The 72,089-nt window shown below is 32.3% G+C and overlaps 1 protein-coding gene across 1 annotated transcript; it reads right to left on the bottom strand.

The window, feature by feature from the left end:
- Nucleotides 1-27,369: 27,369 nt before the first annotated feature.
- On the bottom strand, nucleotides 27,370-30,149 carry LOC109818996 (putative indole-3-pyruvate monooxygenase YUCCA4). Its single transcript, XM_020384561.3, has 4 exons — nucleotides 29,385-30,149; nucleotides 28,512-28,760; nucleotides 28,271-28,393; nucleotides 27,370-27,738 (listed from the first exon to the last, which is right to left on the bottom strand). The coding sequence occupies exons 1-4, from the start codon at nucleotides 30,018-30,020 to the stop codon at nucleotides 27,514-27,516; spliced, it is 1,233 nt and encodes a 410-aa protein (XP_020240150.1). The 5' UTR covers nucleotides 30,021-30,149; the 3' UTR covers nucleotides 27,370-27,513.
- Nucleotides 30,150-72,089: the final 41,940 nt, after the last annotated feature.

The raw sequence follows: 72,089 nt of genomic DNA, 5'->3' as shown, positions 1-72,089 counted from the left end.
CTGAGCACCACTCTCCCAAATCCAGTGGCCTCCCAGAGCACCACTCTCATATATCAGTGGTCTATCCAAGCACCACTCTCAAGAGACTCTATGTGAGCTCTTCCAGTTCGAAAATATTTTTCCTCTCCTCAAGTCCTAGGCTAGACTCATGCCATAGGCATCACATGCAATCATGCATCATACATCATAATGGTCTGCCCACCATCATGATCAACAATCATACACATGTCATAAGACATCACATGCAATAATGCATCATACATCATAATGGTCTGCCCACCATCATGATCAACAATCATACACATGTCATAAGACATCACATGCAATAATGCATCATACATCATAATGGTCTGCCCACCATTATGATCAACAATCATACTCATATGAACATATACGCATGTCATATCATATTCAAACATTCATACGTATCATCACAAAGCATACATATGAATCACACCTCACCATACATCATATATCATACATACATGATCTAAAACTTTAACTTCAAACATGCATAAGCATCAATTCATTCATAAACTTATTCACGCTCGGCGTAGCCTGAGCTCGCCCAGCCTAATCCCAGCTTGAGAGTCCCAAGACTCATCCACGCCTAGCGCATTCAACCTGCGCCCGGCCTAAATTCCAATAACAGAGTTCACAAACTCTCATCCACACCAACAAATCCAGCCACATGCAAACACAAAATACAATGCATAGACTCCATACAACTTAAATAAACCTAGAATCAACATGCACCCATCTGATGCATCAAATTCACTAGACCCCCATTTTTCCAAGACTTTGAACAATTAGCGAATTCTCCGATCCAGCCATGGATCCTCAACTTTCATGCATCAATTGAGTTTCTAAACTCACATGCAACTTAAATAACAAACATTCTAGCTTCCCTTACCTGAAGATTGGCTCAGATAGCCAAAGACTAAACAAAAGTATAATTTCCCCTCGAGGCTCAACTCGGAACTTCAGTCCTCCCAAAACAAGCTTTCTAATCTGAATTTCAAGAAAAGTCAGAAGGAGTTAGTGATCTAGAGGAGAAAAGGAGTCAAACAGAGAAATTTGGGAGAGAAAGGAGCTCACTGACCCAGAGACCTTCTCTCTAAAACTTCTCTCTAAAAACTCCAAAACTCCTGAAGGCCCCCAACCCCCTATTTATAGACTTTCGGATTGGCCCAGAACGGCCCGTACCGAATTCGGAACGGCCCCTTCCGAATTCCCAAATCACGCACAAAATTAACGCCCAGAACGGCCGGTTCTGAAATCAGAACGGCCCGTTCCGGAACTCATCCGGAATGGCCCGTTCTCCCTCCGGAACGGCCCGTTCTCCCTCCAGAACGGCCCGTTCTCAACTACAATATGTAGTTCAATTCAGTAGCTTGGAACGGCCCGTTCCAATTTGGGAACGGCCCGTTCTGGGCTACTGAATCAGCCTCTTCTTCTCTTTTTTTTTTTTTTTTAACAATGTTACAATACTCCCCAACAAATAGGAATTTTCGTCCCCGAAAATAGGTCTACCTGAAGAGAGGAATGGATACTGTTCCTTGAATTGACTCTCCACCTCCCAGGTAACCTCACCAGTAGCTGCATCCCAAACAATTCTCACCAAGCTGATGGATTTGCCACAAAGTTTCTTCAACTTGTGATCAACCACAGCTACCGGTCTCTTCTCATAGGTCAAGTTCTCTCTAACTTGCACCTCATCCATCTCTACCACTTGACTCGGATCTGGGATTTACTTCCTCAACTATAAAATGTGAAACACATGCTCTCCCTCATCAAATTCTAGAGGTCTCCTCCTCTTATCGGCATAGGACTTTCATCAACTCTGGGTAGCCCTCAACCTTTGCTGAATTTATCTCACCATCTCAGTAGTCTGAAGAACTAACTCTGGACCAACCACTACTGGCTCACCCTCTTGATACCAACATAATGGAGTCATACACCTCTTGCCATATAAAGCCTCAAAAAGTGTCATGCCAATAATCAAGTGATAACTGTTATTATAAATAAACTTTACCAATGGTAACACCTCTTCCCAGCTACCCAGATGATCCAACACATAAGCTCTCAAGAGATCCTCCATTGACTGAATTGTCCTCTCCGACTGACCATCTATCTGTGGATGATAAACAGAGCTCAACCTCAACCTTGTTCCCAAAGCCTGATGCAGAGTCTGCCCACCGGGAAGTAAACCTTGGATCTCTGTTAGAGATAATACTGTAAGACACTCCATGCAACCGTACTATCTCTCTGATATACAACTGTGCAAGCCTCTCCAAGGACCACCTCTTGATAGGAAGAAAGTGCGCACACTTTAACAACCTATCAACAATCACTCAGATAGAGTCACTGTTCCTAGCTATCCTAGGCAACTCAACCACAAAGTCCTTAGTGACACTATCACACTTCCACTTGAGAATCTCCATCAGCATTAAGCTCAAAGCACTAAGCTCAAAAACAGCTGCCCTCTTAATACCAAGCAATCCCAAAATCCTCAACAATTCTAGATCATGTAATTGCTTAGTTCCCACCTGTCTTAAGAAATCATTAGTTATGGTGATCATACCACAACTAATGTGATCTTGGACAACCTCCACTTCTAGTCTCAAATCTCTAAACTACTCAATCAGCTCCAAGTCCTTAATCAACATAACCGACACATGAATGAATTTCCTACTCAATACATTTGCTACCACACTCGCCTTTCCAGGATATACATCAACTTTGAAATCAAAATCCTTTAGGAATTCCATCCACCTCCTCTGCCTCATATTCAAACTCCTTTTTATCCTTAAATACATTGAATCTCGCATCATACAGATAGTGCCTCCACGACTTCAAGGCAACCACCATAGCTGTGCAAGCTCCAAATCATGAGTAGGATAATTCCTCTCATGAGTCTTATGTTGCCTCGAAGCATACACTACTATTCTTCCTTCCTGTATCAACACACAGCCCAACCCCTGGTGAAAAGCATCACAACACACATCAAAATACTCACCAGTATTAGGTAACACCAAAACTGGAGAAGTATTCAATCACTCCTTCAATTCCTGAAAACTCTGCTCACAAGCGTCCATCCAAACTAAAAGCTGATCTTTCCAAGTCAGTTAAGTCAAAGGCATTACTATTCGAGAGAAACTCTTCATGAATCTCTGATAGTTACCCATTAACCCAACAAAACTCCTAATCCCCGTAACAGTCCTCTGACGCTCCCACTGGATCACAGCCCCCACCTTGGCTGGATCTCCTGTAATCCCCTCTATCGATATCACATGCCCCAAATCTCACCTCAGACAGTCAAAACTCACCCTTGGACAGCTTGGCATACAACTACCTCTCTCTCAGTACCTGTAAAACCAACCTCAAATGCTCATAGTGATCCTCCAAAGATTTAGAATACACCAATATATCATCAAAACATCGAAGCTCCCCTCAGTGGATCCATCAACTCATCAATTCTCAAAAGCGGATACCTATTCCTTATCGTCAATTTATTCAGTTACCGATTGCCGATAATCACACAAACGAGCCCCACCATCTTTCTCTACTAACAGTACCAAGGCACCCCAAGGAGAAACATTGGACCTCACTACTATTTCTCCAACAAATCCTCGATCTGTTTCTTCAGCTTTACCAACTTAGCTTGAACCATCCTATAAGAAGCCACTGATACCGATCTTGCACCCAATACCAGGTCAATGCTAAATACAACATCACGCATAGGTAACAATCCCGACACATCATCTGGGAACACCTCAGGAAACTCACTGACAATCTCAATCCCAGTGATGGCCCTCTCCATCTCAATCATTCAAAACGACAAACAACATGAAGCACTCAGCTCCATCTTTCATCAACTACTCAGCCTGACTCGCTGACAACAACACCTCATCCTCCAACTGAGGAAATACCAATCTTCTCCGAGCACAATCTATAAGGATGTGATGGACAGATAACCAATCCATCCCTAAGATTATGTTAATATCTATCATGAGCAACCCAATCAGGTTCACTCAGAACCTCCTACCAAAACACCTCTATTAGGAATCTCACACACATCTCCAATGTCATCAAAGAAATTGAAGCCAGAGTAGATACATACAAAACAACGTGCCCTGCAAACACCAACAACCCAATCTCCCCACACAATCAACAAAAATAAATGAATGTGTGGCACCAGAATCGAACAAAAATAAAACATCCTCACCTGTTGCCTTCCCTATCCCCTTCACCAAGTCTGATGAAGTGGAAGCCTCTGCACCTGATAATGTAAACACTCTCCCCGCAGTTGTAGGTCTAGGTGGCCTCGGGGCACTCCCAGATGAAGTCGGCGGTGTTTGACAATCTCTAGAGATGTGGCCTGGCCTACCACATCTGAAGCAAACATTCCCCGGATGAGAACAATCTCTAACCATATGTGCTCTTCCACATCTGTAGTACCGCACCGACTGTGCTCCGCCCTGAGCAGTAACAGGTCGAGGTTCTCTACTAACAGCTCCTCTCTGAGACTATACCGGTCTGTCATAGGGTCCCCTCTACTGGCCTCCCCTCCTGAACTCTAGCAGCCTTACCACTGCTACTACCACCCTCCAAACTCTCAACAGTCTTTGCCTTCTCAACCAAGGCAGGAAACTCCACTATGGACATAGGGACTATGACCCTCTTCAGCTCGTGCCTCAATCCCTCTGCAAACTTTCTACATCTCCAAGCCTCAGATATGGCCTGAGAGTAGAAACGAGTTAAATGCTCAAACCTCATAGCATAATCTAGAACAGACAGGCTCTCTTAATGCAATCCCTATCAACAGGTACACTCCTGTTCTCTAACATTTGTTTGGTGTCTCTCCACCAGTACTCAGCCTCGCCTGCCAGTATACATATTGCATAGGCCAACTTCCTTTCCTCAGAAGATCTCAAAACACTGAAGATCTTCTCCATCTCACACAACCACTAATATGCCACATCAAGATCTGAATCCCCCTTGAACTGAAGAAGCTAACATCTCCTAAACTCTGCCTGAGAGACCACCGGTCTAGCTGCCTCAACCGCAGCTCTACCCACCTCCATCTAAGCAAAGTAAGCACTTTACTATTGCATCACTATGGCCATCATCTCCATAGTTCTAGCGATATGATCAAACTGAGACCTCACCATACTAAAAGAATTCAAACATTCTTTTACTAACACTTTACCACTACAACTCACCAAAATTAACACATATCAAAGATATGACACAACAGAAACATAGAAGGATCACTCCCCACAGAGCATCCTAACAGACTCGACCGGCTCTGATACCATAAAAGTGTAACGACCCGCCATGGTCTCTACACTTAGTGGAATCGCACTACTACTAGTGAACTAAGGAAAATATTAAATTGGATAACTCATACATACAGGTATAGATAAGAATAAAAATAACCAAATTCTTTAAATACAAAATAAAATGCCATATATGTACAGTCATCCCAAAAATAATATTTCCTAGTGCCGGTCAAACAGACAAAAATCGCTACCCAAAATGGTAACCCTAACACGAGGATCAAACTCCCCGTCTCGCAGCGGTCACCTCGACTCCAAGCTAGCCCTGATCTGCTCCCATACCAAGTATGATCATCGCAGTTCCACCACATGGAAACAGAAGGGTAAGCTAGAATTCACAAATGAATCATAATAATCTATATTACACAATCGTATTCATAGAGTCACACCATACACTCTATCCAATACTACTCATGCATAAAATACAATCCACCAATCATGAAGTCAAACACCACACTTCATCATATTAATAATCATACAATAAATGCATCTCATGACAGATATCAATGCATATCAATCATCTAATGCGTCGTCACGCATACACCTAGGAGATCTCCACAACAATAGAGCTGTATAAGTGACATTCCATCCTACCGAAACCACCCCAACCGTTTTCACGCCCAATGCGCCCGCTCGGTCACAGCTAAACAGGATATATAATCCTCCCTCGGGTTTACTCGGATGATGTCACTTACACAATTGGAAGTCCAGATCCACCGTCAGGTATAGCACAGCTGGGTACGGGCTTACCACAACCTTGGCATGCATTAACCAAGTCAATTGTGGAGTTCGCCCACCGACTATCCGCAAGGATCCACGCACCTTCCCGAGTACTTGGTTAAGGGAATAACCCTCGACCTCATACCCCGCTCCAACACTAGCTAAGGACTTAGAGGAGACTCACCCAACCCAGTGGCCTATCTGAGCACCACTCTCCCAAATCCAGTGGCCTCCCACAGCACCACTCTCATATATTAGTGGTCTATCCAAGCACCACTCTCAAGAGACTCTATGTGAGCTCTTCCAGTTTGAAAATATTTTTCCTCTCCTCAAGTCCTAGGCTAGACTCATGCCATAGGCATCACATGCAATCATGCATCATACATCATAATGCTCTGCCCACCATCATGATCAACAATCATACACATGTCATAAGACATCACATGCAATAATGCATCATACATCATAATGGTCTGCCCACCATCATGATCAACAATCATACACATGTCATAAGACATCACATGCAATAATGCATCATACATCATAATGGTCTGCCCACCATTATGATCAACAATCATACTCATATGAACATATACGCATGTCATATCATATTCAAACATTCATACGTATCATCACAAAGCATACATATGAATCACACCTCACCATACATCATATATCATACATACATGATCTAAAACTTTAACTTCAAACATGCATAAGCATCAATTCATTCGTAAACTTATTCACGCTCGGCGTAGCCTGAGCTCGCCCAGCCTAATCCCAGCCTGAGAGTCCCAAGACTCATCCACGCCTAGCGCATTCAACCTGCGCCCGGCCTAAATTCCAATAACAGAGTTCACAAACTCTCATCCACACCAACAAATCCAGCCACATGCAAACACAAAATACAATGCATAGACTCCATACAACTTAAATAAACCTAGAATCAACATGCACCCATCTGATGCATCAAATTCACTAGACCCCCATTTTTCCAAGACTTTGAACAATTAGCGAATTCTCCGATCCAGCCATGGATCCTCAACTTTCATGCATCAATTGAGTTTCTAAACTCACATGCAACTTAAATAACAAACATTCTAGCTTCCCTTACCTGAAGATTGGCTCAGATAGCCAAAGACTGAACAAAAGTATAATTTCCCCTCGAGGCTCAACTCGGAACTTCAGTCCTCCCAAAACAAGCTTTCTAATCTGAATTTCAAGAAAAGTCAGAAGGAGTTAGTGATCTAGAGGAGAAAAGAAGTCAAACAGAGAAATTTGGGAGAGAAAGGAGCTCACTGACCCAGAGACCTTCTCTCTAAAACTTCTCTCTAAAAACTCCAAAACTCCTGAAGGCCCCCAACCCCCTATTTATAGACTTTCGGATTGGCCCAGAACGGCCCGTACCGAATTCGGAACGGCCCGTTCCGAATTCCCAAATCACGCACAAAATTAACGCCCAGAACGGCCGGTTCTGAAATCAGAACGGCCCGTTCCGGAACTCATCCGGAACGGCCCGTTCTCCCTCCGGAATGGCTCGTTCTCCCTCCAGAACGGCCCGTTCTCAACTACAATATGTAGTTCAATTCAGTAGCTTGGAACGGCCCGTTCCAATTTGGGAACGGCCCGTTCTGGGCTACTGAATCAGCCTCTTCTTCTTTTTTTTTTTTTTTTTTTTTTTTAACAATGTTACAAATTGCAGCTTCCATAAAGGAAGATTCACACTTTGTTTTCTCTATTACAAGATTGATACAAAGGTAGAATTGAAGATCTTTGAATAATAAAGTATGAAACAAGGATTACAACTTTGATAGCTGGTATTTTGATTTCTCTCTTTGGTCTTGCTTGCTTTCGAAATGTAGCCTTGATCTTCTATTTATAGCCATCAAAATAAGTTTGTTAAGGTTAACGTAGTGTTTAAGTTGCATTGAAATAAATTGTACTTTCCTTTTTTAGTTATGTTATTTTTTCCTTTAGAAGTTGTTACCTTTTAAGCAACCTTTTCTTCAAACTTCTCGAGTAGTCTTTAGTATTTGTCTTCTGAGAAGTTGAGTTTTAACTAAAACTTTCTAATGAATGGTTCAAAGAACTAGACTTATGAGCTAAGTCTTCAAGGCATTCTACTTGTGAAAATATGTTCATCTTAGACTCCTTTGATCAATAGTCATTGTGTTCTCATTAAAACAGCTAAGACCATGGTGCTACATAATAGCTCAAGTAGTATCTATTGAAGCTTTTGAGCTATAATACTTTGTTAAGCTTCTGAGTACTAATCAAAATAAATTTGAAACACTTGAACTAATTTGTAGTACTCCATGTGAGAACTCTTCATTATTAAAACTTGAAATTAAGAGTTTGTTATTATTAAAACATGAATTAAGACAAGATTCAATAATGGACACCAATTTTTTCGGGGTTCTATCAATGTATAATTGCACCTCCAATGGTTTCTTACTAGTACAACCTCCTTTGATGCATTAAGGGCAGCACAACTCTCCTTCAGGCTGACAGGAGGAGGAGAAGATTGTGTGTTAGGAGTTATCCATGCAAATTGTTCTTTGAGTTTGACCAACAACTGCGCCTTCATGGCACCGTACATCTCTCCTCAAACTTTATGTATAAGGCAAGCCTAATCATCATCACTAATATGTGATCTAGTGACACACCTAGTTGAAAAAGTTCCAAAGATAGTGCATATGCCTCTACCTTCTCTAGTTGTATGGACATGACTCGAATGCTTTCAATGACCAATGGCAACTGTCAAAATGTCCTCACACCCCTCCTAAAACAATGCATGTGTGAGTTCGTCTTCTAAATCAACCCACAACATAATAGTTTAAATAAATATGGTAGTAATCCATGATCAATAATTTATTGATAATTGTTGAATATGTATACAATATTTATTCAACTTAGGCAATGATTAAATATATCTTATGCTTCAAAATCTTGTTTTTGGTCACAAAACACTTAATTGAGAGTTGATTTTATTTTAGGATGTAATTGTTTTATATTAGGTATTTTTAATATTTTTCTTTGTTGAGATGTTACATAGGGAAAACGTAACTTGAAAGACTACACCTAGAAGAAGATATTAACTTGCTTAACCGAGTAGAGTGCTCGCTTTGAGTAAACCAAAATTCCCACAAAGTGACAAATAGCTTACTTTGAGCAAGACAAGTTAGAGGGTACACTTGGAAGATGAAGTTAGCTCACTTAGAGCGACCAAGATAGGCGCTCTAAGTGAGGCAAGTCAAAGACACCTCTGTAAGGATTGAACAAGCTCGCTTAAGCGAATCACATGGGTTCTTTGTTGATTAAAACAATTCACACAAGAATAGTAGAACCTTCCATTATTGTTTGTAACATTCCTTTGTGCAAACTGAAGAATCTTTTCTAGTCCATTCTCATATTCAAAAGTTTTGCATAAACAATTCATCCAACTCCAATTCATTAGTACTTTCGTCTAACATAAACTGTGTAAACCTCACTTTTTAATACAAGGTGTGACCTTACCCATTCAGAATGATAATTATTTATACATGATTAATACATTAAGGGAAAGTCTCAAGAATTAAATTTGACAAAATTTTGATAACATTTTGCATTAGTCTCTAAGTACACAAAATGAAAGTGGTAACATCAAATTCACCACAATCAAGTATGCACTTAGAGAACAATGAGAAATGAAGCCAAAATCATCCTGTCATAGAGAAAAAATTATTCTAGAACCAAAATCACTAAATGTATGTAGTTAAAACACACCAAATATTTTGGATTCTCAATTTCTCGTGTTACATGATACTTTAGCCTTAAGCTGCTCATTCCAACACACCAAGTTTAATACTCAAATGAAAAACCTCTTCTCAAAGTTCAGAGAAAAGCTTTCATAAGAGATTAGTCACAACATTAACCCTCAATATAATACTAGAAGGCACCACTAAAACCACCAAATTTTGGTTCAGGCATTTCATCAAACACCTAGTAAAACCATCAAGTGTGTGCACCAATGCCTCATTCCTTCATACCCAAAATTTCAATAATACAATTCAAACAATATAGCCACATCTATAAAACAAACACATATCACAAGAAAACACAAACATACTTAGGTTGAGATGAAGTCGGACAACGCACAACAAATGGAGATTCGTTTTGGTGGTGATTAGATTCAATTCGTCAACGTCATAGGAGAAGGACAAAGCAAGAGAGAAGGTTTATGGGTTGATAGAGATAACAAAGAAAGGGAGAGGAGGAGGAAGCTCTTTGTGTGTTAGGAAGAAAGTGAATAATGTATACCTCTCAAGTTTACTTAACAACCTTTGTATGTCAAGTGTTGTTTTTCTCGATATAGAAAGAAGTTTTTATGTTGCATGTAACAACATCTGTGATAAAACCAAAACAGTATATGACAGGTTTATTTTCACCCATCATAAAAAGGTTAGGGTCAACTTAAAAGTTGAATTTATAGACACATTCTATGACTAGTGAAATTACACCATTATAGAATGTGCTTTCCATGACGGTAAAGTGATATCCATCATAAATAATCTTTTTTATTTACAATTTTGTCACTGCATCACATTTTAGTTGTGTAGATTATGCTTGAGATAGAATATTTGACTTTTGAAAATTTCCCTCTAATATTTTTTTTTTTCAATTCATAAATATTAAACAAAAAAATAGAATAATAGCTCTTTAAACTAGCACGCTTACACTCCTTACACACTGTTTGCATATACATTTATGAATGAATCTAAATCTCTAATAACACCTTACAAATCTTGTTTACTTAATATAAAAGAAATAAATATACTTCATATTTCATAGAATATTAAAAACATTTATTTAAGTAGATAATAAACATTAGAGAAAATAGGAAATATACATTCACAACTTAAAGTTTTTACATTATATTCTAATTACAACCTATAATGGTGAATTTAGAAATTTTTTTAGTAGAGGTATATAATAGTTAATATTTTTATCAAAGGAAAATATAGTATTTAAAAATAAATAAAAAAACAGACAAATTATGAGAATGTTTGTGTAATTGTGTCGTTCACTCAATCTTAACTCTTAATATGTTTAGTAATAAGAATAAGAAAAAATAATTTAGTAAAATAGAAAAAATTAATTAATACCATTTTTTACTTTTTCCTTTATAATTTTTTACCTTTACTAATAACAAATTGTTCCGGGTGCAACACTTATTCTGTGATGGTGCAAAATAAATTTGTTAAACATGATTAATTAAAAATAAATAAAACTGGTAGGATTGCCTCCATACTCTAAGGCGTATATCTATCAATGACATTTCACTATAATGATAAAATTATGGTTAAACTATATTTTTGTCATTTGTCTTATTTTTTTAGTTTAATTTGGTTCTTTATTTTTTAAATTATTTATTTAAGTCTTTTATTTCTTAAATTTAGGTCAATTTAATCCTTTCAAATCCTTTTTATACAAATTCATGACTTGAAACTTGACTCATTAAATTTATTTATATAAAAACTATTGAATGTAATTATTATTCAAAACAAAAGTATTATATACATGGTCAAAATTGCAATATTTATAACTCTTTTAGATTCGAGTGTCAATTACATTTCATGGTTTTCATATGGGTAAATATAATATTACAAGTTTTGTAACGATCCACCTTACTCCCTATACTATATGGCACAACTACTATAGTAAGGAAAAATCTAAATTAAGACTATAGACTTACAAATACAAGAAACATGTACTATACTACATGCATGTAAAAGTAAACGACTGAATAAATATGTGCAATATAAATAGTAATCCGATAAACATAAACTATACATCCTAAGTTGTTGGTCAAACAACTACAATTGTCTATACAAATCTACTATCGTCGAGTAGCTAAAAAAACATCCAACTCAAATGCTAATGCATGGCCTCTATTGCTATACTCCAAACCTATCCTTGCTTTGTTCCCTTACCATGTATAATCATTGCAATTCAAACCACATGAAAACATGTAAGGGTAAGTTAGAGTAAAAAGAAACAACATAGGAACCTCACATCATCATCTTATCTCCAACAATACAACACAACGCATCACATTATATGACATAGATTTGAAGTTAGATGAAAACACATAGAAGAGGGGGTTGAATATGTGTGTGTGTGTGTGACTCTAGGAATTTGAAAAACATTTTCGCAAGGAAGCTCCTTTTCGTCCAGTAAAAATATTATTTTGAATGGTTAGCAGAAACTGTGCAAGATTGGTTCAATAAGAGATTTTTGCATCTAAGAGTTTATCGTCTGCATAGGAAAATTTCTTCTTAAACGAAAACTGTTCTTTAAAATAATAAATTAAACAAGTGTGGTTTTCGTCTGAAGATAGTTGTAATGAACAATTAGCATTGGATGAAGTTTTCAATATGATATAACAATTAAAGGAAATTGCGTCCGAAATGTAAATAAACAGTGAAAGAATTTTTATACTGGTTCGCTCAAACTGAGCTACGTCCAATCTTCTTCAATTGAAGGGTTCCACTAGATATTCAATGAAGTACAAGTATTATTTGTTCAGCCTCTTCAGGCTCGTAGTGAGTATTCTCGACCATTCCTGGTCTTGAGTATTCTCAACCACTCCTGGTTGGCTAGCTTCACTCACTAGCTCTAGTATTCTTTGTTCAGCCTCTTCAGGCTCGCTGTGAGTATTCTTGACCACTCCTGGTCCTGAGTATTCTCAACCACTCCTGGTTGGCTAAAAGCACTAGTATTCTTTGTTCAGCCCCTTCAGGCTCTTAGTGAGTATTCTCGACCACTCCAGGTCTCAAGTATTCTCAACCACTCCTGGTTGGCTAACTTCACTCATTAGCTCTAGTATTCTTTATTTAGCCTCTTTAGGCTCTCAATGAGTATTCTCGACCACTCCTGGTCCCAAGTATTATCAACCATTCCTGGTTGGCTATTAGTACTAATATTCTTTGTTTAGTCTCTTCAGGTTCTCAGTGAGGATTGTCAACCACTCCTAGCCCGCTAACTTCACTCTTAGCGCTAGTATTCTTTATTCAGCCTCTTCAAGCTCGTAGTGGGTATTCTTTGAAAAGTCTCTCTAGGCTTTTACAAGTATTCTTTTCCTAGCCTCTTCAAGCTTTACAAATGATAGATAAATGATTTGGTTTGAGTGTTTGGTTTACTCTCATAGAGAGGATAAATAAAAAACTTGTACATTTGACTGTATACGCTTTGTGTCTGGTTTCATTGCTTCATGGGCTGGATATCACTCTTCGCCAACGTTTCTAGGTTTGAAGTTATGACCTATATATAGTCTTGTAAAATTTGCCCGTTGTAAGTGTCCGTTGAAGCAGGATGTAGTCGTTCATGACAAGTTCGATCTTCTCATTTAATGCATTAGAGCTTGCATTAAATGTTGCTTCCTGTTTATAGACATTGCGTGAAGTATTCTTCATTTATTAGTTGTTGTGTATGACTTTAACTGAGACCTAGGAACTTTTTGTCCTTTTTTGGTCATCATAGCTGCAAAGCGTTGTCCTTATCTGAAAAAGGGATGTACTTTTTCTGACACATGCATGCTTTTACTTTTGGCGTGCTTTTCTTCTTCTTTATCTTTTCCTTTAATCACGCGATCATGTTGAGAGCTTTTATATGATTGTAGACGATGCTTGATTTGTCCTTTGAGACTTGATTCTTCAAATACTTGCATGGCAGTCTTCGTCTACGTCTGGTAGTCCATTTGCATCTCAAGTCTTGATATTCTTCTGAGCATTTGTCCTTAATGCTTTTACTTTTTATTGTTTGGTCAATCATTGTGAATGGACAGACTTTGTTTCCGTCTGAAATACTTTTTAGTCTGTGTTGTCCTTCATCTGATATGTTGTCGACTTTCTTATGCTCTTTGACCAGCCTTCGTCTGAGTTCTTATATAGCACTCTAGGTTTTCCTTCACACACCTTCGTCTGATATTTGATTTATCATCATTGGCGCTTATGTCATTTTTCATCTATCATATGGCTTTGCTTCGTCTGATCCTCTTTGTATGCTTTGCTTATTTTTCTTCTTTCTTTTCATAATATAGAAGACTTTGTGTGCTCTTCTTATGAGTGTAGACGATATATGATATCTCTCGTTGTGAATAGTGGACTTCAGATGCTTTTCAATATTCTTCGTCTGCGTATGGAATTTTGAGTCTCCATCTAAGAGATAGACTTTGACTTTTCCTTTCGTCTTGTTTGACCTTTCCTTTCGTCTAATTTGACTTCTCCTTTCGTCTGGTCAGTTGTGTAGATGGAAGAATTTTAATTCCGTCTAGGATGTTTATTCATCTTAGATTATCCATCGTCTGATACTTGGTTGACCTATGACTGGTAGTATGATACGTCATGTATGTGTTTGAGTTTTTGTATATCTTTTGATTGTATAATGTTTTGTACAGACTTCATTTGGTGCTTAACCCACTTTTTTCTTGTTCCTGATTTGGCCTTATTTGATGCTTGTGTTGGCTTTTCGTCTAACTTGGGATGTACCGTCTAGAGCTTGATCATTCTCCTTCTTGTGCTAGACCATTAGGTTTCATCTGATGTCTGTACTTTCATCTGACTTGGATCATGCTTAGTATTGATGTTTGATCAATTTTCTTCTTGTGCTAGGCTTGGCTTCATTTGATCTTTCCATTTGGTGCTTGAAGCTTTCTTCTATGTCTATGGTTTGTATCGGATTTCATCCAGTGCTTAACCACTTTTGTCTTAATCTTTATTTAGCCTTATCTAATAATTGTTTTGGCCTTTCCGTCTGATGCCTTCTTCTATTTTGGTTCTAGTGTATGAAGAGGCTCATGCTATATTCTTCAACTTTTGTGTACTTATGTTTTTCTGAAACACTAACACACTTGTCAAAAATAACATGTATTATATTTGTCTCATTCAAAACCTTAATGGAAATTACTTCGTCTGACTTAACAAGATTAGCATCACAATTTAGTTTCAACATAGCATCATATTTCATCATAGATCAACATAGCAATTATATGTGTCATCACACATTTCAACTAGGATATCTCCTACAATATAGAGTGAGCAGTTTAACAGGTTTCACCCTACCGAACTGACAACAAAAGGTGATCTTTTTTGACTTACTAGATCAACAACAAACTAGATATAGATCCATAATACAACAACTCAGTTTTTCGGATGTTGTCACTTAAGCAAGGAAGTCTAATGCTACTGTTAGGGTAGATTAACTAGGTATGGACCTACCACGATATTAGCTAGCTTAACTAAGCTTCCTATGGGATTAGTCCACTGACTACCTTCCAAATATTACACCCTTCCGATACTCATTTAGGAACCTAACTTCATACTTTACTCAATTGGTCACTTATAATCAGTATAGTTTGACCTGACCCTTATACCGTGGTCGCTTCATTCACGTTTGGCTTGACCTTATCCACACATGGTACCAACAAAGTCCTAAATCAGAAACAACACAGTATTCACTTCAAGGGTCAATTTTTCAAGAAGGGTTTTCAACAAATTTAACTCTCGAAGCACCTCAACATGCTATCCACAATATGGGATATGCAATTTTCAAAAATCATTCCTCTAGTTCTAAGTGGTCAACACGACTTAATAACACGACAACTTTTTATAGATTCAACACAACAAAAAAATCAAAACACAACTTTTCATCTCACAATTCAATCATCATTACTCATATTCAACTCTTTAATTAATAAACATGTCAACAACACATCTTATATTCAGCACAACTACACAGTCAACATACAACTTTGTTAACGCACACAACTCACAACTCATATTTGTTTATCCACTAACGACTCACAATCCAATCATCACATACTACTTCCTCTCTACATCTCATTCATGATTTGTTCATTTAACCACTAAAATCAATAAGTATTCAACATTTCATCAATTAAGACATCATATTCTTCTCGAGTAACTAGCGTCTGACGCTACTCACTTTGATCCTAGCACTATCTAAGCAAGGAACTCTCTGCCTCGCCCAAGCCCGATGTTATCCAACCCACGCCCAAAGTTGTTGAGATGATGGAGATTGTTAGAGATGATAGGACATCTTGAAGACTCCTGGAGATTGTTTTAGTTTTAATGATTTATTGTGTAGAAGTTGCTTAAGCCTATGCAAAAGGATATTGTATTGGTTGTAATAGATATAGGCATATGTGTGTGTTTGTTTATGTTTGATGATGATGATGAATGCTTAATTCAAGAACTAATCAAGCTTTTAAGAAGCCAAGAAATTGATTTTTTTTAGTATTTCCATGTATAAACATAAAGTAGTAAATTAATATGAAAAGGTAATTTACTACCAAGTGTTTAAACATAGAAATATGACTTGATTCAAACGAGTTTTCAGGGTAACATTGTTAATAAATTACCATTTAAGGTAATAGATTATTAAGTTTGTTTCTGGAAAAAGGATATTCAAATATCCTTTGTGTTAATAGATTACCAAGTCTTTTAGTAGAAAAGGATTTTCAAGTGCTTTCTGTGGTAACAGATTACCAGAGTTGGTAATAGATTAAAACAAAAACTCTCGCTTTAAACAAGGTTGAAAAATCAAGATTTTCGTCAGGATAATCGATTACAACATGAGATAATCGATTACCACAAAGTGAAACACAATTTTGGTCTTCAAAAGTTAGGGATAATCGATTACCATATCTCATAATCGATTACCCTGGTAGTTTATGATAAAAATTCAATTTTCAGATGAACTAGTAATCAATTATCATATCAGGTATCAGATTACTTGCATTATGACTCTTTATAACTGAATTAATACTTTCAAAAACAAGAATCAAAGGTTAATCAAAGAAATACTTATTGAAATACTAAGTGCAAAGATTGAACATGTGTTCTTGAAGGAAAAAATTCAAAAAGTGAGTTCAATTGTGAAAGATAAATATCTACACAAATTAGGTGATATCTTTCTGATCTTTTAACCTGTATTTTCATTTTGTATGGTGTATCTCTTAAGATAGGGTGTCTTGATAAGAGATCTTAAAATCTTAAGTGGGATTTCTCAAGTAATTTATGTGGGGTATAGAAATTTGTGTGTGTTTTCAGTCTTGTAGTGTTAAGATTGATGTATGCTTGTATTCTTGTAATATGGCGTGTGCATGGTGTTTGTAAAAAATATTATAGTGAATGATTTTTCATTTAGTGGGGTGCTAAATTAGAGAAAATTGGATGTGGGCCAAGTGGATGGCTGAACTAGTATAAATTTTTGTGTTCTTTATCTTCTTACCCTTATCTCTTTAATAATCTTGTTATGAATCTGATTAAACAATTCAAAGATTTATAGGATATGTTGTTTCAATTACTACTCATACTCTGAATATTATTCTTGTAATTGAATATGGTTAAGAAGTTGGTGATATAAAATCAACCTTGATTACAAGTGAATGTTTTGTTGCGTTAACATTGAAATTTTGGTATATTGGTATTGTTTCTTGTACTCTGCTGTAATTTGTTAACTCAAATTGAGTAAAGGTTGAGTGTTGGTTATCGTGGTAGGTTTTGATCAAGAAATTTTGAAATTAGAATCATCTTAGGATAGAATCTATTCAACCCCCCTTATAGATTCTAGTAAACAGGGACCAACAGTTGGTATCAAGAGCTTAGAACTTATAGTCAATCAAGTTAGATCCACAAACTCCTTAAGATGGCTAGTAATCAATTACCTCCTCTCTTTTTGTGGTGAAAATTACCTCTTTTGGAAAGTAAGAATGAAAAACTTTATGGAATCTATTCATAGAAGCATATGGCAAACTGTGATTACTGAATACAAAATTCCTACTAAAATTGAAAATGAAAAAGAAATAGAGAAACCTTTTGATAACTGGGATCAAAATAAGATTTAAAGAGTTGAGAATGATGCAAAGGCATTAAATATAATACATTCTGCATTAAATTTTGATGAATTTTTTAGAATTTCAGCTTGTACAACAGCTAAAGAAGCATGGGACTTGATTCAAGTGTCACATTAAGGAACTCCTAAAGTTAGATGTGCTAGAAAGAATATTGTCATCCAAGAATATGAGACTTTCAAAATGACACAAGGATAAACCATCATGGACATGCAAAAAAGGTTTACTCATGTTATCAACCACTTGAAAGGCTTAGGAAAGATCTTTGATGAAGAAGAAGTAAATGTCAAGGTCTTGAAATTACTAAATAGAAGATGGCAACCTATGGGGACTACAATAACAAAATATAAGAATCTGGATCAAATAAAAAGTGCTAAGTTATTTGGGAAACTTAGAGAATATGATTTGGACATGACTAGAATGACTGAAGAAGAGCTAAAAGACAAAAAGGTCAAGGATCTTGCGCTAAAACTAGAAAACTCTTCAAGTGAAGAAGAAGATAGCAGCGATGAGGATAAATCTGAACAAGAAGAAATGAATTTAATGGTAAGGAAATTCCAAAAGTTCATGAAAAGGGAGAACAACAAAGGAAATCCTCAAATCAAAAGAAATTCTTCAGAAAGGTTGACACATGAAAGTTGATTGCCCAGCCTAAAAAATCAAGGACATGAGGAAAGAAACCTAAGTTCATATCAAAGAAAAAGAAGGCTTACATAGCATGGGAAGAAAATGACTCAACAACTTTTAGTGAGAGAGAAAGTGAAGAAAAAACTAATCTATGTCTCATGGGTGATCATGAAGTTGATCATGAGGTAAGTAATTCAAACTCTTCCATATATTCATATGATCAATTACATGGTACTTTTTGTGAATTGTATAAAGAAGCTAAAAAGTTAAGCTCTCTAAATAGGGAACTGAAAGGCAACTTTAAAGAAATCGAATTGAAAATCTCTTTTCATGAAAAAGATATTCACATTCTTAAATCAAAAAATGAGAAATTGAAATTGCCATGTTTAGAATGCAAGAACTTATATGTTATTTGAAAAAGAAAAAATGAAGCATCAAAGCTTAAAAGCAAATCCACAACTTCTCACATATCATGTAATTACTGCATGAAACCTGGACATAGTCTGTATAAATGCATGATAAGGAAAATTGGTGTTCCTAGTGGAAAGTTTGTATGGATTAAGAAACTGAATTATGTTTGCACTAACATATAAGGACCCAAGATCCTTTTGGTACCAAAATAAAGTTATTCTCTTAATTGTAGGTGTGCTTGAGAGCCAAGCAAACAATGTGGTATTTGGATAGTGGTTGCTCAAGACATATGACAAGAGATAAAAGAAAGTTTATATCCTTATAAGAAAGAGAAAGTGGAACCGTGACATATGGAGATAATAAAAAAGGCAAAATACTAGGATCGTGTACTGTCGGTAACTCCTCTAATACCCTTATTGAAGATGTTCTATATGTTGAAGGTCTAAAATATAATTTACTTAGTATTAGCCATATTTGTGATAAAACTTCTATGTCTCCTTCAATAATGAGTGTTGTTTGTTGTGTGATAAGTCAACCAATGAAACATTGTTTGTTGGTCAAAGGATTAACAACATATACATCTTAGACTTAGACAATAATTCATCCAATATTGCATGGCTTTCCTCCAATGATGACTTAACACGGTTATGGCATAAACACATTGCTCATATAAATGTAGATCAACTAAATAGACTTGCTTCTAAAAATCTAGTTGAAGGTCTACCTAAAATCAAGTTCTTAAAAGAAGGACTATGCGATGCATGTCAAAAGGGAAAGTAATCTAGAACATCTTTTAAAAATAAGAAAATTGTTTCTACTTCTAGACCGCTTGAACTTTTGCATATGGATCTGTTTGGACCCTCAAGAACCATGAGTTTAGGTGGAAACATATATGGCTTAGTCATAATAGATGACTTCTCTAGATTTACATGGGTTTCATTTCTATCTCATAAAGACAATGCTTTCAAAACCTTCAAAATTTGCAAAAAGAATTCAGAATGAAAAGGATTTGAAAATGAAAATTTTCAAAAAAATTGTGAAAAACATGGGATAAGTCACAATTTTTTTGCTCCTAGAACTCCACAACAAAATGGATTTGTAGAAGGGAAAAATAGATCTCTAGTAAAGCTAGCAAGGGCTATGTTAAATAAAAATGATTTACCAAAATATTTTTTGGTCGATGCAGTAAATACTGCATGCTACGTTCTAAATAGAATCCTGATAAGACCCCTTTTAAAGAAAAATATATATGAGCTTTATTAAGATAGAAAGCCTAACAGTTCACATTTTAAAGTATTTGGCTGCAAGTGTTTTATTCTAAATAATGGAAAAGAAACTCTTGGAAAGTTTGATGCCAAGGCTGATGAAGGTGTCTTTATTGGATACTTTGCAACTAGTAAGGCATATAGGATCTTTAACAAGAGATTTTTAGTTATAGAAGAATCAATTCATGTTAAATTTGATGAAACCAACCCTCTCAAGAAGGGAAGTTTGCTAAATGATAAGGATGAGACAGGTAATAGCAATACACAACAAGAAGAGCAAAGCAAAAAGCAACAACATCAACTTACATCAACTGCTGGAACTCCTCTACCCAAAGAATGGAAGAAACCAATAGATCTATCTCTAGACAACATCATAGGTGATATAGATAAGGGAGTCTCTACTAGACATTCTCTTAATCTTTTCTGTGATGATATGGCATATGTCTCTCAAATTGAACCATGATGTGTTGAACATGCTTTAAAAGATGAATTTTGGTTAATGGCTATGCATGATAAGTTGAACCAATTTAAGAGAAATAATGTATGGGACTTAGTTCCCTCTAATAAAGATATGAATGTCATAGGAACTAAATGGGTGTTTAAAAATAAACTAAATGAGGATGGTGTAATAATAAGAAATAAAGCTAGAGTAGTTGCTAAAGGTTATAATCAACAAGAAGGAATAGATTATGATGAAACCTATGCACCAGTAACTAGACTAGAAGCTGTAAGGCTTTTGCTTGCATTTGCATGTGTTTATGATTTCAAATTATATCAAATGGATGTCAAAAGTGCATTTTTAAATGGCTTTATAGATGAAGAAGTGTATGTATCCCAACCCCCTGGTTTTATTGATTGCAAACTGACTAAACATGTACACAAGCTTAAGAAAACATTGTATGGGCTTAAACAAGCTCCTAGGCAATGGTATGAAAGGTTTAGCAAGTTTCTCTTGTCTCATGACTTTCATAGAGGCAATGTTGAAAAAACTTCTTTCATAAATAGAGCCTCAAAAGATATTTTGTTAGTTCAAGTTTATGTAGATGACATAATTTTTGGATCAACTAACACATCTCTTTATGAGGAATTTGTCTCAAGTATGCAAGGTGAGTTTGATATGTCGATGATGGGAGAACTCAGTTTCTTCTTAGGACTACAAGTCAAACAAATGAAGAAGGGAATTTTTCTGCATCAAACCAAATATAGAAAAAAAACTACTAAAGAAGTTTAACATGGGGAATTGTAGAATTTCAAACATCCCTATGTCCACTAACTGTTATATAGATAATGATGTTGTAGGAAGTAGAAGAAACAAGATATAGAGGAATCATTGGATCAATCTTATATCTCACAGCAAGTAGACCGGATATAATGTTCAACATGTGTGTATGTGCTAGATTCCAATTTGCACCTAAGGAATCACACTCGAAAGCTGTGAAAAAAATTATAAAGTGTCTCAAAGGAACTCTCAGTGTAGGATTGTGGTATCCTAACGATACATCTCTTTCCTTAATTGGATTTTCTGACTTTGACTTTGAAAGTTACAAGTTAGATAGAAAAAACACTAGTGATACATGTCATATATTTGGAGAGTGTGTTGTATCTTGGCATAGCAAGAAATAGGCTTGTGTAGCACTTTCTACTGTTGAAGCGGAATATATAGCAGCTGGAAGTTGTTGTACACAATTAATATGGATCAAGCATCAACTTCAAGACTTTGGATTGAAGCTAGATCACATTCCACTGAAATGTGACAACACAAGTGCTATCAACATCTCAAAGAATCCAATTATGCATTCTAGGACAAAGCATATTGAAGTCCAACGTCATTTTATAAGAGATCATGTGGAGAAAGGTGATCGTAATATTGAGTTTATTGATTCGAAGAATCAATTAGCTGATATATTCATGAAGCCACTACCAAAGGAAAGGTTTTACAAGCATAAAACAAATCTTGTTATCATTAGTAAGTATAATCTTGCCTAATCTCAATATATGTACTTGTGTGTTTGATAATTATGTGAATCTTGTATGCAAACCATATATGTTTGATTGAAATGCATGAGATTTGATTGTTCATACTTAGGATCACACAATTACACTAGAAAATAATCATTTCTATGTAATAATCGATTACCACACAGGTTAACCGATTACCATTGAGAAAATCGGTGTAAATGGTCTTACTTCATCGTGTTAATCGATTATTGCACTAGATAATCGATTACCCTAGTAATAGATAGATTTCTCAGTTACATGTACTTTGAGATAATCGATTACCACATATAGTAATCGATTACCTTGCACCCAGGAAACCAAAATCCCTCATACTCTATCGAGATAATTGATTACCTCAGGTGATAATCGATTATCTGTGACGTAACTGTTAAAAAAACCCCTTATTTCTAAACCTTCTAACTTCCAATAAACTTATAAAAACGTAACCTTTCACTTCCAAACCATTTCTCTCACATTCTCACTCTTAAACCCTAACCTCAATCTCTCTAAAATCTAAATTCCTCTCTTTTGTATTCTTCAATCAACAATAGAAGATCTTGGGAGAGGCCCAAGAGTGAATCACAGAGCGAACTGTGATTACCCACAACCTTCCAAACTAACTCAAGGAGAATCCTCTGCAAAAAGGAAGAGAATAGAACCTTCTCCAGCATAATCTGAGGGACACCCTCCACACCACTGGTTTTCAACTAAGACTCAAGAGGAAACTTTCAACGGGTCATTTGCTTGCAAAGACCTCATTCCTCCAAAGGTATTTTACTCCTCTTGGCTGAGAAAATAAGGTTTTAATTTTTAGAATTTGCTATCTACTCAGGGTCTAGATAAGTTTATCAATATGAATGGACTCTGCTATCCAGACTTAGTCCGTGTATTTTACAACAATCTACATAAGAATGATGATTGTGTTTTGGTTTATGAAGTTAATGGTATAACCATTACTTTGACTGAAGATGTTTATGATGAGGTGGTTAGACTGAAAAATACTAGTATTGTTGCTAATTTTGCTAATCTGAAAGAAAAAGGTCTTGAGATTAACAAAGATGTTTTCTTTGAAAGCATGCTAAGGGATGTTTCTACTTGGGAAGTAGACAAGGCTGCAAAGAGAAGGAATAGTAAGAAGGTCACATATAATGTTGGTGGTTTATTCATAGAAGATAGGCAGCTATTGCATTTCATGGGTTTTGGCTGCTAGGGGGAGCAATCATGCTCAAATCAGTGAAGACGACATGATTCTCATGACTGCCCTAAAAAATGAAATCAAAGTCAACTGAATTTATGTTTTGGAAGACACAATGCTGGAGACTAAAAGGCTTATGGAATACAAATTTCCTTATGCTCTATTCATTAGCAAGGTTCTTGTTCATTACAATGTACCTCTACTAAGTGAAACAAGAGAAGCAACAAGGGAAACTCATGATGTGAAGGATCGTGCTCTCAAGATGATGAAACTAATGAAGATTGTTGGAAGATGGAAAGCTAAGGATGAAGTAACTCAAGAAAACATAGAAGAACCATTAGAAGCTAAACCTGAACGTGAAGCTGGACTTGAGGAAGCAAAACCATTATCTGGATTTGAATTATTAGTGCTAGCTAAGCTGGATGATATTAGGGAAACTCAAAGGCGTGACTACAGTGACCTCAAGGCTTGTTTTGAGTCTATCTTTGAGCGCCTGGATGCTATGAATATTCCATACCCTGATGATGACCCACACGAATAGGCACTGCATTATTCATTTGGCATTTTGTTATTTTTAATTTATGGACAATTCACTAGGGTGTAATATTTTTAATATCGTACACTTTGAACAATTCACGTCATGGATATGTTTTATAATTATATGTGGTTCTATTTGGATTCAATTTTATATATGTTTTATGTTTTATAAATTGAAAATCTTATTTCTCTATATTAATTTTGGTTTGGTTAAGCCAAATAGGGGGAGAAAAGAATGAGCTTATATGTGAGTGAATGAATGAGCTTATATGTGAATGAATGATTTGAATGAATGGTTAAGCACAACATTTATGAGTTTAATATGTTGTGAATGAATGATTAAGCACAACATTTATGAGTTTAATATGTTACTTAACTTGTTTGTATTGGAAGTTTTTCTACATGAGTTTTGCAGATAGATCATCAAGTAAACACAAGGCATCTATTCAAGATATATCATTTATCTTAATTAGATATTTGGCTCATTAAAACCAAAAAGACAGAGATTGTTAAGATGATGGAGATTATTAGAGATGATAGGACATCTTGAAGACTCTTGAAAATTGTTTTAGTTTTGATGATGTATTATATAGATGTTGCTTAAGCCTATGAAAAAGGATATTGTATTGGTTGTAATAGATATAGGCATATGTGTGTGTTTGTTTATGTTTGATGATGATAATGAATGTTTAATTCAATAACTAATCAAGCTTTTAAGAAGTCAAGAAATTGATTTTTTTTTAGTATTTCCATGTATAAACATAAAGTAATAAATTATCATGAAAAGGTAATTTATTACTAAGTGTTTAAACATAGAAATATGACTTGATTCAAATGAGTTTTCAAGGTAACATTATTAATAAATTACCATCCAGGGTAATAGATTACCAAGTCTGTTACTGGAAAAAGATTTTCAAGTGCTTTCTGTGGTAACAGATTACCAGAGTTGGTAATAGATTAAAATAAAATCTCTTGCTTGAAACAAGGCAAAAAAATCAAGATTTTCATTGGGATAATCGATTACCACATGAGATTATCGATTACCATAGAGTGAAACACAATTTTAGGTCTTAAAAAGCTTAGGATAATCGATTACCATATCTTATAATCGATTACTTTAGTAGTTTATGTTCAAAATTTAGTTTTCTGATGAATTGGTAATCAATTACCATATCAAGTAACAAATTACTTGCGTTATGACTCTTTATAACTGAATTATGTCTTGCACTTTAAATACCTATCTTTTATGAAATTAAAACAGAACCTTTTTGAACAACAACATTAGAGAAAAGATTACTTTTAGAAACAAGAATCAAAGGCTGATCAAAGAAACATTTTTTGAAATACTAAGAAGTGCAAAGATTGAACATGTGTTCTTGAATGAAGAAATTTAAGAAGTGAATTCAATTGTAAAAGATCAATATCTACACAAATTAGGTGATGTATTTCTGATCTTTTAACCTGTATTTTTGTTTTATATGGTGTATCTCTTGAGATAGGGTGTCTCAATAAAAGATCTTGAAATCTTGAGTGGGATTTCTCAAGTAATTTTTGTGGAATACAGAAATTTGTGTATGTTTTCAGTCTTGTAGTGTAAGATTGATGTATGTTTGCATTCTTGTAATATTGTGTGTGTATGGTGTTTGTAAACAATATTATAGTAAATGATCTTTGATTTAGTGGGTTGCTAAATCAAAGAAAAATGGATGGACCACACTAGGTGTCACTCAATTTTGGACCCAACATCACCAAGTCAAAGAGCTCTCAAGATTCCCAAGCTCGATGTTGTTCCAACCTGAGACAAGTCTCTCTCCCCACACTCAGTGCCACCAATCCTACACCCGACATAATCCAGATAGAGAGCCTTAAGTTAGAACAGTGCCCAATGCCTTAAAGTTACATCCGATGCGACATCAGAATTCTACGTATGCAGAACTTGATTTTGAGCCACAACCTGAAATCTAACAAGGTACCAACACATGCAACATAAAATAACAAGTATATATACATCACAATCAACTCAAAAACGTACTCAAATTTGACATACAAACAAGATTTTGCAAAGAATCAATAATTATAACCAACAACTCAAAAACCATTTTTCCAACATGCTTCCCTATTCGATTTTATCATCACAGCCGCACACAATGAGATTCCACACTACATACAACTCAGAAATGGTTTTCCAATCATCAATGCATCATCACACATAAATTTCTAGCTTCACTTAACTTAGATTGCTTGGGTCTGAGGTAGAAAAGAATCACAATAACATAGTTTAGAAAAGGATTGGAAGAAAAAGAGAAGATTGAGAGAAAAAGAGCTCATGAACTAATGACCTTCTCTCTAGAATCCACTCTCTGTACTTCTGAGAGAAATGTGTTTGAGACTGTATTCAATCAAAAATCTTATATACTTTACCTTTCAGGGTCGGACTGGATCTCTACCTAGAGATTCCTTCTCAACACCATTGAAGCACATAAGGGATTCTCATGCCCCTAAGCCTTTCAACGCTAATTAACAACTCACTCAAGAGTATAAAACAACTAGGAGTAATATAACACTATCATAACTTACTGTGTTACAAGTTTCATGTTTTGAATTACTAAAAAATTGATTCAAAATTTTGCCACAAAATTGAAAATAAATATTATTTTAAAATGACAAAATTGATCCAAATATTAAAGATATATGATCAAATCAAACATTTTCATAAATAGAGGATAAAAATATAATTGAGCCTTAATTTATCAACTTTAATAACAACTTTGAAAATCATACCGAATATAATTTCTAACTAATTAATAATTTAATACTACATTCATTCCTACATATAAACTCAAATATTTAAATTATAAAAATTAAGAAAAATAAATAATATAAATTTTAACAATAAATTTATTCCATTTTTATAAATTTTTCAAAATTACCTTATATCCATTTTTCTCTCCTAATCAATACTCTTATTTATGTTAATATTGCTCTCCTAACTAATTTGAGTACATATTTTTTAAAATATTTATAATATATTTCACTAAATTAGAAAAATATATTAATTAAAGATAATTTAGTAAAAAATAATTAATATATAAAATAATATGAATCAAATTAAATATACAATAATATAAAATGGTAACTTTTGCATTCACAACGGATACAAGTTAAACTATAAGGAATATAGTATTATTTCTTCTTCTTCTTCTTTTTATACAGCTGCACTTTGCTTGAACCAAGGTACCATTCCATTTATGAAACTGTTTTTGTACAAAGCTAGTAAAACTTGAGTAGTTAGAAAAGCGTATGCTCCTAAGATACAAAATTGCATGTACATGCACAGAAAACCAAGGAAAAGAGTGGTAAAAACTAAAAAAAAAAAAAAAAAAAAAAAAAAAAAAAAAAAAAAAAACTAGCCCAATATGCCCTAATTCCGTATTCTTTTCTCCTTTTCCAATTCTCCCTTCTTGTTTTTTTTCTCCTTAGTTAACAAATAAAAACTTGCACATCTTATTGGGGTAAGTTAAGGTCTAGGATGATATGTGAATTGCAATGACTTGGATCCTCTACAGTTCTCCACTGTTCCGCTATGTCTTGTGCGATCTTGATGGCATCACACGACGTTCCTTGAAGACCTCTTCTCGTGAACCCCACCGTATACAATCCCTCCTCTCCCTTCCACCCATGAGGAAAGGGCGTTTTGGGCATTCCATCTTCGGTGAAAAAATCACACCCCTGAATTAGGAAAAACAAATTATGCTTCCATTCATACATGATCATCATCACAAGAGAATTAACATTGAAGTTTGTGATCTTAGAATAATATTAAACTTGATGCAAAGCAAAAAGAGATTTGGTTTGATTTGATTTGATTAACAATTAATTTGAAGCAAAGGGAATTTACCCAAAAGGTGGCACAGTTTACTAATTAGATGTGACTACTTGTACAAGTTGCTAACGAGATATTACCTCATGATCGTTACACATCACAAAACGTCACTATGAAACCAGAGTTTTTATTTTTATTTTTTTTTTACACTTTAATTCGAAAGAAGTAAATATACTATGCACGACACAAAAATTAATTAAACCCAACCCAACACAGACCCGAAACTGATTTCATTCTTTCCCTTTGGAATATGAAGAAAAGAAAACATTTGTAGGTTTCTTCTCTCTGCATGTGTCCCAAAGTGTAGATAGTGACATGTCATAAGTGGTTGATAATAAGATAGAGCAAAAAACGCAACACAACAGACTCAATTCTAACCTTAAGCCAAGTAGGCACGTTGCTCTTGTACCCTGTTGCCAAGATTATAGCATCGAATTCTCTTTCTTGTCCATCCATAAATTTGGCACCATTTCTTGTTATCTCCTTCACACCCTCCATCACCTTCACAACAAATAGCAAAATTGAAGTGCCACAAACACAATACTCTTGGAAAAACAAAATGGGGTTCCTTAATTTTCCCTTGATTAAACCAAACCATACATCATACACATACACATACCTTAATGTTGCCACATTTTATTTGTGCAAGTTGACCCACATCAAGGACAGGGGTTTTCCCTGTGACGAGTTTGAGCTCTATTGGGCCGGTTTTGGGCCTCTTGATGCCGTAGTGATTTGTGTTGCCCAAAATGACGTTTGTTGCAAGCAAGAGGATCTTGTCCACTAACTTGATCGGAAGCCACTTAAAGAGAGCCATGGCTATGCCAAATGTTGAGAAGCCAAACATCTCCCTAGGAAGCACATGTACCTTGCATCAACATTAAAATCGTGCAACACAGTGAGCAAAAAAGTATACACCCCCCAAGTTTGATCATTAGTTACCCAAATGGGAAAAAAACATAAATGACGTCAATTTCAGCCCTGAACAGTTTACACACTCATGATTAACACTACAAACCACCCTTTATGCCTTACCCCGTGAACAAAAACCCGATTTTACCTTGCTTTTCACTTACACCACCACAAAAAACACAAACTTTATCTAAATGTGTTATTACTCTACATTCTCTTTATCATAATGATGTCAGTGACGCAAGAAAAAAGTCCACTTTTCATTCATAAACTAAATTTAGTCCATAAAAATTCTCTCTTTTTAACTTTCTCTCAACCAACTTTTTCAAAAGCTGAGTTGCATAAGTCAACTTGAAGAAGCATTCTCTTTTACTATTTTCTGTCAAAACTGATTTACTAAATATCCCACGTCACTAATATTACCTATTTAGATACAAATTTATAATATATCCTATCCAAATGTATGGATAGTATTCAAACACTCCATGTGTATGTACAAGTGTATGGATAGTATTCATCTTATAAGTTTATAGGGTGAGATATTCCTAACGAAATGAGAAACAAGTGAGGGTGAACTTACTGTGTTTCTTGCAACCATGTAAGGAGTGGCATTGTGTCTACAAAGGTCCAAGCTAACTTCCATGCCTGAATTGCCACAGCCAATGACCAAGACCCTTTGGTTTGTGTAGCCAGAGCCAGACTTGTAGACACTGGTGTGAGCAATGGGCCCACGAAAGAGGGCCAAGCCAGGAATTCTAGGGACCAAAGGCTCAGCATTTTCGCCAGTGGCCACCACAAGCCAGTGGGAAACATACTCAAACTCAAGGGTCCTAACGATCCAAAGCTTGGACCCTTTATCAAAGTGAGCACTCTGAACCCCTTGGTTGAACTTGGGGTGAATGTTGAAGTGGTTGGCGTAGGACTCCATGTAGGATATGAACTGGTACTTAGAGGGGTACTTTGGGAAAGTGTTGGGGAAGCCCTTGAGGGGAAGCTCGCAGAAGTGCTTTGGGAGGTGGAGTTTGAGACGGTCGTAGGTTTTGTGTTGCCAAAGAGAGGCTATGCAGTTGCTACGCTCGAGAATCACGAAAGGGACTTTGTGCTCTGATAGACACGCGGCCACGGCTAGGCCAGAAGGACCAGCACCTACGATTATAGGACCCTCAACATGAACACGAACAACATTAACATGATGCTCTTTTTCTTGGGAACCCATGTAGGAAAAGAAAAAAGTTGGAGCAACTACAAAAGGTTGGATAAAGTGGGAACTGAAAAGTGGAGCCAAACCTCGGTTTCTTAAGGGCTTTTAAAGAGTGTTGCGTGAAGTGTCAAAAAAAGATTTTAATGCATGGAAGAGAGAGAGAGAGACCAAAGGTTTTTATATAAATTTTTTTAAAAAAGTCTTGAGTTTTTATTTCTTTTCAAATAATGAAACAGTTCACAAAGTGTTGCATTTCAATAACAAAAATTATGAGACTTTTTTTGTTTTTAAGAGACAAATTAAATTCACTCCATTTAATCCTAAGCATGTGGTTCAGCAGTAGGGGTTGATCCACGCTTAAGCAAGGTCAGGGATTAAAATCCTGACTTGTGTATGCAGTCGCATTAAATCTTGGAGTCAGCTATCCCACCCTTTAAGGTACTTCCAATGTAGCGAAGAGATTAGTCACTGCTATTGACGGTGGATACTTCAGTGACAAACCTAAAAAAAAAAAAAAAAATTCACTCCATTTAAATGTTGCACTCAAAATAAGTATTTAATAAGAGTATTTTTAAAAAATATTAGTGTTTGAAATGTAATAGATTGAGTTTTATTGATTCACAAATTTAAAAATTTGGATTCTATAATAAGCATACTAAAGGTAATAATAAGAGGTATGTTATCATAGTTTCTCTATAACTCTTGTTAAAATGTATGGGAAATAGGGAATTTTATAGATTCTTCTTATTTAACGTGTATTTCTCTTGATTTAGTAATAAAATTTGTTATTTTCAATTAATAGTAAAAAAAAATTATCAAAAGAATGTTAAAGAGAGTGTTAAAAGAGTGTCTTAGCTTATTTCCTAGTTTTTATTCTTTTAATTTTTTGAGATGGGTTTGTGGCCATGGTGGTGTTATTGAGGCGTGAAGGTTAAGGAAAGGATTTGATTCTCTTTCTCTCGAGGCTGTGTTCTGAAGGGTGTGTGAGAAGAAAAACAAAAACGGAAAATGAGTGATGTATAAATACATTGATGTTAACTGCATGCTAATGTGATTGTGATGTAATATGTAAGTGTGCTGTTTTATTTTTTGAATTTATTTTTGGTTTTATCGGAATGACTCAGCCACTCACACATTCGATTTTTTTTGTCTTGTTTATTAACTTTGTCACGCTTTGTCAGGACTCTGTAGGTTCTCTGTGGCCCCCTTTAATTTATTTTATTTTTATTAATTTCTTTTTCAATTTACAACAACAACTTGTATTGTATCTAGGACTATCGTCCCACCCGTTTCCAATAACTGTAATTTGAAAGAAAAATTGTGCTTTAACTGAGGTGAAATTAAAAATATTGTTTCTTTGGTAAGTGTGCTTGCTTATATGACTGCTCAAAGTACAAAATAGTATAGTAATAGCGTGTATGCTTATGTATAGATTAAAATAGAGTTTAATAGTGTTATTGTCAGTAGTATAGAACAATGTTAATTCATTTAGTTTTGAAAATATATTATTACTAGCAAATGTGTTATGGAATTTGGGTTAGTGATTTGTATGACTGTTTCCAAAAGTTGGAGGGTGAGAAGGAAGATGTTGGAGGGATTGAAGGTTCCAAAATGGCACATTGTAAAGTGGTGGGGTGGGGTCTAAGGAAAAAGTGCACAGAGATAGAGAAAGAAAGTAAGAAAGAAAGAAGAAGGTAGTGATGTGTGGCGATGGAGATGCTATTGCTATTGCTATTGCAATGTACTATTGCTATTGCAATGTACTACTCACAACACAAAGTTGCTGCATGCTGGGAAACACCGTGGAGACTTTCTTTGTGCGACAACCGTCCCATTTTTGTTCTCTTTGAGATGCTTTAATTAGCATATGACAACATATGATTAAAACAATGTTTCTCTTAATTAAATTGTTCAAAATTTAAAATATCATTTTGGGTATGAAATAGACTTAGGTCTGAATACTAATATTATGGTTAGTGATAAATATAGTTATTTTATGATTGATTTATAAAAAGATGATTTGGAACAAGAAAACAAAAAAGTAAGACATAATAAAAGTTTTATTTTTTATTACTTAATAAATCATGAAATAATTTTTTGTCCAAAATATAAAATATTCATTATGATAATTTTATAATAATACCACCTTAACTTTTATTATTATCGTCGTTGTTGATCATTATCATTTACATTTCATTATCTTTATTGTCATTACTTACTTCCATTATTTTATGAGTTAATCACTTATACACTATCAGTGTAAAGTTTTTTTACACTGGCAACCAATCATCTTTTTTAATAGTGTCATGTCATTTGTTTATTTAATCAAATTAAAATTAAAAAAAAATACTATTAAAATATATGATTGGTTGACTGTATAAATTTTTTTTACACTGATAGTATATAGGTGATTAACTCTTACTTTATTCTTATCGTCGTTATTATTGACTCAACTACCATTATCATTATCATTAATGTTATTATCGTTGTCACAATTTTTATTATCATTGTTCCTATTAAAAAATAACAAATAATTATGATAATTAACACTAAAAAAGAATTTTGTAAGAAATTTAACATTATTTTGTCTTGTATTAATCTTTATTCAACAAACTATGAACATAACTAAAAATTATTGAGTAAATAAAATATTTATAATGTGTTATTTTACTTTTCATGTACCTTAATATATATCAAGCACACCTTTTTCTTTTATCTATTTATTATAATGAAAATAATAAAACTTAAACTTAATATGTATCAAGCACATCTTTACTACCAAACCAATTATAATGGTTTAGTAATAGGTATTAGTTAAACGTATTAGTAAATTTTGATATATTTATTAACTATAATTATATTAAATTTCTTTTAATTTTAATTTTAGAATTATTCTTAACTATGTACTTAATTTGGAACCTACTAGAATTTTCCTAGGGACTAAGAGATCTAGTAATAGATGAGTAGAGTACTAAGTACTAACAACAAATCTCTTATTACTTTCCATAAAAACACACTTTATTATTGATTGCAATTTATTAAAAATTATAAAATTAAGCTAGTTTTTTTAAATAAAAAGGCAAAAATTAAATATAATTCATAATTCAATATATTTTTAACAATAATGAAGTGTTTATATTTAATGTCACCATCATTAAAATATTTTTTATTTAATTAAGATTATATTTTTAATGTTTTTTATCTCTCTTAATATAAGTTTGTAAAAAAATAATTAAAGATTCTCTTAATATTCTCTGATCTAAAGATTCTCAACCCTTTCCCTTTTCTTTTTGAAAGTATATTTTACTGTTTTCATGCAATTTGTATATCAAACACAACAAATTCATGTTTATATTTATATTTAATAAATCTACGTATATTTATATAATAAATGTGAAATACTAATCAAATTAAAATTCACTATACAAAATGGATAAAATTTTCATGTAATTCTTTTTTATACTTTTAATACTATTCTTTAAGAATAATTGAATTTACTTTATGACGTGTTAAAAAATTGTATAAAAAATTAATACTATAAATTATAATTTTGATTGGAGTTCTTAAAAAAAACTAAGTAGAAAATAAAACAAAAAACACATAGAAAACTCCACAGTTATATTTTCAATATAAAATAGACAAACATAGAAGTAACTTCGTGTATTTACAAGTTCGATTATGGTTATATATTAAAAAAAAACACTATCTTTTATATTATTAATATTTTTCTATAAATAAGATTATATATGACATTTTTTTTATAGATAAGAATAAAACTTTACAAGCTTCTCTGTATATTATTAAAGACGAATCTAAAAAGAAGCTTTTGGAGCTAAATCCAACAAAATATTTTTGTTTTCTTCCGTGTTCCATTAATGCATTTAAAAGGTTAAAACATTCAAACTCTCTCACGACAAAAGAAAGAAACAAAAGTTAGCTTTTAGTAATTTTTTTTTTCTTGATTCAGACTTTTAGTAATTTACTGCTTTCGAAAATTTTAGCCAAAAAGTTAAAGATTTGGTATATGTTTAGCTTATTTTTATTTTGATATTATAAAAAATTTCCATTAAAGCTTTTTAAATTAATATTAAAAAATAGTTATTTGTTTGAAATAAATCTGTTATTAAACATGTGTTTATTTTTAAATTTATGGACCGAACTCTTGTTTTTTCCATTCACCTATTTCACGAATGTATATAACACAATGTGACGTCATGAATTCTATTAGTTTAATTTGACAATGATATTGAAATTATAATTTAAAATTTTATTTCAATTTTATTATGTTTAGAATTAAAATTGCTACAAATTTGCTACTTTTTGGTAAAGAATTACAGTACAGGTAAAATTATGATTTTAAGTTGAATTATTTTTTAATTTTAATTTTAATATCTGTAGTCAACAGTAATAATAGGTTATTTTAGGTTTGGTAAAAAAAAAATAGAGATATACACAAGTCTATATTTTAAGGTTTAGGTTTGGGTAAAAGAAATTAAGAGATAAATACCCATAAATAAATATAAGTTATTTTTTTATGCATTTGAATATGGATAGATTGTAACCATTGGAGTTAGTCTATAGTAGTTGGATGGGAAGAGATTAAAGTAGTTAGCAGTATAAGGACCTAAGTTCAATCTTCATTGCGATTATTTTTATGATCTTTCTTATCTTTATGGAAAAAACAATAGTTAGATTGTATTGAGATTGATGGAAAAATTTCAAACATATATAACTATTCTTATTTCATCAATAACCAAACAATTTGATCCATTATTAACTCAACCTAATAATTTTTTTAAAACTTTATTATGTCGGTCAAATTGAGCCAGTTAGATCAAACAAACAAAAAAATCATATATAAAGAAAAAACAAGGTGTAGATATGATAATTTATTATTTTTGTGTGAAACTAGATACAATTTCTTGAAGTAAAATTTTGAATTTGAGTATTGTTGATGAAAAGATATAATTAATAATATAAATTTCACTAACTGTAAAGTTATTTAGTGGAGATTAATTATTGATAGGGATGATAATAGATTAGATTAAGTTAAATTATACTTTAAATATATAAATCAAATTTATTCTATAATATTAAAGTTTAAGTCTTACATACTATCTAGACTTTTTTATAAGTTAGGTTTGACTTCTTTTTAAAGATTTGGCATGACTTATTAGCCTGTTTAAATACTTATTTTACATTAACAATATTAAATAGGTTAATAAATTTAATTTAAAATAAGTTAACAAATCAATTTTTAAATATGCCTATGACTTTTTTTTTTTAATTTATATGATAAAGAAATAACTTACTTTATTGTTATTAAAATTTATATTTAAAAAAAATAAAAAAAAGTAACATTAAAAAGATAACTCATGTATACATATGTATAATAATACACACTCTTGCACAAATTATGTTGAAAGAAGACAATTTGATTAATTTTTTTTTTATAAATAAGTATTTAAATATTCATTTGAGATATTCTAAATACTCAGTCATGAAGATGAAGAAAAAGCAATGAAATAGTTATAAGAATTTCAATTTTTGATTTTTTATTTTGTACAAACAAAAAATGTAAAATGTGTCAATGGAGATATAAATCATATTAATAATTTGACTTTTGTATAATAAATTTATTTATTTAATTAATATTTTTAACAATGTAAAATATTGATTTTTATGTTATTATATATATATATATATATATTTTTTGATCTATTATGTTTAATAAAAAATTTTTATAAGTTTAAACCTAATATTTTATAATAAATAGATTTTTTAAAATCTAATATAACATTTTTATTAAATAGATTTTATCAAATTTTAAATAGATAAAATCTAAATTTTTTATTTAAGATTTAATATAATTTTATCCATTGATGAATATTTTACATCATAACATAATTTTATATATATATATATATATATATATATATATATATATATATATATATATATATATATATATCCCATTTATGTCAATAACAATGTTAATAACATCAAAATAAATATAACTATAGATAAGATTCTGATAATTAGATTAAATGAAAGTAACATTAACAATAAAAATTATTAATAATAACAACAATCATAATAATAAATATTAATTTAGCATAAATTTATTTATTTAAATAAATCCAATGTTAACAAGATTTGAATTTAAATAAAATCTTTCGTATTGTACTCAAATTCTATGGAGTAATTATATAAGTATAAAATTAATCAATTTTCAATACCAAACTCTATTTTTTAAAATTGCAGTTTCTAACTTACATTATTACATAATTGTTCTACTATTCTTGCTATTATTTATTATAGCCATCACAAATATGCTCATGATATATACACTTTTTTTTAAGTACACTTCCATTATATTTTGAAAAAAAAATTTAAAATATTAATTTTTTAATTTTACACTTTTAACTTTCAATTTATTATTTTTTTCTTCTTTCTCACACATTTCTTTTCTTCTCTCTTTCAGTTTTCACATGTATCTTCTTGTTTTTCTCTAATTTTCCATCTATTTTAGTAGACATTTTTAGTTCTCTTGGTTTTTAAATTACTTTCTTTTTCTCTCACCTCTTTTACTTTTCCATATGCACCTGAACCATAGAAATAGTAAGCGACAATATTGTAGATGCGTGTGGCTTACTTGACAATTTCTACCAAATTAAATACATTTTTTTTTCTTCCAACACTTTCTTTCTTTTCACCCTAAAAAAATTTTAACATTAAATTTAGTGTTATGAAAAAGACATTTTCACTATTCGGGGTACTATACGAGATAGTGAAATTAGTATTCGGGAAAGAACTTTCCCATAATTGTGTTTTTTTACATATTTCCATAAATTATTTTTAAATTTAGTATTTTGAAAAGTATTTTTCAGAAGTAACCGAAATAGTAAAGTTAATATTCAGATAGTACTTTCCAAAAATATTTTGTTGTACATAATTCTAGAAAAGTATTTTCTAGAACACTAAATTTACTATTTTGGAAAGAACTTTTTGAAATTATGTTAAATAACACTTTCAAAAAGTACTTTTCGTAACAATAAATTTAGTGTTTCGGAAAGTACTTTCTAGAAGTATGTTAAAAACTCAATTTCATGTTTTCGGTAACATTAATTTTAATATTTCAAAAAGTACTTTCTGAAACACTAAAATTATTTAATGTTGTGTTTTATAGAGATAAAATGCTCAAAGAAAAAATGTATATTTGACTCAACACCTTTAAAATTATTGAGAAAGTCACACTCGCCTATAATGTTGTTGAAAACTAGTTATATATTTTGAGTGTGTGAAAACTAAAAGCAGAGAGGGAGAAGATAGTAGTGAAAAAACTAAAAGAGGAGGAGAAAGAGAATAATGTAAAACTAAAATAATTAAAATTACTTACTAAAATAGATAAAGGTGGAGGAAAAGTAAGAGCGTACATATTAAAACTGAAAAAATAAGTGAAGGAAGTGTCTGCAAGAAAAAAAGAGAGAGAAAAAAAAGTACTAAATTAAATATTAGAATGTAAAATTAAAAAAAAATATAAATTATAAAACTTAAAAATATTTTAAAAATTTAATTATTTTTTTGAAAAAAAAAGAAATATACTTATAAAAAATAGAGATGTATATATCATAAACCTCACAAATAATATCACCATTACTCATAAAAAAACATTATTACAGTCAATAACAAAATCCATTAAATTAAATTAATGATTTGTGTGAGACTTTCTATTTAATTACTTGAAGTTTAATATTCTTAAATAATATTCTCTCTGTGTAAAGTTAATGTGCAGAATTATCTTTAAGATTGTCAGAAGAGAACCTATATCTATCATTAACAAAATTTCTATTTCTCAAAATAATATTTTGATTTTCCTATACTAACAAAAATAGAAATATTTTTTTTTAATAATTTTATTCTCTTTTTGTTTTAGTTTTTAGATTAAGTATTCTTTCAATAAAAGGTAACATATTTTAACGAAGAAAAATAATCAAAATACAATATATTTGTTTTAAGAAAAATTGACTACTTAACAAATATTTTGATATTTTTTTTATAGTTGTATTATTAATATAAAATATGTTTTGTTATGTATTATATCAATAGTTAAATCATATTTTAGGCCCTTTATCATATTTTTTTTATATTTATTTTGGTCTTTTATATTTTAAAATATTTATTTTGATATACAATTTTAAATTCTTTTTGTGATTAATTCAAGATTTAAAATTTGTTTCATTAGGTTCACTTACATGAAACTATTTAATTCAATTGAAGTTTAAAACAATAAGTGTTATAATTATGGTAAAAATGGCATAAAAATAACTTCAAAAAGTAAAAAAAAATTTAGAAAATCTAATTTCATAATATTTTTTAGTTACATATAGGAATATATTTTTCACACTATTTTCATTATGTTTATACTCCTTTTCATATTCAAATGTCTATTTTAATGTTATAAATTTTGCATCTTAAATCAGTTAAAAATTCATTCAAAATTGTGTCATAAAATTGAAAAAGATCATTGTTTCTAAATGACTAGATCAATCTAAATTTAAGATATAAATGATCAAAATAAAAATTTTAAAAAATACATGAGTAAAACAAATCTAAAAAATAAAATAAAGTCTAAAGATATAATTTAAACTATATTATATATTCAAGATTGAATATTTAATATTTTAAAATAAAAATACTTATTAATATCAAAGTTATTTCTTTACTATAATAATAAAAACAAGGACGATGAGAAAAACAGTGACAATATTTTGTTACAATGTTTTTAATATTATTTTTATCACATAATTCATATTCAAATTATATTTATCACAATATATAAAAGTTATATACTCTTTTTTTATATATACACAATTTTTAAAACATTTTTATCTTTGTAATTAAATTGACTCCACCCACTCATTAATAACAAATTATTCACTATTTGATTACTATGTAACTTTTATTATTTTATTTTTTAAAATTTTTATATTTTAAATAAATATATATAAAAACAATGAATGTTTTTCTTTTCAATTTTTTTTATATATAAAATAGATATAGAGCACATATGTGAAGAAAAGATAAACACTATAAGGAGTAGGGATGACAATGGGGCCCTATGGAGGCGGGTAACAGTAAACCCATCCCTGCCCCGCTGAATGAAAATTGGCCCCATACTCATCCCATATCCCTGCGGATATCCATGATTTTCTTGAATATCCACGGATATCCATGGATATTTATAATTTTTTTTAAAATTAAAAAATTATATTACAAATAATTTTAAGTTTATATTTAATGTCATTGAAATATTAAAAATAAAAATTCAATGTTGATTTTGAACTTTTATTTAACATTAATTTTGTTAAAATAATAATAAAAATGCAAGATAATCAATAACTTAAAATACATCAATCTCACACAAGTAAGTGAAAGTCTCATATCACAAAGCTACAATAATTTAATCTCATAATTCCAAACGACAGTAAACAACTTAAAATATATAAATCTTATTGGTCCAATCAAAACTAAAAAATTAATCAAATTACATTAAACATAATTCTATGGAAATAAAATAAGACGAGAGAGTGTAGTTTTAGGGTTATGTGGTACAAGGATAATTAGGATATTTAAGAAATATTATTAAACGGGTACCCGCGGATATGAATATCGTTATACCCGCCTCCACCCCATTTATAAACGGATAAAAAATTATCTATCTCCATTATCTGCAAGTACCCAATTAGCCTATCCTTTTATTATCCGTAACGAATTTTACCCGCAAATAATCGCGGGTGCAGGTATTTTTGTCATCCTAATAAGGAGGGTTAATTAATGTATATAAAAAACTCGCATACTTTATACTAGTTCACCTCAATTACTGAGGCTATGTCTGGTTCTTAATCCAACCAGGGTGAGTTCTACTAACTTTCAACAAAGTTACAAGTATTCTTTTACCAAGTCATTTCTAGCAAAAACAAGTGTTCTTTAACTGACCTCTTCAAGTCAATACTCAAATATTCTTTTTACAAACAAGTCTCTCTAGTCTTAGCCCCATGTATTTTTTTACAGTCAAACCACTTCAGGCTCTACCCTATGAAGGTATTACAAGGTTGCAATATTGTCATCTCTTTTAAACGTGATTACAATAAAAATGTTTAAGTACAAGAAAACTCTTGAAGAAGATTTTTTGTGAGTTGTATATTGTATCTACAAAAATTTCTATGTCTCACATACATTATTCTCTTGAGTTCGAGAACTTCTTATATAATAACTTTTAAAGAGATGATTGCAACTTCTTGAGTTTGATTTATAGAACTATTTTGTCTTACTCATTCGTCTGATCTAGAGAGAGAGGAAGTATCTATTGATGCATTAAATGCTTCAATTAATACTCCTTATCTTTGATAAATCAAATTACTTATCAAGTAGAGTAACAAAGTGGGAATAACAACAAGCAAAGTTAGTGTGCAACGAGAATGCACTCCTTTTCCAGTGCCTTTGTTTTGATGCTTCACATATTTATATACACTTTTAATAGAATGTGAATTCTAAAATAACGACTTTCGATTTGTTAAGGTATAAAATATTTATTTGAAAATTAAAAAACATCAGTCATAATTAATAATGATCATTAAGAATATTTTGTATGTTTTGTCTTATTTGCTTCGTCTTACAAGCACTATTTTGTCTTATAAAGTCTGAAACAACGACTTTTTAAAAGTGTTTTATTGTTTAAAGATGTAGTGTTTGTTATCATTAAAATTTATTAAAAAATATGAGGAATCTAAGATCGTCTTTTAAATTAACAATATAAAATATAACCAATGAGAAGCCTTTATAATGAAGATTTAAATACCTTTCTATATTAAATCCCAATTTAAAATTTCCATAAAAAGAAATACTTAGAAGAAAAAAAAAACTTTCCCACCATAGTAATCCATTTCAGTTCGAACAAAACCATCTTCGATAAATACTAGTGTTCTAAACCCAAAAAAAAATTCTCATTAAACGCACCATTACATGGATATATATAAATTTACATAATAAAAACGAGTACAAATAGACTTTCGTACAATTTTAATGTAAACTTAAAGAAGGCAGAGAAAGGTTTCAATATTCATTAATAACATGGAACAATTTGCACTGCATCCAACGTCGTAGATGACGATATATATATGGTACATAGCCATATATAACAAAGAACTTTTTTCCTACATTATTCCTATTAAAGCATTATTTTTGGGTGTCATTTTTTACTTGTCTTTTTATTTTGTTCGTTACATATAACAGGAATCCCTTATCCCTTAGGACCCCTACTTTCTAATCAAACTCAAGATTCATACATTATTTTAATTCTCCATAAAGTTCAAATTAGTAATGAACCTTTTCCCCCCACTAATTGTTAACATGTGTTTCTCTAATTAGACCAAGCCAAACAGATAAAGGCCGGTTTTGTTGTTTCTTTTGGCGTCAATAATCGATTAAGCTATGAAGTTGCTTGGATATATATATCCAAATCATAGCATATATCAAATTCAAACCCCCCTTTATTTTCATTATTATTGTCAATAACATGTATAAAAACAAAACAAGCACTTGGTTTCTATGGTCACAAATGAAGAGAAAAGGACAAAGATATAGACACATAGATTTAGAACCTAACTTAGGGTCCTATATATAACTAACGTGAATACACGTACTCCATGGCAGTCAACTAGATAAGATCTTATTAATGAGAAAAGATGGAAGTATAAAACTAGCAACATGTGTCTATTGACGTTTGGGAGTGAATAAGGATGTGACAATAATAAGGCTATATTCATCTAAGCTCGTAGATGTGCAGAGAAAGGAGCATGCATAACCAATTACAATCAATGAAAAATGAAATCCGTATAATAGCTTTCAATGAACATATAATATATGATATCATTTTGGATACGGGGATCTATAGGAACAGGTATGTGGATTCACTAGGTAGAAAATCTACTATAAAAGATTATATATCCAGTGATCGATAGGGATCGTTCGTGGAATTTATATTTAATGATTATTTCAATCTTAAAAATTGGAATAAATAATTGACAAAATTTTTGAAGATGTATTGTTAGATCGATTAATGATAGTTTTCTAATCACATAAACGCTTAAAATTGATATCCCAAGTTCGTATAAATGCTTAAAATTGATTTGTTGTGAAATGAGGGTGAGTTGCTTTGTGTTTAAATTTTTACGATTTTATTTTCGAATATTATTTTAAAAAAATTTAATTAATACAGATAATTGTATGTATATAAATTTATATTTATCTTTTTGTTTGAATGATGTGAAATTTTATTTGTACTTTAATTATATAGTTATTTATTTTATGTTCTTTCAAAAAAAATTTTTGGTATAATTTGAATCTAAAATTTGTGTATATTATCCTAACATTATTCTTTTATATGAATGTAGATAATATAGAAAAGCCATGAAAATGAATTCACGATAAATGTTTAACTATTATTATACAAAGACATATTTAAATGTGTGTATGGAATTGGCATTCAAATAAGAATCACATTAAATTGATGGAGAAATTATTCTTTATTATTTTTATTGGATGTAAAGAGAGAATGAAGAATTTGATTCTAAATACACAAGACATTTCATGCTTGCAATTTTGCACATCTATTATATATATTTATTTATTTATTTATTTATTTAAACGTTGAAGTGTTTGTAGTGATTACCATTGTTAGCTCTCAACCACTATCACTGTTACACTAGAATTGACCTTCATGGAGGTTCTACGTTCACATTCGAACAATTTTTTAAATTTAAATATATTTATTAAATTACACATATTAACGGATACGAACTAATAAATGAAAAGTATTATAATGGACTAAAGAGATGTATAAACAATAGAATAAATATGCAAGTATATGTGATGTTTTAAAATTTTTAATTAGATCATTATAGTTAAAAATACTTAAAAAGAATTCTTATAATTTAAAATTCTTGTAATTAAATTCAAATTTATTAACTATGCTAATTTATACTTACTAAATATTGTGACATAATAATTATCATCTTTTTATTATTATGTTAACATAGTATAGTAATGTGCTAATTACTCCTTTTATTTTTATTTATTTTGAAAGTTTTTTAATTAAATTCATAATTTTAAATTTTGGTCAACAATAATCAAGGAGTTGAACACAAGATCGTTTGGACACTGTCTAAGTTCAATCTTTAATGAAAATAATCTTTAATCAAACTTTATTTACCTCTTGATTGAACTAGATTAGTCTAAGACGAAGTCTTAGAATCAATGAAACACCAAAAAAAATTGATCATCAATAAACAATAATGGAGCTAGAATATTTTAAATGGGATGACCAAATACATAAAATATTATTAAAGAATATTTCCCCCCTACTTTTTATGTGAAATCTTATAATGTTTAGTAATAATTAATTTATAAATTTAGAATTTGAATAATTATTTAATATTTGTATATAGAACAATTTTATATGTAAAATTGATTAAAAATAAATAAATAAATTTTCAAGTAAATAATATTGGAATAGATTTATTAAATTTTAAAAAATAATTATAATTGAACTGATATCGATACAACTAGAAAATGCTTAAAATAAATTATATTGGAATAGATTTATTAAATTTTAAAAAATAATTATAATTGAACTGATATCAATACAACTAGAAATTGTTTAAGTCAAACTATAAGGTGTGTATGAAATATAGTTAAAAATATAATTTTATAAACAAATAAATTTGAGTCATAAAATTATTGTTTGAAGAAAAAAATTCTACATTATAATAATATCACACACATGCATCATTATAGAGTTAAGGCATCTCAACAATGTTGACATCCTTAGCCCTATCAATTATTTGCAATATGCTTCAAATAAAATTAAAGTTAAATTTGAAGAAAAAAAACTAACAAGTGATGGAGGGACTAGGCCAAAATCCATGAAAAATCAACAAAATCCAAACGAAGGCAACCCACAACGATTGCAAAAGAAATCCTCCCTAATAAAGTTGGGTAATAGATCCCACCAAACAAAATTAAGCTTGTGTTGAAGCCCATAATGCAGTAACTTATCAACACAAGCATTACCCTTCCTAAAAATGAGAGATGAAAAGAATTGCATACTCAAACAAATTTGTAGGCAATGTTTCTATCTACTACGTAGTATCCAAGGAACAATAGAAATATTACTACCAAAAACTGCTTGCACCAACTTCGAGTCACATTCAAGGCAAGGTTTGTATCAACCAACCTCATGTGTATGTTCTATAGTCAACATAGTTGCTACCAACCCAACATGAAGATCATCTTTTATGCCTAGAAAAGCAACAAACCCTCCCCAAAACCCACCACTATGATCTCTAAAAACCTAGCCCATCACTTGCAACCAGACTAGGAGCCCTTAACCCTACCATCCATGTTGCATTTTACAAACCTACAACTATGGTCAGTCAACCTGCTTAACAAGCAAGGGTTTTGGAGGGTGCAGGATAACCAAAAAAATCTTCAATATTCTAACATCTTCTCAAGAGTGTGAACAACACCTTGGAAATAAAGAACTAGATAGTTCCATTGCATAAATAATCATAAAAATAAATAACGCCAACATAAATCTGTATTTCTAAATCTGACATTATTCCATCTCATCCAAATTAACTAGATTATATGAACCAAAGTAGATATCAATATGTCTTAAACTTGAACACTCCATTATTGATCTAAGAAGAGAAGCACACATTGCAAAGATGATAAATTTATAGGATGTTGAATGATGTTTTGTAGACACATCCATAAGTCGCATGCAAAAAGACAACGAAGAAACAAATGCTCTGATGTCTCAATAGCTGCACCGCAAAGACTACCCAAACACCAAGAAAACTCCTAGAAACCTCAAATCGTCATTTGTAGGCTACATATTAAGGATTAACCTCCACACAATACTAGATCGTGTAGGAGGCAAAACATTGTCAGCACAACCTTAGCCCAAGCACAATGTGGAGCTGAAATGGATACATGAAGACGAGCTTTTTTTAGAGAAAGCTCACTAGAGTCTGAAGACCTCCATATAGGTTGATCATTGTCAAGTCCACGAGGAATATGAATACATGATAATGCAACAGGAAAACTAGGAATTTTACATAACAAAATAGAAGGAACTTACCAAGATGAAAAATTCACAAAACAACTAATAGGAGCAAAAAGTTTATGTTACATCCTCAGAGAAGCACCAAGAATGTCCCCAATAGAATGCTCAAAATACCACCCATCATTCAAAAACTTTATGCTTCTACGATCCTCAATTAACCACCTCATGCTAACTTTAATATCCAACCAATGATGAAGGATAGAAGACCAAATTGAAGAAGATTTATAAGCCACCAAAAGGAACCTTATTTCTAAGAAATCTAGCTCACATAAGAACTACCATTACTCATCAAATAGAAAGAAATTCCATGCAAGCTTCATTAAGCTTAGCAATGGGCATGACACCCATCCCACCTTCACAATATGGCCTACAAACTATTTTCCAAGCAATTGTGACTAACTTAGAAGCATTTAAATCACCAGACCAAATCAAGTTCCTAACTAACCTTTCCACCTGCTTTATCGTTGCTTTTGGACATAAATAAATATGAAAGTTGAACAAGATCATTCCTAAAATGACAGCGTTTGCCAACTAAACATGACCCATCATAGATAAAAGTGATCCCTTCCAAGAAGTTAATTTAGCCTTAATCTTGGCAACAATATCCTGTAGGTATCTAGCAAAAGGTTTACCCTTAAAAATAGGAGCTCCAAGATAGATGAAAGGTGCTCTATCAACCACAAAATCCAAAATATCTATAATCTTGGCTACTCAAGAAGAAGACATAGACGTATGATAAAATTTGCATTTTTTAGGACTAATGAGTTGACCCAAAGCTTCACTATACAACAAAAGAATAAACTTTAAATTTTTAATATTAGAAGAAGTTCCTCAAAAAAACACCATAATATCATTTGTATAAAGAGTATGAGATGGTGCTACAGAACCACACGACTATCGGAACCCAACTAAAGAAAGCCTGACATCCAATTTGAAATCTCACCAACATTGGAATGCCCTATGACCGGAATAATCCTCCGTTGATGGTTTTGAAAGATTCATGGAGTCGCCACTGATATTTTGCTCAAAACATAAAAAAAAAAAGAAAATCATTTTTGAAACATAGTTGGGCATAAGGGTTAGTTACTCATGGGGAATGTGTTAGGCACCCCACAGTGCCTAGTATTAGTATCCTATGACGTATTCATTAGTAAAAATTAAGCAAAGATTATCGTTTTTACCCTTTTATTACAGATATGTGAATATGTTATCTACATGAATGCTAATTTAAACATACATTATTTAAAGCAATAAATAAGACAAGGAATAGAAAAAGAACCTCTGAAGCAAGCTTTTATTAGAAGAAAAACTTGAAGGTGTTTTGCAGCTGCCTCCTCATTCTACAGAAGCCTCTCGAATGCTCGAAAATTTAAACTAGAAACTTTGAAATCTCAGCCGAAGGGCTTGAGATCTCCTAATTAGGCTCTCAATGAGTTTATTTTTACTCAAAGTGCTTCAGAATAGAGTCGAGAGAAAGAAGTCCAAAATTTCAAATTTTGGAAGGTGTGTCTAGTGTGGTGTAGCTAAGCTCTATTTATAGGTGTCAGGGAGTGGGAACAACCATTCTAAGGGGAGAACGATCGTTCTCACCCATTTTTGCAAGTGTAATTTTTTGTTTAGGAAAAACCATACTCAGTGACATTGAGTATGGATGTTCTCATGACCAATATGCTTATTCTCAATGTTCAAAAACTTGTTTTCTTAGTTCTTTGACTTCTTGGAATGCCTTCTAAAGGTCTAATGCCTCCTTATGAAGCATCCTTGAGTCTAGAACTCCTATTGGGGGACATTTCCTTCATTTATGAAGCTTCTCGCCTTTGGATTCTCAACCCAGACAGAAATTGATGTCTACAACTGCCCCTCTTTTCTTAACCTTCAAATAGAAATACATTTTTTTTCAAGGGCAAGTAAAGACATGGATACGTGTCTGTTCGGGCCTTTAGATCTCTGATTCTTAACAGATCATCTGAAGGTTGACTGTTATGGAAATCCGTCTTCAAGTCTTGAATGTTGATGTTGTGTATTGTCTAAGCTTAGCCTCTCTAGACTAGGAAAAGATTAGTGGTTCTTGCCGATTGTTGAGTAGCCTCTCCAAGTAAGGTATTGTTGGCCTCCCCAGGCCACCGAAGTGCGATCATTCACCTTTTCGGGTTGGGTATTGTTGACCTCCAGAGTATAGTTTGTATATACCTATCCGAGTTTAGGTATTATGGACCTCTTCAGGTCACCGAAGTACATTTATTCATCTATCTGGCTGGGGTATCCTTGAATCGGCCTCCCCTAGCCCCTAGAGTACGGTCGGTTCACCTTTCTTCTAGGTTGGGTATTGTTGAATCGGCCTTCCCAGGCCTCTGGAGTACGGTCTACATATACTTGTTTGGGATTAGGTATTATGGACCTCCTCAGGTCACCAGAGTGCGATTGTTCACCTATCCAGCTAAGATATCCTCTAATCGGCCTCTTTTAGACCCTAGAGTACGGTTGGGTCACCTTTTTTTCTAGGTTGGGTATTATTGAATCAGCCTCCCTAGGCCCCCGAAGTACATACAGTCTACATATACCTATTTGGGTTTAGGTGTTATGGACCTCCTCAAGTCACTAGAGTACGATTGTTCACTTGTCCGGTTGGGGTATCCTCGAATCGGCCTCCCCTAGCCCCCTAGAGTACGGTCAAGTCACCTTTCTTTTGGGTTGAGTATTATTGAATCGGCCTCCCCAGGCCCCCGGAGTATGTTCTGCATATACCTGCTCGGGTTTTGGTATTATGGACCTCTTTAGGTCACGGAGTACGGCTGTTCACAGAATACCCTCGAATCGGCCTCCCCTAGCCCCAAAACTACAGTCAACTCACCTTTTTTCTAGGTTGGGTATTATTGAATCAGCCTCCCCAGGCCTATTGCTTGTGTTTGCAAGTCTTTTTATTTGAGAGAGAGTCCATCTGGGATGACATTTTGATTAAAAGCCTCTTATTGGGCAGATTTTTGATTGATTGATCCTCTTGGTTGACACTCACTCAAGCTAAGCATTTCCTGCTGAGGAGTCCAACTAGGGCATTGATTTTTATTGATTATCCTTGTGTTAGGTCTTGACTTATCAACTGGGGATTGTTTTTGAACTCTACCAAGTTAAGCATTCACTACTAAGGATTTCTCATGATGAGAGATGTAGTCCAACTAGGCCATTAATCTTTACATGTTGCCCTTATGTTAGGTAAAATCTTGACTGATCTACTGGTAAACACTACAACAAAACTGGTTTTTACTGGTGGTTTTATTAATCTTTAATGGAGGTTTTAACCGACATTAAAAACATCACTGGCGGTTATAAAAATGACACCATATCTTCTGCCATAAGGCCATATGACGTCATTTTAGAGCAATTGCCGGAATAACTGTTGAAAGGTTAAGTTCTAAATGCTGGCGATTTTCAAATTGTCACTATATTTCACTTTGCTGGCGGTTTCTAAACTAACACTATGTGCAAATTTGTTGGCGATTTTGTAACCGCCACTATCTGTAATGATGCTAATAGTTTTATAGTTATACATCTCACTTTGCTGGCAGTTTGTGAACTAACACTATGTGCAAATTTTATGGCGATTTTATAATCACCACTATATGTATCGATGCTAAGTCTCATTTTTTTGGCGATGCCAACATTGATACTATGCAAAACCATTCTAACTTAGTATGTTCTTTTATCACATTGTTGGTGATTTTTTACACACCACTATGTATAAATATTCTAGCCAATGCATTTTTTTTTATTTTACATTTTATTATTCATATATATCGCAGAAATTTGGTACTTCTACATTTAATTTACCTATACATTTTTAATTATATAAAATAATTTGTAACAAAACTTATATAATATTTTCAAATTTTAATTTATTTATGTTTTTTCCTAAAAAAGAATTCTTAAGCAAATGATACACATATTATCATAATCATTAAAATTAGAGGAGAAATAGAAGATATACTAGCAAAAGAGAATTTAAAAGATGTTCTAACAATATGAAATAATGTTAAAGTTTATAATCAAAAAAATTACAAAAACAACTACAAAAACAACTACAAAAACAATCCTAAAGTTCTTATGATATCCTAAAAAGAACTAAAAATTATAACAATTACAAAAAAAAACCTAATATGTAAAACTCAACACCGCAAGTGCCATAAGGATTAAAAACTTTACTACAAAATTGTTTGCAAATTAAAATTCTGCATGATATCCACTAAAATTTTTAGTCAATTCACCATACACATATTCGACAATTAGAGATCTAGAATATAGTTATTTTTCACCATTGATAGAGGGAAGCTATAGCCAAACAAGATGGGGCTCTTGTCCACTACTATTTGCTCTTCTAACCTCATGCTCACCCAAAGCCCCACCCTTTAATTAGAACAATTGATGTTTATGGCCACCTTTAAGGACTCAACTACTTTGTTACGGGAACAGGCACTACCTTGTACCTAACCTTTGCATGTATTATCCCACCTTGTAACAAATGTTCATAAAAATTGAAAACAAAGAGCAAGTAATTTGAGAAGGAATTACTAACCTATTTGTATAAAATCTTGAAGCTATCAATAGCGAAGCCAATCACGAACCAAGAGTGGTGAAGCCATCAGAACTAACAAAACATTGTCGGTGAAACTAGTGAAAGGATTAGAGAACTTGTGTTTTTGGTCTGAAGCGAGGGATTAGTGTGTTGTCTTGTATTTCTCTCTTTTTTTTTTTTCCGAGGAAAACACATTGGTGGGAAAAGGGAAAATGAGGAGGCGCGAAACCTTGAGGCACATAGCGTGAAAAAATTAAATATAATTAATTTAACATAATGGTGGTTACCAAACCGCCACAAGAATAAATTAAAATTTTATTTTAAATATGCTAGTGGTTCCAAACCATCGAGAAATAAAATTTTAGGACGGTTACATATAACCGTTGGCATGACACAATAATTATATATATATATATATGAATTTATTCAATTATTATTTTATATTAATGGTGGTTAAGAAATCGCCTCAAAATACTAATATTTAACGTCAATTACTTAACCGACAGTAACCTTTCAATTTAGGGGCAGTTTTTTGTGACCGCCACTAAATAAATGACACTAAAAGCCAATTTTGGTGTAGTGAAGAATATTTTCTTGTATATGTCTTGTTTGGACTTGAGTAAGTGATGCTTTTTGAGGTTTTTCCTGGATGAGTACCGAAATGGGTAACTCTCGTTTTTTTTTTTACTTTTTTTAGAAGCAATCCATCGGGGATGATCTTCCTTGGTAAATTCTCCACTATAAGGATAAAGCCTTTTTAGCAAATGATTCTATTGGGGGATAATCCCTTGATTGGATAAAAATCCTTTTTGCTCTATTGGGGAAGGATTTTGAGCAGTCGATGCTGACAATGCCTCTTCGGTAGTTGAATCCATCAATGATAATGATTTATATTTTATCCCTTGATTAGGTAAGACTTTAACTACTCTACTGGGGATATACTCTTGTGAACTCTTTGTTGAGTTGAGCCATCGATGCTATATTTTGTAGAGAAATCCACCAAGGATAATAATTTTTGTGAATTGCCCCTATGTTAAGCAAAAATCTTGTTGTCAAAGCCTTTCCAGGCTTGATTCCCACTGGGGATGTTTTTGGCGCTTTCAATATTATTTATTTGAAGCCTCTTTAGGCTTGATGTGGATCTTTGAGCAAATGATAACCCTAATTGGGTATTTTGACAAGCAATGTCACTAGGGGATCGTATCCATTTTTGGACGATACCCGATGTTGATTGTTTGTTGAGCAACATCAACAAGGAGAATTTCGTGCTCCAAGTGTTTGTTGTACTCATTACTTATTATGTGATTTACCCATCCGGGGTTATCATTTTGAATGTTTTTGTTCTTATGAGGAGGATTTTCTGATTTTGGTGCCACTGATAGAAGGCTATGCTTGGGCTGAGTTTGTTGCTTGAAATGGACTTGATTTTCTGATAGTCTTCCTGGCTGATTTATGCTATCTTGCTTTGGTTGGGGGGCGATTTATGCCCTTGGTTTTGGATTTTCTTATTTGGTAGCCTAATTAGCTATTCAATCTTTGATGTCTCAAAGTTATTCCTTATTTTTTGTTTTTTCTTTTGAGCTTCGGCTTTTCACAAGGTGAAGCTCAACCTTTTATTATGTTTTTCTTATTTCCTAAGCTTCAAATTTTTCTATAGATTGAAGCTTAGCCTCTTATTGTATGTTTATCTTTTATTTTCTAAACTCTTCTTATTAAAATAAAGGACACGATTGGAAGGAAATAACATTGCATTAATTAAAATGATTCATATAAGGAAAGGTTCAAGTAGAACAAAGTGCAAGAAAGAAAAGACAAGCATAAGCTTAGTTGTTGGTAAAGGGTGACGGGAAGCGACGTTTTAGCCATGTGAATATTTGTTCATGATCTTGTCGCATCTCTAAGTTAAGGCAACTTGTAGCATCAAACTACTACTCTATAGAATCAAAGTAATGATCTACCTATGGGATGAATGAGCTTAGTCTCTGACCATATTGGTGGAAGAGGTTTTGATTATACCCCGCATCTACTCTAATTGGCGGCGGATGTCTCCCACATCTTCTGACTATTGAAACTGTGGACTCAAAGACTCTCCAGCTTCAATCTCGAAATCAAAGTTGAAGTGGTCAACAGTGATCGCTTCCCTAGAATATATCCTCTCCCATCTTTTTGGATAATCTTTATGTTGAGGAGAGAATATGCCCCAATCATCTTTGGGCTTGGGCCTACATCACAACTTTCCTCGGTAACTCTGTGGAAAGTAGCCAATTGTGTGAATAGGGAACATACTAGAATATGGCCCGAACGCCTCTCGGTGCCTTCCCTAATCCCAAAGTCAGTGACATGCTAGAGAAAGAAAACATCGGGATTGCACTTCCATCCTTGTTTCATGCAGTAGAGGGGCAACAAGTCAAACCTAATCATTTCCCTATCGCTGTCTCAATGTCCATGAATGGATCCTGCAATAAAATTATGGAGAATGCAAAGTGTTGGATCTTTAAGGTTGGAGGCCTTTACTGTCTTTGGCATGATGGATACACCAATTAAATCCATCCACAGAGCATTGATCGACTTGTCGATTAGTTTCGCTATCAAGGCTTCATTGTAATCAGGAGTAACTATGCTCTCCAAGGGAACGAATCTGGAGAAGACATTAAAGTTCTCCAACATAAGAGAGTGGTAACCCCCATTCATCCAATAGGTTACCATGGGAATGTCGCCTCCAAAGGGTGGTTGCAATGTGTGTTGAGTCATCGATGCCAAGAATTCTCGTGTGGCATTTTAGAATCCCCTCTCGTTGATTCCTAATAAAAATTCCCAACCAATATTGGCTAGGTATCCTTTCACCTTATTAGCGAGCCCAAGTTCTTCCAAGAATTCGATACCCAACACCTTTGTTGCATAGAACTCGAATCCTCTTAAAAACTCACACCTTCTCTAGATGGCAGGAGTCATTTCGACCAGGGTGGAACCTCTTGAGTGCTTGTCCAGCCTTCTACTCATGACTAAGCTTATGAAAATGAAACCAAGAAAGCTAGAAGATACAAAGAAAGATGCAAGTTGCAAGAGAGAATTGGAGTGAGTAAGGAGGGGGTGGAAGCCTCCTTTTATAGGCACAAAAATGGCCCTAGAATGGCCATACTCATTGGAATGACCGTCCTAAAGGGAATATGCCCATTCCAGGGTGTATTCCAAGGGATATTCGCTTATTTATTTATTTTTTATTTTTTGTTGAGAAAAAAATAATACCCATATATGCAGGTCTATGCCATATACATGATGTGCATGAATGCGTATGCTAATGCAGATTAATTTTTAAATTTTAAGAAATTAATCTATATGCATTAACTGTTGTTATTTATGGATTGTTAGCCTTGACCATGCCTGATCCATTTATGTCAGGGTGTTCTCTTGACCTGAGATTGTACCCTTTGGCCTTGCTTTGTCTTTATGGGGTATAATCCTTATCTTAGTTCTTTGGATCAAATGTCCCTAAACTCTATTCCAGGACATTTCCCTTCTCAATCCATGAGTATTCATTGTGAAATCTTTGTGTATCTCTCCAACATTGTCTAAATTCCATGTAGGTCAAGAAGAGAAAGGAAAGTATATATTTATTGATTTCGCAAAAGCTTTTCTAAAAGCATTCTTTGAAAAGAGTTTTAGAAGAATGGATGGCCTAGGGTAGTCAGTGTTTAAGTTAATAAATGAGCATGTTCAAATTAGGAAAATCAACTTCCACATTTAGTTTAATCTTTATGTTTGAAAATCAAGTCATAACTTAGGGATTTTTGTTTTTTTTAGCTAATGATCTTCTCGAACCACTTTTCGGTTTTCAGTTCGGGATACTACTTTGTGTCCTAACGTTTGCCTAGGATACCCACATCCCTTTGTGGGTATCCTAGCGGACTTTCTTTTGACTCTAAATTTTTCCTAAGTCATCCTCTTTGTGGGATTCCTAGCGAGTCATGCCCTAACTTTAGCACAACCCCTTTTTTGGGTTTCATACCGGGCTTTTGCCTTTTGTTTTTGTTTTAGACTTTTTGTCTTGTTTTGGCTTTTTCAACAGCATTTATGAGATGATCATTTTTATTATTTTCATTTTTTAGAAAGGGAATTGTCCCTTATTATTTTTATTGGATTTTTATCCAAAGTCATGCTTAGACTATCGCTTAATGATGTATGTGTATTTGATGTTAACGCAATTTTAAGCTAAATGCTTCTAATGACGTTTGCAAGTTAAATGTGCTCATTCATCCTAGGTTTATTAATGTGGTCTATAATAGACATGAGAGAGAAAAGAAACTAAATAGAGAAGTATGGCATTTAGGACAATGTTTTCAATTTAAACATGCCCTTTTAATGTATCTCGAGGGCTCAGGCATGCCCCGAGTTCGTGATTCATACACAGACTGGAGGAGGGAGAATGCCCCTTAGAAAGGTTCAGTCCCCTTGATCATCAGAGCTGATTTTTTCAGATGTTAGAAAACCAGTGCTTTTAAAGATATGACGCAAAGGGAGATTTCTCAACTCTTTCTCCCTTGAAGCGATAACTGACTTATATCCCAAGACCTGTCTTCTTGGACTATCTTGGAAGTCGGGTAGCTTCGTTAATCCTTGAGCATTTTTACCAAGCCCTTGTCCTGGCTGGCAACCCTTCTTAATTTAAATTTGTGCTACCAAGTTCCTATTGTTAAAGATTTTCTCGATGTGATCCACTCTAATGTTTGGAACGTGACTTTTAGGGCTTCCTTCGTCGCATCCACGTATGGGATAGTTGGTGGTTTGCTGATAATCATGTCTTTATTGTCCACCATGAACTTAACTTTCTAGTGGAGCGTGGAGGGTACAACTTTGGCCTGATGTATCCATGGACTTTTCCGGAGGCAAATGTAGGCAAGAGTAATAATAGAGGTTGGAGTAGAATTTTTGAAAAGTTTTGCTTCTTGTAATGAATACTCGAGCTACCTTTCGATTTTTAGTTCAAGCAAGCATTGCCTGCCTTTTTATTTTCTTATTCTTTTATCCATAACTTTTGCCTAAGACGTATCCTAACGGGATCTTTAGCCTTTTTTCTACCTAAGACCCTTGTCTTGGCAGGCTTTTTCTTACCCTAGCTTTTGCCTAGAACGCCATTTGTGGGTTTTCGTTCTTGTGAGCTCCTAGCAAGCAACACCTTCAAGCAAAATGTTTCTTCTCCGTGTTAGAAATATCTTGGTAAGAAAGCTCTTATTCACTCTGCCTTAAGCGTTTGAGAAATTCATCCTCCTCCCCTGGCGATATTGGATGAGTCTTTCACTGATTAGATTTTAATATCGTAGACCCATGGCACAACCTTATTGCTAGCATATGGGAAAGGACTTGGCATCCTGATCGTTAATTATTTCTGCATTCCTTGCCCTTTACCCATTTGGATCGTAATTGATTTAACTCATAAGCGTGTTTTCATCTTGCGTATATAGTTTATAGTCAATTACCAGTGAATTTCATTGATTAATTAACGCGCATAGATTAGATTCCTCTTTTTATTCTTGATTATTAGTTACCAGGAAGACATATGCTCTAAATGTATGCAATGCAGAATGCAAGGACAGTTGAAAAGTGACCAATATCATTTCATTGATTTGTTTGTCGGTGAATGCTTAATGCTTTTTAACAGATTTTGATAGTATTTCAAAGATCTAAAGAAGCCACAAGGTGGCTGATGTCTATGCAAAACGTTCCTTATTAGTGCCTAAGTATACACTATTTTTTTGTTTTCTGCGCAAGAGTTTTGTCTTAGTGAGCTCATAATTTGCCCCAATTTTTGCTTAGAACGTTTTTTGTGGATTTTCGTTCTAATGAGCTTTTGCAAGCAGTGCAGACTATGCTCCAAGAACACTTGTCTCAGTAGATATCAAAGCGAGGGCCCTACCATAGTATCTTTTCCAAATCAATTTGGACCTTTCTTTAGAGTGCAAATACTGTATATCTTAAGCATGATGTATTTTAAGAGATTCACCTTTCTTAACTGTCTGTGCATGCTGCTACCTAATACTTCCATAATCAAAGAAGAATAAAATGCATGGTGGATCAATGGGCTAGCCTAAAAATTTCATGCCATTGTGTTTATTGTTTACATTTATCACGTTTTATTCTACAGAGAATGATGCATGATAACATGTTTATTCTATATATTCTTTTTCTGTACATGGTTTTTCATAAATAGGAATTCTACCGATATGATTTTTATGATGATGGCCTAAACGAGCATATAAGAGTATTGTTTAACTTAACCCTAATTAACCATTGTTTGTACTAACTCTAATTCAACCCTTCGAAAAACAAACAATACATACAAACGATGCACACACATATGCTCAATCAACACATACCCACGAATAGTCATGTTCTTTCTATGGGTTGAGGTCCCTAGGAAAAGATGTATAGTATTGGGTAGTTCTAACTATTTTCACCGATCTCAAGCCCTCAAGATGCCCCCGTTATCTAGTATCTCTGTTGCCGTTAACTAGCAGATAGCAAGGTCTGTCTAGTGCATCGGGCTAAAGTAACAATTTAACATCTCAAACGATGATTTCTAACAACGACCTATGGGTAGCTAGACCCGTCTATGGCTAGCCATACGTCACCCGCTCCCTATGATTATCCCACTCTTACCCTCAAGTATAAAGGAAACTATTGTGTACAATGGTTTGTGTGCAGTTTATATTTCAAACAATTGCGAATTTTAAACAAACAACAATTATTTTACAAATATTTACAAACAATGTAGGGTAAAAACATTAATCAAGGCTTAGTTTTATTAACGAATACGTCACAAAATGGGCCTGACCATCTTGGCATACATCCCCAGTGGTCACCATCTGTCAGAACCCCACTGAAGACAGTCTGGCGTCCAATTTAAAATTTCACCAACGTTGGAATGTCCTATGAGCAGACTAATCCTCCGTTGATGGTTTTGAAAGGTTCATGGAGTCGCCATCAATATGTTGCTCAAAACATCAGAAAAAGAAAATCATTTTTGAACCAGAGTTGGGCTCGGGGGTCGGTTACGTGTGAGGAAGGTGTTAGACACCCCACAACACCTAGTATTAGTACCCTATGACGTATTCATTAGTAAAATTAAGCAGGGATTACCTTTTTTTACCCTTTTTTACAGATATATGAATATGTTATCTACATGAATGCTAATCTAAACATAAATTATTTAAAGCAATAAATAACGGAATAAATAAGATAAGGAATAGAAAAAGAACCTTCAAAGAAAGCTTTTATTAGAAGAAAAACTTAAAGGCGCTTTGCGATAGCCTCCCCACTCTACAGAAGCTTCTCGAACGCTCAAAAATTTAAACTATAAACATCAAAATCTCAATCGAAGGGCTTGAGACCTCTTAATCAGGCTCTCAATGAGTTTATTTTTACTCAGAGTGCTTTTGAATAGAGTCAAGAGAGAAAGAAGTCCAAATTTTTGAATTTTGGAAGTTGTGTTTAGTGTGGTGGAGCCAAGCTCTATTTATAGGTGTCAGGGAGTGGGAACGACTGTTCTAAGGGGAGAATGGCCATTCTCATCTATTTCTGCAAGGGTAATTTTGTGTTTGGGAATGGTCATACCCAATTTGGAACGACCATACTTAGTGACATTGAGTATGATCATTTTCATGACCAATATGTCCATTCTCAGTGTTCAAAAACTTGTTTTCTTGGTTCTTTGACTTCTTGGAATGCATTCTAAGGGTCCACTACCTCCTTTTGAAGCATCCTTGAGTCTACAACTCGTATTGGGTGACGTTTCCTTCATTTTTGAAGCTTCTCGCCTTCAAATTCTCAACCCGGACAGAAACTGGTGTCTACAATGACCCAACCATAGGTAGCAATAAACCATGATCAACCATATATGAAATCTCATGACTAAGAACGTCCTTTGTAGTGGAAAAAAAAAGGAGATAAGAGAGGATCTCCTTGACACACCCTCTTTTATAAGCAATATATCCCGCTAAAGAGCTATTAACACCAACCGAGAAAAACATAAAATGATTTTAATCCAACTGCCAAAAATCTCATTAAAACCAAAAGCCTTTAAATTTAAAAGTAAAAGTACCAACCAAGAGTATCAAATGCTTTCTTCATATGCAATTTAAGCACCATATTCCCTCCAAATACCTTATGATCAAGCATATTAATAACTTCAAAAGTCAGACAAGTATTATCAACAATATGCCTACTCTTAACAAACCCTCGTTATAGGCATGACAAACTTGTTGGAGCCAAAACCACTAGTCTATTAGCAATAGCTTTAGTAATAATTTTAAACTGAAAATTAGCTAATGCAATGGGTCAAAAGTCAAATAACTTATCCACCCCTTGAAAATTTGGAATAAAAACCACCAAATTCAAGTTTATACTTGGAGGGATCCAATTCTATTGAAAGAATTGTAAAATTGAATTGAAGACATCTATCTAAATGACGTCCCAAAAAGCATGATACAAGTTTCCTCTAAAATCATTTAGACCTAGAGCACTGGTTTTACTTAGAGAAAATTGCCCATTTCACTTCCTCCAAAGAAGGAATATTTTTTAGCATGATATTATCTTCAGTTGTGACCAAGGAAGGCATTACCGTATCAATCAATTCATTGTTAACACAACTACTCTAGGAAGAAAAAAAAAGAATAATAACTTACCACGTGAGATTCAATATGCATAGGAAAGTCAACAATGACATCACCTTTACATAAAAGACTCATTTGGTGTAAGGCTCTCTTGTCCTTCACCACTCTATGGAAGAAGGCTATATTCTTTATCACTGTTCACAAACCACTTAAGATGAGTTTTTTCCCTCCAAAAAGCCTCTTCATATAAAAGTGCCTATTGGAGATCCTTTTGAGCTTGAGCTTCTAATTCAATGTTCAAATCAGCATTACATTGAATATCTTCAGGTGTCTTACTCACAACATGCACCCTCAAATGCACATTCCCAAAAACCTCAATGTTCCACCTCTTAAATTCCTATTTCAATAGTTTTAATTTTTTGTTTCAAAACCACCATTGGACATACCACAATAAGAACACTCCAAACTACTTCAACCAATTTGCAACAATTTGAATGTAGAATCCATATATCCATGAATTTAAAATGTGATTTATATGGTCGAACTTGCTTAACTAAAGATATCAAAATAGAAGAATAATTCAACTTGATTCTTACTAGTGAACAAGTAATTGAGTCCTAAGCATCCACACATGCAAAGTTGTAAATAGCTCTATCCAAACTCATATCAATATAACTATTACCAATTCTACCATTCGACCAAGTAAGTTCCATACCTCTCGTAGGAAGATGCACCATCTGATATCCATTAGGTACATTGCCACCCCTTTTCTCATGTGCTCCAAGAACTACGTTGAAATCCCCTAGGAAAAGCCAAGGCCCCATAAAGGATGTCTAGAGGGATCCCAAGTCTACCCAAAGTTGACGTTGTTGCACATACTTTTGTTGAACCATATACTGCAGCAAAATAACAAATTTTATTATCCAGTTGAATAGAAAATGCAATCAATTAAAAAGTGATTAATAGGATGGTAGGAGAAAAACATACCAAACAAAAACCCTTAAGGTTTAACTGATCTCTAGAATTCATAACAAATGACTTAAGGCCTAGTTCTCTCCAAAGGGTAGTAGGAACTCCCTCCAAAGAGGTCTAGGGTTCAGCGAACACCAAATGTGGCTTATGTGTGACACACAAATGCCTTGAGATCTGCCTAGTTTCTACATTAGCTAGGCTTTTAGCATTCCAATAAAATGCCTTCATTATGCACGATTTCTAGGTCCACCTTGAGAAGATAAGGGCTGAATTTTGATTGCCTTAAATTTTTAGTCTCCACCTTTGAGATCTAGAAAACACCTCCTCAAAAGGAGGAAGGTTATAATTATTGAATTCACCCTCCTCCACTTGATCACTCCATAAAGGAGAAATGACATCAAGGTCCTTAGCAACATTGCTTCTAGCTACCAAAAAAGGAGAACAATTCACTAGCATGCTAACTGAATCAAATACATGGCTCAGAGTAGCAACCTCCACTTCCTGATCTAGAACAATTTTAGCCAACCCTTCCATAGTACCCTAAATATTGCTTAAAGAATGTACATGAGACCTATCAAGATTCTCTTTATCCATAACTTTCTCATGCCCTCTCTCCAAGTCAACATCCATTCCCACTACATCACCTATATCGAACCCTTAAGCAATATTCGTGGAGACCACATGAAACGTAGCAACAACATTCTCCTGCCCATTCTCCATACTAGAAACCCTTTCCACAACACTATTAGACAAATGCACATGTACAGTATCTGTAAAAACTTATGACCTTACATTCTTATGTCGTCCTTCAGCCACTCATTTGCGATTCTGCAAGGAATGGCCAATAGATTGACATGAAGATCAAAAGGTCGAAAGCTTTTCATAAACAATGTCCACATAAAAAGAAAACCCAATTCTTTCTATAAGAATTTGATCACACAATTTTTGTTTGAGGTCAACGTCCATTAAAATAAGGGCAAAATGTCTAAAATTCTTATTAGCACTAGTATTATCAAGCAAAAGAAGAGAGCCAATGCCATGAGAAATTGCAAATAAGATCTTAGGTTGCTAGTATTCTTGGGGAAGGCCAAGAATTTGAATCCAACATTGGGCATTAGATTGTTGCACACAATTTGGATGAAAATTAGGAGTCCATGAAAAGAGTCTTAACACCCCCAGCTTGAGGTCCCATTATCCACCACCCAAGACTTTACGTAAGTATTCAAAAAAGGAGAAGGAGAACTCAAAGAATCCCTTCCACATCGAGGTCATCTACTAGTGATCCAATGATTTCCATAAGTTACAATGCTTGCAACGTAACTCAAGAAGCCATGGAGGAGACGAGCCTTTCAAAATCACCAACCAACCATGCAAATTGTTTTACAGCCCTCTAAATCGACTCTATATATATTCCTCTTCCAAAATTTGAAACTGCAAGAGAATCCCCTTTCAAGCAAGGCACCGACAATTGGCTTAAAGGAACATCAGAAGCATTTTGCAATGCTTGGATAATACGTTGAATAACTTGATTAGACGAAGGAGTAGAGACATCATTCGCAAGGAAAATCCATGGTACCACAACATGATCACCCTTGACAACATGCAAGAGCTTGTAAAACCCTATAAAATCGTCATTCTTCATCCTTCACTTTTTGGATTTACTCTTATAAAAATTCCACTAAGTGATATTAGACACATTTTATAAATAAGTAATTTATATGTAGCAAAACTAATGAAGAAATTTTATAAGAACTAATGTGCCATAGACTTTCTATGTCAAATGTTTTAGACATTTTATGTTGATCTTAGATGCAACATAGATCATGACGACATAGAATATCCACACATTTTATGACAGGTCAACACATGACATAGAAAGTTCACTTTCTTTGTTAAGTGGTCAACGTTTGTTATAGTATGGGTACCAAATGTGATGTTTTAATCACATTAGCACCCATATTCTATGACAGGTGTGACCACATGTGACATAGTATGGTCAACTACCTTGATTGTGTTTTTAAACCTGTATAGAAAAAACACAATCCAAGCATTTCAATACAACATATAGTTGTCATGTTCAATACATATCTATATAATATACAATATCTCTCATTTAAATTCAAATAATGTACAAAGTAAACTAACTAGCAACCAAAAAGAGTTAACAATAAAGTTAAAGTGGATAAATATTATCATTAATTATTAACAATGAACAATTACTATAAGAATATGCCAATATTATCAAATAATAATCAAACTAAAGTAAACTAGCCATCAAAAATAAATATGAATACTAATGTATGTCGGAACCCGAAAGAGTTCAATCTTATCCACAGATGGTTTAGACTTCTAATTGAAAATCTCATCAATTAGAGAATGCTCAAAAATTCGACTAATCCCTAACTAATGGTTTTGAAAATGAGTTCGAAGTAGTCGTCACCGATGTTTTACTCAAAACATCAGAAAAAGGAAAAGATTTCTTAAAAATGCCAAAAATGGACTTTACAACCAGACTTGGATTCAGAGGTCTTTTACATATAGGGAAGGTATTAGGCACCCTATAATGCCCTAAATCGGTACCTTATAATGAAACTTGCGCGATAGAGAATAATGGTTTAAATATTAAGTTCCCTTTATTGATGATTACTTACATGCTTGAATTTAAATTCATAGGGTTTACACTAAAATATATACATGATTGCTTTTAATTATAGTAACGCTTATAACAAGAAAACGAGACAGAGAAAAGATTAGATGAGAATACCTCTTTGAATGAGCTTTTATAAATGCTTTGAATGTGGGGTCTTGAGGCATTTTTTGGCTACCTTTCACACTTACAATATACATCACTACTATTAAGAAATAAAGAAGAGGGGGAGAGAGAATTTTTGAGTTATTTAGGACTCTAGTAGGTGAATTTCCCGGTCCCCCGGGAGTAGTTTCGACTTTGGTATTTATAGACATCAAACCTGACAAGAACAACTCATTTTGGTTTTAAAACGACTAGTTTTGGATCAGTTTATGAAGGCAAAAGTTTGAATTTGGAACGACCCGTTTTGGAATTGGAAGGGCCTATTCCATATTTGAATTTTACCTTTAACAACCTGTGTCGAAACAGCTTGTTCCAGGCTAAGAACAACCCATTTCGACCTTGGATTTCTAGGCCTTTTTACGAGTTTGGAATGGCCCGTTCTAGATTGTGAATGACTCGTTCCAGGTTCCTAATTCACCCTTATTGGACTTTGGGCCTTCTGATGTCATATCATTTCGTTCTGATGTCATACTTGGGCCTTCAGGGACTTCCTTTGTCTCGTGCTAAAGTCTATTTTTGGTTTGCGAGCCCTAGATAAAATTAGGTGTCTACAATGTACATAAAGAAATGTAAAACTAAAAAAAAAAGTCATCCTCAAATTGACTCAAGAAAGTCAATGTCAATCTTTTTCGGATATCCTTCAGCTCTTCGTCGACAAATGGAGTTAGATTTTTTAATACCTACAATTAATTCAAAATAGAGAGAATTTAAACATTAGTCAATTATTAAACATTTAAATAATTGTTAAAGTAATTAAATTAATTTAAAAATGTATTACCTCCCTCCATGAGTCCCTAATATTGCCGATAATAATGGTGAGCATGTGTTGCATTAAGTAATAGTCACACTCATGAAATTAGAATATATTTTAATTCAATTATCAGTATTAGGTTGAGAGTTGACTTACTTCTGGGACAATATATTGAAGCATCATTCGAGCTATCGGATGAAGCCCCATAAGATTAAACTTGCATCCAAAGATCTACGAAAATGAATGATAAACCCAAAATAGTTAAATAATCAAATTATTATTTGTATGATGAAAATAGAAAAAAAAAAGCCATAAATATTCAAATGAGATACTTACGAGTCAATAAGGTGCCTAACAAGCAACTCAATAGTTTTCTTGTGTAATAAACACGGGAGAACCACAAGAAACTACCTCAAAATTATAATGAGGAGCTGCCAATGTGCCTTGCATTTTGTAATAGTGTTAAAAACTTGTAAGTTAGTGTAAACTTTAAATAAAATATAGTATAAGTACTTACCCATTCAAATAAAGTGCTATGTATACCTCATTTTCTCTTAACCTGAACTAGTATATCAAATACTCATTCATCTCAGTGTCTTTATTCCCAACACACTAAATGACAACTAAGTCAATGAAATCATAATAAAAAAACATTTTACATCTCTATAGAGACGCGACGAAGAGACCTTAAATTGTGAAAATAAACATAATGTTAGGAATGTGTAATTGAATATATTGAATTAAAAACCATTACAATTAATACTTACAACATTCATAACTAAATCATTGATATGGAAAGGAGGTCATCACTAGAAATGATGTTTGTCACATCACACTAGCATATAAAGAAAGAGATAGGCTCCTTCCTACTAATGACCTTGAGAGGCATGGTTATCTCTACATCACGCTTCTTAAGTTCCAGTGTTGTCAAAGCCAAACGATAGAGAGGAGAAAACTTAGAAAGTGTTGGATTTGTAGCAACGACCATTTTCCATTTTATAGAATTAACCTAAAAATCATAGAATATAAGTTATTAAGTTAGTGAAATACAATTAAGGACATCATTTATAATTAGTAAGTCGAAACATTAATTACCTAAGGCACAAGAACTCGAGCGTCATGTTTTCTACCGTCGACAACCTCCACACATACCATATCATCTAGAACTACCTAGCTAGTGGTGGATGATTGACCCCAACATGTACACCTTAGTTATAGCCACCAATTGCTCCAAGGTGCCATCGATGTGTAATTGCACCTCTAGTGGTGCCTCATCAGCAACATCCTCCCTCAGCATTAAGGACAACATAGCTCCTCTTCGTGCTAATAAGAAGAGAAGGAGGACAAGGATGAGAAGGTTGTGTAGTAGGACCCATCAATGCAAGCTCTACTCTAAGGTTCACTGACAACTCTGCCTTCATGTCTACATACATGTCAAGTTGAACCTCAACTTTAAGGCATGCTTAATTATCATCACTAATTTATGATCTACTGACATGCCTAACCAACGGAGGTCTAAAGAGAAAGCAAATTCCTCTGGCTCGTCCAGTTGTATAAACACAACCTGAATGCTTTGGTTTACCAATGACAATCGTCAAAATGTCCTAACACCCCTCCTCAACAAATTTCCCTGTGTGAGCTGGTCTTCTAAATCATCCTACAACACAATAGTTTAAATAAATATGTTAGTAACCCATGATCAGTAATACATCCAACATATGAAAAATATAATACTTACAATCTTCCTTACTAAAACCCAAGTCGACTCATTTGTGTACTCCTTGGCTTTCCTATAGTAAGCCTTTTTCCATTTGGCATGACGAGTAGGTTAATTCTATTGACTAATCCCTGATTCACCATACCATCATAAAACTTGTCATATCCCCCACGAGACAATACATGGCTATAGATATTAAGTGCTTGGAGGTTCTATGCTTGCTTTATCTTTTCCTATTATATACATAATAGAAACACATAATTGATTAGTAATAACAATACACATGTAAATAAATGATTTAACTGGTGAGTTGACTTAATTACCAAAAACAATCTTATGAATTGAATTTCACAAAACCTTTGTTAGGTCTGTTAATCAAGGTATTGATACTTTACACAAGAGTCTTTTACTTTATTTTCACAAAAAATGTAAGAACTAGTGAATTGACTCTTAAAATCCCTCCAATGTTGCCATACATAAGAAATATTTTTGTTTCCTTAACTAGTCAATGTTGGAAATGTCATAAGTGAGTTGCATATGACATATATAACAATTTTGTTGTTAAATGTTTAATAATTAATTAACAATCATTAATTATACAAAGTTAATGTTTCATATCGTTATAATATCTCATATTTGTTTCTTCATGCTCTTTGAAACATGGTACCAACTGTCATAGGTAATTAAATCCTTGCTTCTCTTAGTCAAGGCTAAAAAATTGTGAAATCATTTTTTAGTTGGCTCATAAGCAAACCTTGTCTCCATGTTGTTAAGTCAAAATACGATCTTGGATCCCTCAAGTTTTAATGATAGCAAACGAAATATTTTCTTTTGAATAAAATCAATTATCTATAAAATATTCTATATCAGACAAAGTGTAAAATGTATATCTTTCGTAAAATGAAAGGAATCAAATGAAACATACAGTTTGTATCATTATGTATTAAACATACACTTTTAAGTGAGACTAACAATAATTTCCATTAAGCATTTTATTCCTTAACAGATCGACCAAGAAAGATATCTTGGAATTCTCAAAATCTATTAAAGAAGAAAAAGTCAAACTATTTGTCAGAACCAAAGGCAAAATCTCGGATATCACAAAAAAGCAGAAAAAGGCTTTGTGTTGACATTTAATATCGATAAGTAGCCTCCTAGATCAGATAAGAAATACACATTTTACTGAAAAACATTTAATATTCTCATTTAATAAAGCAGCCATAACCTTTTCCCTCCAGGATCAATAGTGAAGACAAAAAGCAACTTGAGAGTTCAATTCAAAGTGCCACAATGGTCATCTTCTCTAAAGTTACAATATAAAGATCAAGCCTTCAAGAAAGAACAAATAGAGATACACATTCAAAGAAACACTCATTGTGAATTCTGTATATACTTCTTTATAGACTATCTGTACTTTCATTTTTGGTTGCAACATGTCTATAAGAGGCAAAACAACCTCATAATCTTCTGTAACCTTTGTTGTAACGGGTTGAGCTTGGAGAGGCTTGTTTGGGAAAGAATACATGGTGTTAAGCCTGAAAAGACTTGTTGTTCAAAGAATACTTGGTTAGTTGCTTGAAAAGGAAAGTCAAAGACTACTTAAGATTTAGCTAGAAATGGCTTATTAAAAGAATACTTGTATCATGTTTAAAAGATAGTGAAACTCAATCTGGTTAGGTTGAGAACTGGACGTAGTCTTAATGGTTGAGACGAAGCAATATAAAACTCCTATGTTTTATCTTACTTTTCTTATATTATATATTATTTTATTTTATTTTATTTTTAATTTTGGTTTTATTATATTATATATTATATTTATTAATATTTTAGATATATTATTGTTTTGGTTCCTTGTCGTATATCATTTTTTTTTCAGTTTAGTTTCTTGACTTTTAAAAAAGATTCATTTTAGTTAATATCTTTATTAAGCCAATTGGTCTTCTATTAACTAAACACGGTAACATTATCAACTAGTTAAACTATGAAAGATGTCGCATGATGAGTGTCTGTCACATGATAAGTAAAAGGCAAATCAATTAAGTCTAATAAACATATTTTAATAGATTAAAGTGAGATTTTTAAAATTTAAATTAATATTAGAATGTAGGTTTTAACTTAACTCAATCCTATAAATGAGAAATTGTCTTTTAACTTATATATACTCTTTATTTTTTTTATCTGTGGAGCTTAAATTTTTTCGACAAGTAATAAACAAAAATAAACAAATAGGATGAAAAATCAAAAGTGAATTATAATTTTTTTCTTCTTCTTATAACATATACACCCTTTTATTGTGAAATGGTTATTTTTGTTTCTAAGGGTAGACAAAATTAACAAGTACACCTGATCCAACCCCCCCCCCAATCCGTAGGTAATTTTCCACGGATAAATCCGTGAAAAATTCTGTGAAAAATTATTTTTTTTTAAATTCAAAATTGAGGAGTTTCAATACATTCTTAGAATGTAAACTCATAAAAAAATTAAAAAAATTAATTTAATTATAAAATGAATAATTCAAATTATATTTATAAAATAAAAAGTAAGATAAAATTAGAGAGATTAAAATTATAAAATTTTAATAGTGTTATAAAACATTAAAAAAGAAAAGAATTAATAAATAATAGAAATAAAATATTATTTAAATTACAATATAGAAATTCAAAAATTTAAGACAAAAATATACTTAAAAAATAATTCAAATTAAAATATGGAAATTCAAATATTTAAAGTGAAAAGACAAAAATATACTTAAAAAATTATTAAAATTAAATTATTTAAATATATAATCATATTATTACAAATAAAATTAGAATATATAAAATAAAAATCAGTTAAGGGTATGATTATCTATTATTTTTTAGACAAAATCAGTTACAAGATGACGTATAACTTTATATTAAATGTGAATTTTGTAAATTCAACCGTTAAATTAAAAATATTTTACTCTTAAATCATATATACAAAATGTTATATTAATCGAAGATGATTTCTTATAAAACAAAATTAAATCTGTTGAAAAATTTATATTTTCGATGAGAAAATTTTTGTAGGAAAAGCTATATTATTGATGAAATATTTCAGACAAATTTATATTTGTCGAAAATGTAAGAACTGGTTTTAAATTTGATATGAAAATATTATGATATTATTAGATAAGATTTTAAGTTAGTATTTTATTAATAGTTGACAATTAAAAAATAAAACAAGGATAAATACATTTTTTGAATTTTATATGTTTGATTTAAGATAACTTATAAAATAACTCTTTGGTAAAGTTATTCCGCTCAGTAACTCATGGCGTGTGTTGAATTTTATCGATCTAATTAATTGTTAAATTAAAAGTTACTAAATTTTACTAATAATTAATATAAAAAATTAATTAGTTTTGGAATAAATTATTTGTGAATTAACAATATAATTGAAACATTAATTATTTTAAATTATTTAACTAAAATTTTATTGACAATTTACTATATGATCTTAATATTTTTGTATAATTAATATCTGGTTTTACTATATGATCTTAATATTTTTGTATAACTAATATCTGATTTTAAATTTGAATATAAGGACTAAAATAAGATTTTTTTTAAATTACAAGGACTAAAAACAACAATTTTAAATTTAAGGGACCAAAAACAGATTTACCTTAAATTTGAGGAACTAAAAACATATTTAAGCCATTTAAATATTAATTGATTCGCCATATTATTAGTCTTAACAAGTACTCCTCTTGTTCTTTATTATAAAAAGGAAAAATACATATATTTTTTTTAAATTAAAAAAATTCAATTACTTTTAACTTATTTAATGATATTTTCCTTAAAATATTCTTTCTTTGATGCATGAATTTACATTTATAGTATTTTTTTTTTACATTTATAACAAGAATAAGTTAAGAAAAATATTATGAAATTAATAAAATTTAATGTAGATAATTAATTTTTTTAATAGGTGTGAAATCAGTGTTTTGCTTATAATAGATTTAAAAAAAAAAAAAGAGTATATATCATCAACAGAAACATAAGTACTATTGAGGAACATGAGCCTTGAAGTTTCTTTATCATAAATGCTATGGCCATATAATGGTCCATTTCAATCATTTATAGCATCGTAAGCTAGCTAGGGCAAGATGATTACAATATTCAAAACATATAACCTCGAGTGATGTAATAGAATTATCGAAAATTGAAATGAATGGCAACAATTAATAATATGCATGGTTGTATATCCATGCAAGTATAACCAACAAATTAGCACACATGAATTTGATATATATATATACATGCATGAAGATTAAAATCTACACGTGAATGGAGTTCACAATGGGAATATGTGCCGTGAGACTGAACACAGAGACGTTGTGTAGTTGTTAGCTAGCCACAGTTTATTCTGGCACATTGATGCTAACAAGTCCTCACGCATATTAGGTCCCCCACCCACTCAGTTCGATGTTTTTTTTTTCCCTCCTGCGAGAGATGGAGAAAGAGGGACGTGCAAGTTGTGTACAATTCATCACTTGGTTTGTTTCGACCAAAGAGGTGTGAGATATATTTGAAGATGCTATATATTGCTGTTTGCTAATGCATGAAAAATAACATCGTTTTGGGACACGAGCTTCCTCTTCATGCATGAGTAGGCATCACCAATCCTCACAGTCACATCACCCTAATTGTTATGATCAAAAAATCATAGCCTCAAACTGCCACAAAGGACATCCGTTATTTTTATATGTACAGACCATACATGAACTCACACACCTACCTATACAATCATACCGTCCGTGAATCTATTGGCACATATGGTTTTACAGTTTTAGGTTGAATCCTGTGGATGTAAAGGAGAAAGTACTTGTAAGTTTTATTTTGAATTTGTTGAAATTATGTGTAACTCTAAAAATTTATACAAAAATTTTAACCTTTTAATAATTGTTTGTACAATACAAATTTATCGATTTAACTATTGAATTATGTGATATTATGTTCAAGATTATGTATATCAAATTTTCTATATTTAAAAAAAAAATCGTAGTTCATCAATGTTAGGATATATATAATCAAAGTTTTACATCGTTCAAAGAAAAGGATGAACAAGGGCTCTTATACATAATTATCTTCATTGAATAAAGATATTGAATAATGATAGAAAGCAAAATCACGAGCCTTTAGATCTAAAGTGAATAATATCTTATCAATATGGAGATATGTACGTAATAAATTCCAATATCATGTTAATGATGGAGTAATGATGCAAGTACTTAGCTTATGCTTGAGCTACTTATTGGATGCACTCGTGGATAACTTCCGTTGTAAAGGAAGGTAAGAGATAAGTCATGATCTTTTATTTGTGGAGAGGATTATTGAGATATAATCAAAATTCCATATCATTCAAACAAGATAATGAACATGAATTTATATGTATACAATAGTCACCATCGGTAAGAAAGACCTTTTGGGTAATGATGAAAAAAAAATTTATAAGGATTTAATCTTAAAGTAAACAATATCTTATTAATGGAAATGAAAACATGTATGTGTGAAAATCCTCCGGTATATAACAATCACATAAATTTGATATATATGATCTTGAGTATAATATCAAATAATTAGATCAATTAAATTTGTATTGTACAAAAAGTTATTGAATTAATTAATATTTAAATTTAACATCAAATAATATGATTTTCTTTTTTACTTCATTTTTTCCATCCAAATTATTCGAATAAAAAACATTTGCTCAGAAGATGCAAGCTTGTTTTACTCATAACTACATAATGTTGGTAAATATGAATATATAATAAAATGACCGATTATTATCTTTACTACATATATTATATATGATATAATATTATATATAAAATTTTTTATATATGATCTAATATTTTGTAACTACATGATGTTGGGAAATATGAATATATAATGTTGATTACATTTAAGTTGTTGTTCAATTTTAACAAAATTTGATATAAACATATAAAATGATATGAACTTTCAATCTAACGGTTAGATTTACAAAATTTACATTTAATATAAAATTATTAAGCAATATAATACTTAGTAAAAGTTATACCGTTATTATTATAACATTCCTCTTTTTATATATATATATATATATATATATATATAATTTTATGGATCTAGGTTGAATTAGTATTTTTATGACTTGTGATGATGACTGTGCTTAAAAACCTCATGCATGAATTGATGATGACGATACATTTGAATGCAATTTAATTAATGCTGTGAAATTGCAAAAAGTTGAGTGGAGATGGGATTGTGCATAGAACTACCACGAGTTCCAAGAAGATTTTGAGGTTGGTAATCATGACTCAATTTCTTTCTAACTTCTTCTGTAAATTACTTATCTTGCTTTTCCTTGTTGGTGCCATTTTGAGGCATGCCAGAACTCCACTCTTCTAGCTATTTTCCCTTCTCAACATAAATAAACTTATCTAGTAATGTGTGTTTGATTTACCATTTGAAAAATACCGAATGAAATTTTATATATTCCAATGCACAAAATATTGTAATAATTCTTTTGTCCCATTTCATAAAAATAATTTATATACAAAATGTATAAATAATTCTTTTGTCCCATTTGATAAAAATAAGTTATACATAAAATGTAAAAATACTTCTTTTATCCCATTTGATAAAAATAAGTTACATTAAATGTAATTTTTTCACAAATTCAACCCTAGTGTCATTATGATTTGTGAAGAAGTAATAAAATATTATTACATTCATTTATTTTATTTTATTTATAGCATATGTATCTTTTTATCTTATTAAGGGTTTGATTTTGAATTGATATATATAGAAAAATATTTATTGATAAAGGTCAAATCTAATTAAATGAATTTTAGAATTTCAAAAAATTAGTTTTTAACTTCGATTAAAAAAGATATATAAGTTTTTTTAACAAAAGTTTTACTTGATTTAGATAAAATTATTATGATATTTAAATTTTTTAATATTTTAATATAGTTGTATATTTAATTATTTATGAAATTTCTCTGTAACAAGCTTTTTTATTGCTTCTCACAAACTTTCCTTAATTTCTCTTTCATTTTTGTTTTCTTCATTGCCTCTCTTTTTTGCTTTTGTTAATTTTTTTTTCTGCAGAGACAAAGACGATCCTTCGTGCGGAAGAGGAATGGATGAAACTACTTGTTTAAGAAAAAAAAAATAGAAACAATTTTTTTATGGGTAACATATACAAAATAAACTTTATCGAGTAACAATATATAAAATAGAAGGGAATGTGTGTTGCATTTATTTCTTAATTAAATTTTTATAAGGTAAAAATAATAACTACTTTTATTAAAAAAATAATTAATGTAACGAAATGTTTAGAGTTTTTAGTTAAATTGTGTTTTTAATTGGTATAAAACTTTTATGATTTAAAATATTTTGCATATTATTAAAAGATCTAACAACTCAAAAGATTATAATGTGAATAAAGCTAAT

The sequence above is a fragment of the Cajanus cajan genome, chromosome 9 (assembly GCF_000230855.2).
Source record: "Cajanus cajan strain Asha chromosome 9, NIPB_CcT2T_4, whole genome shotgun sequence".
Classification (NCBI taxonomy): Eukaryota; Viridiplantae; Streptophyta; class Magnoliopsida; order Fabales; family Fabaceae; genus Cajanus; species Cajanus cajan.
The sequence above is the reverse complement of the archived record's forward strand: the minus strand, read 5'-3'. Positions and strand labels throughout refer to the sequence as shown.

Bases quoted from the DNA above. Each gene is read 5' to 3' on its own strand.
- LOC109818996 (XM_020384561.3), bottom strand. From the start codon at position 30,020: ATGGGTTCCCAAGAAAAAGAGCATCATGTTAATGTTGTTCGTGTTCAT. The intron at 28,761-29,384 runs GTAAGTTCACCC...TGTTGATGCAAG, and splicing joins ACATGGTTGCAAGAAACACA to GTACATGTGCTTCCTAGGGA. The intron at 28,394-28,511 runs GTATGTGTATGT...TTTGTTGTGAAG, and splicing joins TAAAATGTGGCAACATTAAG to GTGATGGAGGGTGTGAAGGA.